The sequence below is a fragment of the Engystomops pustulosus genome, chromosome 1, assembly GCF_040894005.1.
Source record: "Engystomops pustulosus chromosome 1, aEngPut4.maternal, whole genome shotgun sequence".
Taxonomy (NCBI): domain Eukaryota; kingdom Metazoa; phylum Chordata; class Amphibia; order Anura; family Leptodactylidae; genus Engystomops; species Engystomops pustulosus.
Genome location: NC_092411.1, coordinates 49,053,766 through 49,125,854, shown reverse-complemented (window position 1 = coordinate 49,125,854; position 72,089 = coordinate 49,053,766). Strand labels below are relative to the sequence as shown.

The 72,089-nt window shown below is 40.0% G+C and overlaps 1 protein-coding gene across 2 annotated transcripts; it reads right to left on the bottom strand.

The window, feature by feature from the left end:
- Positions 1-14,484: 14,484 nt before the first annotated feature.
- RGMB (repulsive guidance molecule BMP co-receptor b) lies at positions 14,485-59,520 on the bottom strand. 2 transcript variants are annotated; one of them, XM_072139985.1, is made up of 5 exons: positions 59,243-59,520; positions 58,190-58,237; positions 45,417-45,610; positions 30,141-30,649; positions 14,485-18,871 (listed from the first exon to the last, which is right to left on the bottom strand). In XM_072139985.1, coding segments are annotated over exons 2-5 (1,371 nt in total). In that variant the 5' UTR covers positions 58,192-58,237; positions 59,243-59,520; the 3' UTR covers positions 14,485-18,205. The 2 variants fall into 2 exon arrangements, with proteins under 2 accessions (XP_071996086.1, XP_071996095.1); XM_072139994.1 differs by having other exon boundaries at positions 45,417-45,606; positions 59,243-59,519.
- Positions 59,521-72,089: the final 12,569 nt, after the last annotated feature.

Sequence of the window (72,089 nt, the reverse complement as noted above, 5' to 3'; positions counted from 1 at the left end):
TATGCTTTCTTTTTCAAATACAGAATTTAACATTCATTGACGGGAATCTCACAGCCACCACACAAGTGAGAACAGCCATGTGCAGGGCACTGGATACTCTTCCAGACATACCTTTCATGAATCCCTTAATTACAACAACTTTCATTCTTATTTGCTTCACTTCTCAAAATATGTGCTTGTTTTTTGGGACATATAGGGCGAAGCTAATGATTTAGCACCTCCTTTCTTCTTTTATACATTTTTTTTAGTACCTACCTGTGGCAGACTTGTAGTCAACAAAATATATTTCTGAATCAGGAAGTTTCAGGAAAGCAAGGCATAGCTAATAATAGTTATGTATTAGGAAATTATCTAAAATCCTGCCCTCCCCCCAAATTACAAAACTTGTAGTAAAATGGTCAACTGCATTAATGGAGCTTATTTCCTTGAGTTGACTTAGTTGATCTCCAGTGAATGTGAATTCAGTCCCATGTGGCTGAAATCTTCTGATAAAAAAAGGATTTATGACTCTTTTGTTGCTACTTGGAGATCTTGCACAGTTAAGACTTTATACAATAGGTTTGTTAGAATTGACTGTAAACAATAAGTTACTATCACTAGGCTATTGTTTGGCATCTTAACTGCTCTACACATGACGGGTCCTGAGATGGATGGATCACTTTTCATTGACTGTTGGCTCATCAACACTGAGATAAATATAATGTGTAGGCACCAACAAGATACAGTTAATTTGTCAGACGAGGGCGCGCAGCTACAAGGAGCTGCATGGCGAAGATTTCGGGTAGGAGGAACAAAGAGGCTACTGTAACCGCTTTAGAAAATTTACATATTCTGATATTTTAAAAAAAGTGCAGGACGTGAGGATCAGCCCTTAAAAGGGGTATCCTCACGTCCTATATATCCACCTACCACCAGATCTACCTTTATAGGAAAAATTATAGAAATATGTCATTGCTGTTATAGTACTGACCCACAGAGTACATGGGAACATGTTAGTTAGGTTATAGAGTGAACACTCCAATAAATTGCCAAAAACAGTTATAGAACCAATGTCTTTTCTACTCCACCCACAAAAAAGTTACTACATTTTTATCAATAAGGCATAGCACCACCAAATAGTATTATTAAAAAATGCCACAAAAAATAACATGGCAACATTAACAGAAAAACAAATATTTTATAGCGCCACCAAAGAAACTAGGCAAAGGCTAAATCCGATAGGGAAAAACCCACTTATGCATGGTCCTCCTTTGCTTCTGTGCCTTTCAAATATAATTAATATCCACATGTGGGGTATCCCCATACTTAGGAGAAATTCCATAACACATTTTAGAGGGGTATTTTTCATTTAAACTTTTGTTAACGTGTAAATTTTAGGGCCAAATTTTAGTATTACTGACAATTAGACCAATCGAAATTTTGCCTCCATTTTGTTTCAATTACTATGAAGCTATGAAGGGTTAACAATCTTCTTAAAAGTTGTTTCTAATAGTTTGAGGTGCACTTTTGAAAATAAGGTGATTTATATAGGGCACACAGATTATGCAACGCTGCACAGAGCTTGCCAAATCAGTCCCTGTCCCCAATTGGTCTCACAGGGATTTCTAATATTATATACTTCAAATCTCATTAAAAATAAAAAAATGATCCCCCAAATAATTTCCTTAAAAAGCCAGAATATCGCTGATTGATTTCTAAGTTAATGTTGTATTAGAATAAAAGGACATTTTTAAAAAGCTGAAAACATAAACATAAAATTGTGTGGTAAATATATCTGTCTGAAAAGAGGATAATTTAGATTTTTAAAAAATGTTGCCAATTTTTGTTTTTTTTCTTTGAATAAATGCAAAACATATCAACCTTTATTTAGCACTAACATGAAGTACAATGTCTCATGAAAAAAACATCTCAAAATCACTTTGGTAATTTAAAGGGTTCAAAAGTTATAACCATTTAAAGCAACACATATCAGATTACAAAAAAAGGGGATGAGCTTTATGTCACAAAATGGCTGCGTCCTTATGGGGTAATAAAGTTTAAATAATATAGCTGTCAACAAAAATAATCTTAAAGATTTTAAAAAATTTGATTTTATTACTTACTAGTACATCTAGTAAAAGGGCTCCAGAAGGTCAGGCATCCGCGACCTCCCAGTATCGGCACAGGCAAAAAAAACAAGCCATGATGGCCACGATAACTGAAAATCATCAAGTTATGGTGATAGATATCTGATTTTTAAGTCTTTCACGACTTTTATGTTACAAAAAGAAGGAAAGAATCACTAGAAAAGTTCTAAGTATGTATTTTGCAGTTATATGATCTATGGTCAGTTAAGCCGTCGGTGCTGCCTATGAATGCCAACTGTACAGAAGTCAATATTAAAAGTATGGTGAAAATTTGTTCCAGGCAAAATCAAATCAAAAAGGGGGCGGTGCCTGTGTCTGGAGAAAACAAGGTTTAATCACCAGAGCAGACAAGGCTTTTTTTCTGTAAGAACTGTCAATCTGTGGAATAGCTGAGCTCAGGAGCTGGTCATAGCAGGGTCAGCAGAGAGCTTCAAAAAGGGTCTATATGCACTTTTAATAATCAAAATAACAAAGATGGTTATGTTGTAATATAGAATTATGTTCTGTTACATCCCTTCCTTATCCCATCTATTCTCTTTCTTTCCTTGGTTAAACTTGATGGACATATTTGTTTTTTCAATAGTACTAACTATATAACTAAGTAGGTGGTGACAGTGGTGAATGATGAGTAAAAGTACTTTTCATATCTTGCATTATTCATACCCCACCCTGACCACATGTTTGAGGAAGACAATCATGTTCACTTTTTTGTAGTGTAAGGAATGTGACATAAACACTATAAACCATGCCATGATAAACTGACAAATGACTCATGTTCGTGATCTTCAGTGGAGATACTCAGTCCTCTTACACATGTGCTTTTCATTCCCTTGTGCTATGATCTGAGGCATACTAAAACCCTTGTACTGCCTGAATACACCACAGATTATTTGTACAATTAATCACTATAGAGAACATGGGGAATGGTCTCACAATTTCATGGTAAATGATCGATACACCATGGACATAACAGAAATCATATATATTGAGGGCATTAATCTACTTACATCGGAGATTTATAATCTTAGATAGTTCCAAGAATTTACCAGGCAGATATTATTTGTGTATTGTTCCCCTTGCTCTGTACACCATTCCCTAGTAGGACCTATAAAGTACTGTAATTATTCTATCTCAACAATACACTTAGAAAAATGGACCTATTTGGGTGCTCTTACATGATTGTGTTTTGACTCTGTTTTGAAATGGAATCAAAGCGTGCTGGGGTGAGCCACAGTCGATTGCATACTTGTTACTATTGGAAACCATATGATTGGTAACCAGCCCCTGGTGTATTGCATTTAGACAATACAAGACACCAGGGGCTTCGTGCCAATCCCATGTATGTGCATGGAAACGCGTATGCAATTAGCCGTGTCGCGCCCCGTGCACTTTGATTCCCCTCTCGTGCACATAAACATAGTTTTTGTCCATGCGCTATCCATCGATCATCGGATAACACGCTTACAAATTCTATGGGCTTATACAGACAGTCGTTTATGCCCATGTTTGCCGATGTCTTTTGTGTGGTCATTGACTTTCGAGCAGGCTGCACACACCAACAGGACACAAGCCATAATGTGATTTGCACATTAATATTTTGTTGCCACGTTTGAGGAACCCTTAACATACACAAGGAGAACTTTGAACCCTTATGCAGATGTAACTCTTGGTAGTTTAGATCCAGGGCTCCAGCAGGAATCAGTGTTAACCCCTTCAAAAAAGTTTATTTAATCAGGTGCATAATAAACCCATACCGCCCCAGAAATAAGGGGGTATCCCTATAGTAGAGCAAATAAATGAGCCCATACCCCAAAGCCTGCTACTTGGAAACCCAGAGCTAGTACATTCACCCTCTATATGGTATCAATCAATATAGAATTTCTCGATTTCATCAGTAAATTTAAAATGGGTAAGAATCCACATAAAAGCCATAAATAATCACATATTATAATAATTTTACTGTAGTTTGCAGCTTCTGACAACTTTGGAAATATATACAGCTATACAGAGAGAGGACCAAAGAAAGACCCAGTGCACTTTTCAAAAAGAAAAAGCCACTAAAATGTCTTTCAATCAGAACAGGAACAAGTTCCCCGTGCATGTCTGGAATGCTAATAGGTTAATTGTGATTGACACACAGCCATGCAAGAATGACTTCCAGCAATGGACTTCACCTGTTTTACTCCATGAAATACAACTACTCTAATCACAGACTTCCTTCCTCAGCCAAACATCCATAACATGTGCAACCAGGGGCAGACTGGGAAATTATAGTGGCCCCGGAAAAAAAAATAAATAAAAGGGCCCTATTTCAAAGGTGCGGTCAAATATGGTAGGTAGATTCTGAACAAGTAGGTGGAGTTAGAAAACTGTTAGCCATAGCCACATAGTTTGTAGATAGACCAATGCCAATTGGCACAACTTTTTTATATTAAACATATTGAATGTGCCTGGAAGCCTTATATATACAAGAATATAACTACTATAATACCACCATCTATGTACAAGAATATAACTACTATAATACCACCCCCCCTACGTACAAGAATATAACTACTATAATACTGCCCCCTATGTACAAGAACGTAACTACTATAATACTGCCCCCTATGTACAAGAACGTAACTACTATAATACTGCCCCCTATGTACAAGAATATAACTACTATAATACTGCCCCCTATGTACAAGAACATAACTACTATAATACTGCCCTCTATGTACAAGAATATAACTACTATAATACTGCCCCCTATGTACAAGAATATAACTACAGGCAGTCCCCGGGTTACTTACAAGATAGCTTCTGTAGGTTTGTTCTTAAGTTGAATTTGAAAGTCGAACTGTATAGTTTATAATTCTAACCCCAGCCAAAATTGTTTTTATTCTCCGTGACAATTGGATTTTAAAAATGTTGAGTTGTCATAAGAACCAGAATTAAAGCTTATTTGCAGACACCTTTTATAACTCCTACAGCTGAGTATTATAGCCTAGAGCTAACGTACAGTGAATTACCGACATCCAGAGGTCCGTTTGTAACGAGGGGTCATCTGTAAGTTGGGTGTTCTTAGGCAGGGGACTCTCTGTACTATAATACTGCCCCCTATGCGCAAGAATGTAACTACTATAACACTGCCCCCTATGTACAAAAATATAACTGCTATAATACTGCCCCCTATGTACAAGAATATAACTACTATAACACTGCCCCCTATATACAAGAATATAACTACTATAATACCACCATCTATGTACAAGAATATAACTACTATAATACCACCCCCTATGTACAAGAATATAACTAATATAATACTCCCTCCTATGTACAGGAATATAACTACTATAATACTGCCCCCTATGTACAAGAATATAACTACTATAATACCGCCCCCTATGTACAAGAATATAACTACTATAATACCGCCCCCTATGTACAAGAATATAACTACTATAATACTGCCCCCTATGTACAAGAATATAACTACTATAACACTGCCCCCTATGTACAAGAATATAACTACTATAATACTGCCCCCATATGTACAGGAATATAACTACTATAATTCCAATGTAACAATAAAAAAGATAGTGGAAAACAGCTCACCCCACAGCGATCCTATTCAGCCTCACAACGACAGTGTGCACGGAGTCCAAGGGTCCAATCCGGTATCAGTCCCGCCATGTAGGCTATGATTCAAGAACAAAGAAACAGAAGAGGTGCTCCAGCAGAAACAGGTGAAAGTTCCAAGTAGCTTAAAAAGTATCAAAAAAATTTATTGAATCCAGGTTAAAAAAGCACTTGCAAGTGCAAGGGAAACGAACAGGTAAACCGCAAGCTCTGTTTTTTTGTGTCATTGTCTTGAGTGTATCCATGTTCGTTTCCCTTGCACTTGCAAGTGCTTTTTTAACCTGGATTCAATAAATTTTTTTGATACTTTTTAAGCTACTTGGAACTTTCACCTGTTCCTGCTGGAGCCCCTCTTCTGTTTCTTTGTTCTTGAATAACTACTATAATACTGCCTCCTATGTACAAGAATATAACTACTATAATACTGCCCCCTATGTACAAGAATATAACTACTATAATACAGCCTCCTATGTACAAGAATATAACTACTATAATACTGCCCCCTATGTACAAGAATATAACTACTATAATACTGCCCCTATGTACAAGAATATAACTACTATAATACTGCCCCCTATGTACAAGAATATAACTACTATAATAATGCCCCCTATGTACAAGAATATAACTACTATAATACTGCCCCCTATGTACAAGAATATAACTACTATAATACTGCCCCCTATGTACAAGAATATAACTACTATAACACTGCCCCCTATGTACAAGAATATAACTACTATAATACTGCCCCCATATGTATAGGAATATAACTACTATAATTCCAATGTAACAATAAAAAAGATAGTGGAAAACAGCTCACCCCACAGCGATCCTATTCAGCCTCACAACGACAGTGTGCACGGAGTCCAAGGGTCCAATCCGGTATCAGTCCCGCCATGTAGGCTATGATTCAAGAACAAAGAAACAGAAGAGGTGCTCCAGCAGAAACAGGTGAAAGTTCCAAGTAGCTTAAAAAGTATCAAAAAAATTTATTGAATCCAGGTTAAAAAAGCACTTGCAAGTGCAAGGGAAACGAACAGGTAAACCGCAAGCTCTGTTTTTTTGTGTCATTGTCTTGAGTGTATCCATGTTCGTTTCCCTTGCACTTGCAAGTGCTTTTTTAACCTGGATTCAATACATTTTTTTGATACTTTTTAAGCTACTTGGAACTTTCACCTGTTCCTGCTGGAGCCCCTCTTCTGTTTCTTTGTTCTTGAATAACTACTATAATACTGCCTCCTATGTACAAGAATATAACTACTATTATACCACCCCCTATGTACAAGAATATAACTACTATAATACAGCCTCCTATGTACAAGAATATAACTACTATAATACTGCCCCCTATGTACAAGAATATAACTACAATAATACTGCCCCCTATGTACAAGAATATAACTACTATAATACTGCCTCCTATGTACAAGAATATAACTACTATTATACCACCCCCTATGTACAAGAATATAACTACTATAATACAGCCTCCTATGTACAAGAATATAACTACTATAATACTTCCCCTATGTACAAGAATATAAATACTATAATACTGCCCCCTATGTACAAGAATATAACTACTATTATACCACCCACTATGTACAAGAATATAACTACTATAATACAGCCTCCTATGTACAAGAATATAACTACTATAATACTGCCCCCTATGTACAAGAATATAACTACTATAATACTTCCCCTATGTACAAGAATACAACTACTATAATACTGCCCCCTATGTACAAGAATATAACTACTATAATACTGCCCCCTATGTACAGGAATATAACTACTATAATACTGCTCCCTATGTACAGGAATATAACTACTATAATAGTGCCCACTATGGACAAGAATATAACTACTATACTACTGCCCCCTATGTACAAGAATATAACTACTATAATACTGCCCCCTATGTACAAGAATATAACTACTGTAATACTGCCTCCTATGTACAGGAATATAACTACAATAATACTGCCCCCTATGTACAAGAATATAACTACTATAATACTGCCCCCTATGTACAAGAATATAACTACTATAATCCTGCCCCCTATGTACAAGAATATAACTACTATAATACTGCCCCCTATGTAGAAGAATATAACTACTATAATACTTCCCCTATGTACAAGAATATAGCTACTATAATACTGCCTCCCATGTTCAAGAATATAACTACTATAATACTGCCCCCTATGTACAAGAATATAACTACTATAATACTGCCCCCTATGTACAAGAATATAACTACTATAATACTTCCCCTATGTACAAGAATATAGCTACTATAATACTGCCTCCCATGTACAAGAATATAACTACTATAATACTGCCCCCTATGTACAAGAATATAACTACTATAATACTGCCCCCTATGTAGAAGAATATAACTACTATAATACTTCCCCTATGTACAAGAATATAGCTACTATAATACTGCCTCCCATGTACAAGAATATAACTACTATAATACTGCCCCCTATGTACAAGAATATAACTACTATAATACTGCTCCTATGTACAAGAATATAACTACTATAATACTGCCCCCAACGTACAAGAATATAACTACTACAGGTGGTGGAGCCCACATGTTCTGCCACTCAGGACGATGTAACCCTGAGCGACAGAATGTGTGGGGTGCCCTCTTCCTCATATCTAGATTTTGTTGTGTTGTAATAGTATGTTCTAGCTACTTATCACGGTTGTTTTCCTGCTTTTCCTCTCTTTCCAACCGTGCTTATACTTGTACTATTTACTTGTGATAGACTTGGTTTGAACCTTATATTCTAACTTTTTTTTCTATTTGCCTGATGATACTGGGTACTACACATTTTGTAGCATGTTTGAACTTTGTTCACTGGCTCTTAATTGCCTGTGGGTACTTATTACTACACACATGCATTGAAAACCACTGGTCAATTGGGGAACTTCAGGGCATATAACTACTCTTACGTTACACAGGAGTTCGTTGTCAGGTGGAGTACCGTATATACACGACTATAAGCCGACTCAAATATAAGCAAAGGCCCCTAATTTTAACACAAAAACTACAATGCTGAGAGATAGGGACAGATGGGGTGGCCGGCCACCTCTGCTGGCCGGGAGCATCTTCAAAAATCTCTGTCACCAGCAGTGAAGTGGGCAAAGACTAAACTGTGTATGCCAAGTCAAATGTAGTTTGCTTTCACTTCCTATTGCAACATCCCCCTCTGGGGCCTAGCCTTTTCTTGGGGCCTGGAGGCAGCTGGGGCCCAGAATACCGGAATGGCAGGCTATTGCGGCCTAGGGCACGCTGTTGTCACGGTGCTTGGTATTGGGACCGGAGGGCTGTCCTACAGCCTGGCAGGTCTCCAGCAGGTGGTGTGTGCAAGAAATATGGAGGGAGAGGCTGAGGTACTGGTGATCCCTGAGGCAACCCCTGAGTGTCTATAAGTTGAGTCTCTGGGTAATGGATGGGGAAGCCCGTGGTGGTAACAGCCGTATCCAGGGATCAGACAGAGGCATCACTGCAGGCTCACCAGATGGATCGTGACAGATAGAGGGCCCTACACACAACTATCTGCCTATACGTTGGCAGGGGTGTTGCACTATGAAACCTTTTGTTCTCTCATTCAGTAATTCGGTACTAAATCCAGTGAGATTCGTACAGGTAAATCCATCTAACACTGCATGGTGTGTACAAACAGGAATGCAGAGGAGTCCATGACACAGCTTAAGGTACAGAGAGACAGAGAAAGTTCTGTAGAAGCACAGGTTGGGATAAATGGATTAGTAGGGAACAGGGGAGATCTTGTACTGTGACTTTTATGTGCATCTATAGAGCAACATACTGAGCTCATCTCAGCTACACACAGAGAGCACGATCACCCATGAATTGAACCAATTTGCTATCTCCATGATCATATTGTGACAAAACATAAAGGAGAGGTGTCATTTTGACTGTACAATGAAAGATGTAAAATAAAACCCCCCTGTATTCATTTTTTCCCCAGCTTTCTAGATCATTACATGGAATATTAAATGGTGTCACTAGAAAGTGCAAATTATTACACAGAAAACAAGCCCTCATATAGCTGTCAACTGAAAAAGTTCGGGTTTTAGGGAGAAGCGGAGCAAAAAGCAGAAACACAAAAATGGAAAAGGGCATTGGAGGCAAGTGGTTAGGTTTTTTTTCTACCCATTAGTAATATGATGAGAAGTTTATTATAGTAATTTTAACCTACCATATTAACAAGGGCAATCCAGGGAACTCTATTGGACCTGGTACTGTTTTATAATTGCCGCTACTAGTTAGCTTAACTTTTTTTTTTTTTTAATAAAAAATGCTTGAAAAACTGCTGTAGAGCTACAAAATCTACAAATTAAACTAAATATAGAGGCCAAGTAGAGCAATTTATTTGCAATTTCCAAAATCCTTAGTGGGAAATACTCTATTTCCTTCTTTGCTTTAGTGGAAACAGCTGCAATTCCATCCATTATCCTCAAATATCTGGAGTTTTTATTTCTATCAGTCCTTACTGGAATATGTTCTCCACAAGTATTTCTCTGTAGAGAGCTGGCCCTCATTACTTTATCCCTTAGAGAACGCTGGTATTTCACTTTTAGGCTTTGTTTGGGGAAAAAAATACATTCCCCTCCTACTGCTTAGCAAATATACTAGATATTTTATAGTTCTCCACAGACCGGCAAACTTTCTTTATCTTTCCAAACCTTAGTGGCCATTGAGAGAACATCAGCTTAGTAAGTAATGTGAAAGCATTAGTATTTTAGATAATCCTAACAACAAGAAATCAGTATTTTGGGGTATATGGTGGAGGACAGGTTCATTATGAAACCTTACAACTAGTGAAAAGTTGTCATTTTATTCAATATTAAACCTTAAAATTTAACCCCTTACAGACATGTGACGTATTAGTATGTCACACATCGGCTGCAGGTGTATGGAGAGGGCTCATAGGCTGCAAACACTAACCAGTAACAGCTGAGGTGTTAACCCTTTAATCTCTGCCGACGGCAGTAGTAAGCTGGAGGCCTGTGGGTGCCAAGGTATTGGCTTAGATTGTCGCTCCCCGTGACGGCATTGTGAGGCAACGATCTGTGGTAAAACCCGAGGCTGTATTCTTCCTGGCCATTTGTTACAATGTGGCCACTGTATTATGGCAGTAAATGGTAGCCTCAATCAGACAACCTAGGGTAAAAGTACCCCAGGGGGTCTGAAAAATAGTAAAAAAAAATATAAAATAAAAAACCCTAAAAATTCAAATCACCCCCCTATCTGTAGGATTGATATAGAAATAAACAGTAAAACTCATAAACATGTTAGGTATCACCACATCCCAAAATGTCTGATCAAAATATATTTTTATGCCCATTGTTTGACCCCTTAATGGAACATAGTGGCCAAATGTCTGAAATGCCACTTTTACCCTATTTTGCAATACATAAAACATTATTGAAAAAGGGCATAAGGCAGTCTCCGGGTTACGTACAAGATGGGTTCTTTAGGTTTGTTTTTAAGTTGAATTTGTATGTCGGAACTATATATTTTAGATTTTATGTAGCTCCAGACAATTTTTTTTTTTGCCCCAGTGACAAATGGAGTTTCAAATTTTTTTTGCTGTAAAGGGACCAAGGATTATCAATAAAGCTTCATTACAGACACCTTACAGCTGAACACTGTAGCCTGGGACGAAAGAAGAGCATCCAGAAAGCTTCACCAGAGGTCACAGTGGGGAGAGAGGTCTGTCTTTTACTAGGGATCATCCAAATCGGGTGTTCTTAAGTAGGGGACCGCCTGAACAGTACAGTAATTTTTTTTTAAATGCATTAAAAGACATTAAAACCTCTATACATTTAGTATCCCCATGCATGTACCAATCCAAAGAATAAAGGAGATATGTCATTTGTCACAAAATGACACAAATACGGCTTTTTTTATACCAATTGAACTGCATTTCGAATTTTTTTTCTACTTCCTGGTACTCGGCATGGAATAATAAACACCATCACTATGAAGTGCAGTGTGTTATGCAGGGAACAAGCCTTCACACAGCTGTCTATATGGAAAAATAAAAAAAGTTATAGATTTTTGTAGGTAGGGAGTGAAAAATGAAAACGGGCCTGGTCATTAAGGTAGATCTGATGGTAGGATACCAGTGACCTTCTAAACCCTAATCTATCTTTAGCTAATCCTAGAATACTTTCTATGCTAAACTATAGTTTAACTAATATTATATTTTCTGGCAGAGGCTACTGGGGCATGGAGTATCCTCTCCGGGCAGCGGGAACAAAGGCTATTCGACAGTAGCCTCTCCAGAAATTAGCATATTAGTTAAACTGTAGTTTAGTGTAGAAAGTATTCTAGGATTATCGACATAGATTTGGGTTTAGAAGGTCACTGGGAACCTACCATCAGATGTACCTTAATAGGTAGACTTCTGATGGCAAGTTTGCTTTAAAAAATGTATGAAAATATTGGAATAAGATTTGATCTTGTATAATGTATCTTGTACTGTAGTAAAATGTGGCATAATGGATGGATTGTCCCTTCTAGTTGGACATCATGTGCTGAATTGAGATGCGACAGAAGATGACACAGCAATAATTTATCATTTCAATTCTCATCAAATCTCAAAACACAAAAATGTTTAAATAAGAGTCGTGGGAAGCTGAGGGTTACAACCTCTGCTAATCCAGCAGCTGAGCCCGGTTCCAGTATGTTCCCTCCCCCACCTTTGAAAAAACATCTGCAATCGATTCACTATGCCCTTCAGAAAACCTGCCTGCTTTCTTCTCTCGTAAAGTTGAGAATCTTCACTCTGCACAGAACTGATGTGGATACTGAGCAAGTCTGAAAGGAAACAACATAAATGTCTCCATAGAGCGTATTCTACATTTCGGTAACTGGCACTATTGTAGCAGAATATTAATTAGTACAGGACTTTTCTATATTTGCTTTCATTGTTTGGCACAGCCTCACCAGTAGGACAGTGGCACTGCCAGGTACGCTCCATTCTATATGAAGATTTTAAGGAGCACTGAAAAAAGGGGTGCTGGGATAAGAATGTCTATCACACAGTGCAGACTCATTTTATATTTCTTGAATTCAAAACCAGTGGGTGTAAACTTGTTAAATCAGCTAACGAAGACAAGTCATCATTGGTGGGTCCAACACTTGAAACCCCACTGATCAGCTGTTTGATGAGCCTATTCACCAAGCACAGCGCTGTGCATTGCATATGGGCTTGGTACTGGAGTTTAGTTCTATAGCTGAATGAAGCAGACCATGTTACATGTTGCTCAGTGGTCCACTAATGTGTATCCCACATTTTCTAGCAATGTAAGAACTGAATGGACTGTGGGTGTAGCAGGCAATATTTTATATATAAACAGAGAAATCGTACAGTGCAGATGTCCAGTATAAGTTTTCAGCATTATTGCATCAAGAATGCAAGTAATTTATAACAAAAAAAATATCTTTACTTTTGGTTCTGTAAACACTACCATACTTTGAACCTCTGGGCAAAGGAGGACATGATGCTTCTTTGACTCCATTTCATTCCATCTTCCCATCACATTACCTTCTGTAATTCTTTATGATCATGTTAACCAATGTTGTAGCAGTATTTATACAAGTAATGTTCCAAGATTCAATGGTGATGTTGGAAATTGCGATTATTTTCCCCATTAAAGGCACCTCCGCACCAAGTGGGCATGAAGGGACGTGAAGGGGCAGCAGCCGGCGGTGTACCGTTCCGGCTCCCATACCTGCAACCATTCAAGTCACTAGTAATACCGAAGGGTATTCTACGACAGGCAGGGCCCTGGTCCAACAAATTTGTTCCCAATGAGTGCAGGATTTACTGCACTGAACCTAGAATCACTGACCTGAAAGTACATTCCGTATCGAGCTCAGCCATTCTGGGATCAGTATCGTAAATCATGCACGCGTATGGAGCAAGTTGGATCAAATACGCTTGTGGACAATGGCTTTACTAATGAGCTAACTTTGCCAGAGATTGGAACCAACTGATAAACCCGTCCCCAGTATATACATGTAAAAATTAGGCCCATAAACATTTTGTGAATTGAGCCTATCAAGCCTTAACTGGAAGGTCAGCCTGGCTTATGGGTGGTTGGAATGACCTGGCATATGACGTGTTGCCTATGGATAACATGCTCTAGTCTTTTTGTTGCTCTATCCTCCTGGTACTTCTAACATTTCCAAAAAATTTGGAATTTGAATAGTTCCTTTTAAGGAAATGCAGCAATGATAACTTACCATGGAAAATGTACAACTCCTCAAAACAAATATTATTTGAAACAGTTCTTTTTACTAAAGTTCAGGTCCAAACACGAGGATATGAATTCACTTATGTGTTGCAGCTACATCGCTCCCTCGAGTTCCAGAAAAGGCCAAGTAAATAGTTTAGCATGAAGAAGCACGACGCCTGCAAGGCTCTGAACACATCCAAAGCCAGGGAGGCATAACTCACAGTTATAGTCTAAGAAATGATGAGATACGTGATTATCAGGCACACACATGGTTCCAATTACCATGCATTGCTGAGAAATGAGTCACAGAATATCTGCAAGGTGCGGAACAACTTATCTGGACTTGCTACCCACCCGCCACTCTCACTTTGTCGGGAGATCCCACCGATTAATCCGGGGAAACAGAGGAAGTCGCCACAGCACCACACATAAGACATTGTACTTTAGGGTAACCAACTTTATTCTTGTAGCGTAATAAGTTAAACTATTTACACAATGCACAGTCACTCTTACACAAACAGATACTTATTGGCATAACTTTGAACCACATCTAAAAGTTTCTGCAAAGACACATTGTGGGTTTCTCCAAGTATGAGAGGGGGCAGCCATTTTGAGCACATCCTCTCAAAGGTTTGAACTCTCCCTAGAGAGCATTTACTAAATTCTAAATATCCATATGTTTGGCATTATCTGAAGCTCTATTTGCCACAACACCCTTCAAGAACATGTGCAAATAACATTTTCTCAAATCCCAGAGCTGGGCCAAAAGTGAAAAAATAAAAGAAGTGCTAAACTAAGAGAAAGATGTTTAAGTTAGTTAAAAGTTTTCTGGGCACGTTTGAGCGTTCAGTCACTGCTATTTTTTCCTTTTGTGAGATTACAAAATGAAGCTTAGAAGAAACCTGCACTAATCCCGCGGCAACAAGACAGCAGAGGAGGTCGGTTGTGGCCTTTAATTTACAAAGAATATCTAAAGAAATGGCATTTTTTACCCAATTGATCGCTTTAAAGAAGAGCATCTGCTAGGTCTCTGAATAACTATAGTTGGTGTCTTCATTGGGTGACCCACTAACTATAGCTAGTGTCTTCATTGGGTGACCCACTAACTATAGCTAGTGTCTTCATTAGGTGACCCACTAACTATAGCTAGTGTCTTCATTGGGTGACCCACTAACTATAGCTAGTGTCTTCATTAGGTGACCCACTAACTATAGCTAGTGTCTTCATTAGGTGACCCACTAACTATAGCTAGTGTCTTCATTGGGTGGCCCACTAACTATAGCTAGTGTCTTCATTGGGTGGCCCACTAACTATAGCTAGTGTCTTCATTAGGTGACCCACTAACTATAGCTAGTGTCTTCATTAGGTGACCCACTAACTATAGCTAGTGTCTTCATTAGGTGACCCACTAACTATAGCTAGTGTCTTTGTTAGGTGACCCACTAACTATAGCTAGTGTCTTCATTAGGTGACTAACTAACTATAGCTAGTGTCTTCATTAGGTGACCCACTAACTATAGCTAGTGTCTTCATTAGGTGACCCACTAACTATAGCTAGTGTCTTCATTGGGTGACCCACTAACTAAAGCTAGTGTCATCATTAGATGAGAAACTAACTATAAGTAGTGTCTTTATAAGGTGACCCACTAAGGATACCTAGTGTCTTCATAAGATGACCCACTAACTATAGCTAGTGTCTTCATTTTGAGTTGTACTGTATGATGAACAGCTTGTCGCTCTTGGTTCACGAGCTACGAATGACCAAGGGACACACTTACACTGCTTTACTTGCATTTTTTGTAAGTTAACAATTCTGGATCATCTTTCCTCAAATATCTATATCATATCGTTCTCTTGTTATTCCTTTGAAATAAATTTGACAACAGGTTGAAACCATTTCTCACTATATATGGGTGTATGCCTGCACAATTTGACTCTCACTAACCAATCAGTAGTGAAAGAGTGAGTAGGGACACAACCCTAACCGGTAACACCCACTGGTTAATATGTTTGCTGTAAGGATAGCCAGGTTACACAAGACAAGAGGTTTCAGAATGGTTATTCTATGTGAACATGAGTATTTGCTAGAAGAGACAAATCAGGAGGGACAACTGGAGATTTTGGGAACAAATGATTTTCTTCAACCTCCCATGGTGCATATAATGGATACTACAGATGAGTACAATGCATATTATTTTTGCTTTTAATGTACCATCTACAATAGAAAGTATTGGAAAAGTTAAAATGTGATTTCAGGCTTGAACCTGTGATTTATAGATTGTAATTTACCTTTTTACGGTAAATTATTGGTAACACATTTACAGCAATGTAAATTTGCAGAGTTGTCTGCTGAATCTAACAAACATACTGTAAAATACTGAAAAATAGAAAACTTTAGCTAATCTGACTATTTTAGCTAAAAACGTATTTATACATCCAATGGTAACAACCAAGCCTACTAGAAATAGAAAAAGGTTTCACCCAAAACCAAAAGATCTGTTGGTTTGCCAATCCTATGGCTATCACCCATGACTTCTCTTCCAGAAATGAGGAGTTTGCTGTTTTAGGGGCATAGGATTTGGGAGATTTGCCAACTTGAATAACAATATATTAACTGCAATATGTAAAAATGGTTATTGCTCGCACAACAAGTCATAGCTCAAACAGACAAAGGGTTTGGGATTAATTCACAGTTCTGAAAAACAAGGAAAGACTAAGTAAACATCTAAAATATGTTCTTAACTGTATACACATCCAGCATTAAGGGGATTTAGTGTATTCTATAGGTCATACGCTCAAAAACAGCAGAATGCCAAATACCCAAAGGAACAATTACAGTTTTTTTGTGTAAATAACTAAAAATAATTTAATTTCTGAGCAGAAGTGGCCCTATAATGAGGAAATCGGAGGCAGCTGTCTCCGGCAGCAGGGTTTTGGGGGGCAGCCAAAATTAGGGAATCAATTTATAAGATGAATATTTTCTTCCTGCCTTAGTATAAATGAACAGTTTCTAATAATGACTTAATAGGACACAACAGCAATATAAATGTTTAGAATTCTGGGTAAGGGATGGGAATGATGCCATCTCAGATGAATCATAACTTGTAGTATTAGGTCGGCCACTATTTATGGAAGAAAATGACTTAAACAAGGTCCTTTGTAGGAGACTTTACAGATTTTGGATTATACGTAGGTTGTAGTATGGCAGTTACATACTAGACCCAACATTAAATTAAATTTAAAAAAAATAATTTTTGTTTTTTAAACCAGCAACTGCCCCACTTACCCCAACAGGCCAAGTCCGGTATTGCAGCCCTTGAATAAGACAGACTATAAAACCAGACCCATGCATGGAAGTGCCACCGGTTTTCAAAGAAAGTAGACCCTCTTTGTCTAATGGTTTCAATAGTGAGCAAGAAAGCTCATTTAAAAATGAGGGCTTATAGTAAATGACAAGATAAATGGCTATACAATAAAACATTTTTGTATAATTTTACCACTTTTGAGAATATGGCCTACAGGAGTGTTCAAACAAGGAACTGAAAACCAGAAGGTTCACTTCTAGTTTTGTTTTGTACCATCTAATGCACATGTGTGAACAGTGTCATAGAGTTTACCACTAATAGCCTTCCATGTGGTCCATTAGACTAGAAGAGATTGATGCTCATATGGCTTTGTTTTTTCTAACAAGCTATGAGAAATATTCCATGACACACCATGGCAACCCTACCGCCATTAAATGGATACTACATCTAACCGGCCAAGTCACACAATACAAAACTTTCTTAGGTATCAACACAACACATAAAACAGAGCTTGGTATGTGTGTATTCACACATATCAGATCTCACTTGTATAGACACATAAATATTTTATAAAAAATAAAGTGCTTTCTAAACGGTTCCAGCAAAGGAACATATAAAACATTGTACAACTGAAACAAAAACAGATACTAAGGGACAAAAACAGACAAAATAAAACAAGTAATACTACATCCAGCTTATGTATAAACAAGAACACAATATGTACAATCTCATGGGCATCCCAAGACAAACATCCCTTCATATACACGGTATATACATATATGCTGTTATCCTTGCTCAATATATTATAACAATATATATTTTACAATTTTTTTTTTATACACAAGAAAACTTCTACAAAAGAGCAACAAAGACCAAGCACACAAGCCCAAGAATGATTGCAGGCAAAGGGGGAGTCTTGCCCAGATTCCCATTTGTTGGAAAGATTATCCACAGATCCTTTCGGGGGTGCAAAGCCTTCACGTCCTCCCAAGCACTTTGAGCTGCCGCAGTAAAGTTGGCGTCACTCGTTGTTAGCAAGTCAAAAACACAAGAATGAAAATAGATGTGTCGGACTTGAAATTTTTCAAGACATTTGGCAATGGCACTTTCCAGTGTGTATGTTGGGCGTGACTGTCCAGATAATGAGCTGGGTGGATCGTTACTGGTCACCGGAAGGGGCAGATGACCACCCTGGTCAATACGTTCACTGGAGGGGCAGCCATTCATGCACAGTTGCAAGTCTTGGCTCTCCTCATAAGCTATAGCCAATTCCTCCGGCATTCTTATCGCTAGAGTTAAATAGTTTCCAAGCTGCCGCACAATGACGGTTGTCCCAATGTATTTGGCATGCATCTCAACATGCTTTCCACTGACTTTCTCTATAATCCGCAGGGTTTTTGAGTCTCCATCCCCGCCGCTGGTTGTGCCATCCACAAATGCGGCGGGTAGATCATCCGTCACAGCCTGGTACACTTTCTGATCTGTGCAGTCTTGGTGAGATTTGAATATTATGGTTATCTAGGGAAGAAAAGAAACAAAATTAAAATGCTTGCAAAACTGAAATAAGAATTTCACACAACGAAGGATTCAACACATGAAAATCAAAGAAATTAGAAAAACCAGTGAACATTTTTTATATTAACTTAGCTTTTTAATCCCCTGCTAAACCAGTGCTTAAGCCCCAGCGGTCAACATACTGGAACATGACATCACCATTGTGGTCAATCAGTGGCCTTTCCCCGGTGGGTACAGTTCATACTGCCATTAAAATCACAAGTAAAAAGACCAACAAGTATTTGCTGCAGCATCTGCTTTCTATGGACAGGGGAACTGATGGGGCGACTACTATTTTGTAATTCTTGAACAACCGCTTCAAATTAAAGAAAAGTTACAGTGAGAATATATGACCTGAGTAACCATGAGTTACAATGCATCAAGAGCCAACGTGATTTCTTGGCAGCTTTGCAAGAAAATACAACCCAGTAGCCAATTTCTAGATGCATTAGTTTCCTAGTTCCCACTATAATATAGCGTGCCTACAATAATTCAATCTCCAAGTTCCGATACAACTCCTAACATCAGCCATTAAATTCAAAAGATAGGTGGCCATTTTATAGAAATTCTGATCTCCTAAACCCTACCCAGAACATGAAGGGTAACAACTCAGAACCGCAATTGCTCCGTCCATATGTAGCAAGATAGTAGCAGTCACATCTAACTTAGGTCACATTTATATGGTCATGTGCCCACCCAGACCGCATCCCGCCGTTTCTGAACTCTCCCCAGAAAGCCGAGTGGCCAAGCAGCAAATCAGGCCAAATATAGTACAATCACACTATTTTTTGAGGCACAGACACCTGGCCCGGTCACAGTGTGGTGAGACACTGTCCTCAACACAACGTGAGCTGGTGCCATAGGTCTCTACTGTGGTTATGATCTGGGCTCAACTTGTGGGGACAGATTTTGGCCACAATTACGGTGGTGTGAAAGGAGCCTTGGTTTGACTTTTTGTTACGCCGAATATCTAAATGTAAGTCCTTGACAAGGACAAGGAGTGAGGGATACAACTGAGGGACAACTTAATCCCATAGAAAAACATTACAAATTGTCCTATAGTCAGAGGCACATTCACAACAGGTGTATATAAAACTGCACACACAGTATTTTTCTAGGCAGACAGAAGCCTACAGAGAAGCCTCTACACGCACCAAAGATACAAGATGTGCAACATTCTCCTCAGGTTTACTCAACACCTGGGAGAGTGAAGTGATCTAACAGGAGCAGCCGTAATGAGAGGCAAATGACAGGTCTCTCCATTTAATAGGTACCTTAGGCAAGCCACAATCATAACATTAGCGCACTAAATTAGAGAATCAACTCTTCTCACAAAGCTGAGCAATTTGTCTGTTTGACAGCCGTGACTCATAAAAGTCTCTCAAGTGTATTCCTGTTGCTGAAATATAGGTTAGTTGAGAGCAGCAGGACACACGTTCCAACATGGACGCACAGTTTTATTTTCTGAAATAAATCAGCTAAAATGAGTTGTTATAGGCAACCAAATGACTAAAGGGGGGACAATCAGGTTGGAGTAAGGCGCATCTAGCTGGCCGTGGACCTGAAAGGAACATGGGATGAAACTGTACGGTCTGCCTTATTATACTAGTGTTTATGCCTAATATAATTGTGTCTAATTGCAACAGAAAAAAACTGAATGCAGTTTTTTTACTGCACCAAACAGCACTTAGCGCCAAATAAATCTGGAAAATATAAACCGGTAACCACATAATGCGAAAAGAGTGGGTGTTCAAAGTAGTAAAAGAGGGTCTTATTATTTCACTCCACTTCCGATATGGACATCAAAAACTGTGTCTGAAAAACAAACATGGACGCCCAATGCTGGAAGAACTGTTACAGGAGCTGCAGATTGGTGGCAGACAGGGACTCCTTGCATCATTTTTATGTACGATTCAAGGACTCCTGTTCTGTGAAATGTGTGCAGTCCATGGGGTCAGATCAACATATAGGTTTGTTACCACAGGTGTTTGCAGCCAGCCCAAGGGCTCATTCATACATCAATATGTATCAATATGCATGTGATAGACCATAAAGGGTCAGTAGGCTATGTAGCTATTCGCATGTCCATTTTTTCCCACTGGCCCCCAGGAAAAAAAAAAAAATCATACTATTAGTTTCATGTTTGCAGACTGAATTAGATCAATGGATAGCATAGGGATGTATGGTTACAATACTAAAAAAAGGTTGTGGCAAATTCCAATACACCCTTTCCTTTATATTACCGATACTGGCAAGTGCAGTTCATTTCAACATTTTAATATACACGTCTGGTATAATTATTCCATTATTATAATTATCCAGTTACAAATTGAGACCTTTCAAGTTTAGTGTTTAATGGAGCTGGAAGCAGGGGTGGGCCAAGGGTGAGAATTATTACCACACGTTGTGTATTAGGTTGCTTTCCCAAGCTCCTAAACAAAATGTACAACAGTAACTAAGGTGATCCAAGGACATACTAACCCCAATCATTACTATTCTTGCTTATTCCTATGATCCTCTTAATATCTTCTATATGGAGGAAATACATTGACGCCCCGGAACAGTAAAGACGCTGGGACTGTCATTGTGCTTATAATGTGAGAAGCCGGGAAACCAACGTGCCTAAAATAATAACCACGGGCACCTTCCATTTTTAAGTCATTTCTATTTAGGTTAATGGATGAACATATCCCGTCTTTTCCTCTGGGAGCTGCCTGATGGAAGCTATCCGCCAGTTTCCTGTTACACCACAGCAAGCAGATACAGATATGAACGCTGCAAACCATATTCGATAACCTTACAGTCCTAATAATAGGGCACCATGTTTAACCTGTCTGGAGATTCAAGATACAAGCCAAAAAGGCAGGGGCAAATTTTATTTGTTACCTAAAATCTTTAGAAACTGAACTATTATCAGGCTTATTACAATATATTGTTATATTAAAAACACATACACATACTAGAAAATCCACTTATTTCATATAATTCAGTAAAATTTTCTACGAAAAACGGGGCATATTTAATCAAACTTGGAAAAAAGGAAAACTGTCTTTTCTGCCTTAAGTAACCAATCACAGCTTACCCTCCAGAGAAAAAAACGGCTTGGGCATGTTCAAGTTCAACTCGCCCAATCCTTTTCCTCTACCTTACATCGGTCAGGTCACCATAGACATTGGATAGCCAGCTTATTCAGTCAAAAATCACCCCCTCCAAAATCCAAACCTTCAATAGTGAAATAAAAAGTCATAAATTTAGGAATGCTTTCTTCACCTTGTGTCTCCACTCACTATCTATGGGAGTGATGGATATGGCCGAACCATTTAGGACACCCCTGTACTATAAAATGGAGCGGCAGGATGCACACTAGTTAGTGAGAATGGGAGTCCTGTTCTCAAGGATTGCTGGGGGTCTCTTTCTTGTGATCGGTGGCGGTCCCATCAAAACCTCAACAATTAGCTTTTATACAACTATTTAAGTTAAGAAGAGGGGGTAGAAGAAGCAAAGTGACAGATGAATGCAGAGTTCGATTATAGCCTGCATAAGAGCATGATAACTATTTACAACTATCTTATATTGGTGCAAAAAGTTTGAAAATGTCGAAAACCTGCATGTATAGATCGCTCTTGTGTTGAGTTAGTGGTCCTGCCGGTGACACACACATACATGACCCCTACAGTGTCCTTGCTTATTGGACAGATGTCCAGGTATTTGGCACGTTTACTCCCTCCCAGGGTCATTTATTATTGATAAACAGAATTGCTGTGTATTTAAAACATCGATGCTTATGTTAAGTTTCTTTCCCGGACGAGCTGCTGCACTCATCCATTTTTAAACAATTTGCTCCTTGGCTTCTAACCAGCTGTGAAAACAGTAACATCGAGGTACAAAACAGAGTAATGTTTCAGGCCCAGAACTCAATGTCAACCTCAAATGGTGAATGCCCTAATATAGCAACGACATTACAAGAAGCAAATGAGCTGTAAATTTTTGAAAAATCGCCCACGCACTCTGAATTTTTGGGAATTTGATGGAAAATTTAGAAGAAAAAAAAAGGAAAAAATGAGCCAACAAATTATATTCTAGAGGGGAATGAAACCAGATTAAGGAGTTATTTTCCTCATATAAAGAAGCAATGACTCCGAAAGCTCTGCATAGGAAGAGGAGTGTTTTTGGGAGCAGGCAAAATACAATCAGACAATAAGGAAATAGTCTCGTAATCTCTGTGACTTGTCAGTTTCACACAATTGTTACTGTTATCTCTTTACAGCTAGAGACTTATGTACTACACATGGTTGTGAAACCAAATAAATGCACATAAAACACTGGGATTGTGGGGAGCAGAGTGGGAGAAAGTTTAATTTTAAACTTGGCACAAAGGAAGATGGAAAAGTTTATATAAAGTCCTTGAGCCCTGATGAAAACAGGCTGCAATGTGAGCGCACTCAAGTGAGGAGAAGTGAAACATAAGGGTAGATCCAGCGTGTAGGACCGAACTTAACACGAGTATTACTTGCCCAAAACCGATCCTACAGGACTTTAATTTGAATATGGTCACTCGTACACACATCTCATCATAAAGTCTGAAGTTTTGATAAGTCTTTAAATAGATGTTAACAAGGACATGTTTCCGGGTGAAGAAATTCAGAGCCCCAGCAAATACATAGAAATAAAGCATAACATGCTGGCTTTCTACAGACACCAAGAGACGCATTATTACATTCAGAGGTCGCACTAACATGTTTCCAGAAGAGTAATAATACAGCCGGCCCCAGTCCCCCTGACCGGGCTATGGCCGACACCGGCCCGAGACCCCCCTGTGCTGGCAATGGCTAATGCCAGTTCCGACAGAGGCCTGTCATATTATTGCATTCAATAAGAGGTCACACCGACATTTTTCCAGCAGAGTATGTCCGGGTTATGGCTGACATCCCAGACCCTCCTGTCTCTGTTAATAGACAGATATTTATCCAAGAAATTGCATTTCAACCTACAGAGCATACTATGGGTGACACAGCCGTCATAATCCCCTATTGGGGCCTTGGCTACTACTGCCCCCTCCCTTCTCGGGCTACGGCTTCCTCATCCTCTAAAATCACCCAAAACCGGACAATGGGGGCCAATCTAGTGCTTAAAGAGGGTCTCACATCACTCTATAAATATGCCCATGTACCAGACTGGTGATGATCTAAAGGTCCATAGCTGAACCTGCATTAGGGGATTGGGGGGCTATTTCGGCATCATGAAGGAGGATACTTCTATTATATCTAAATACAGGCAGTCCCCGGGTTACATACAAGATAGGGTCCATAGGTTGTAGATCTGGACAAAAAATTTTTTTTGCCCCAGTGACAATTGGAATTTCAAAATTTTTTGCTGTAATTGGACCAGAGAGCACAGTGGGCAGAGGGGTCCATCTGTAACTATGGGTCGTCTGTAAGTCGGGTGTCCTTAAGTAGGGAACTGCCTGTATCATTCAAGTTTCTAACTCTTCTCTACCAATTTAAAGAAGATTTAATCATCCATTTTTGAACAATAGCCAACATGGCTTCACATTACAATCATCACCTGGCTTCTTCAACAAAAATGGGAACATTAACTGGTTCTCCAACTTCACACATGGCCCATTATACTTTAGGTAGAAATGTCCTTTAACCTGATAGACACGCATAAAGTTTGAAAACTTACACGCCTGATCCTTCCGGAGAAGGCAGAGCCTCTGACAATGTTGTAGACATGCTGGCCCGGTTATTAACTATCAGGAAATGTCTTCTCCATCTGGCCATAATTACCATACTGGATAAGTGATCAACAAGTTCCAATGAATGTCTTTTTTCTGTAATTACTTACACATCACAACGGGGTTAGGAAGCCAGCTGTAAAGTAAAAGAACTGCTGTATCCCAGGATGATTAGAAAAGCTCATTTTCTTCAATTAGAATCATTAAAGCAAGACATCTGTTCATATGTTACCATTAGCATGCCATGTAATGCAATCACCCCTTCCCGAAATATATATGTGCATCGGGTGTTTGCAAACAGAAATCTGCAAATAGCTTGTTTTGCACGGCAGAGCCGCTGTCAGGAACAGCCAGTATCTCGCGTCCATCTGGTAAATGAAATCTTTAGGGTGCTCAATTAAAACTTCTGTGTATGAGCTATAAATTGTTAACAGTGTACATGTGCCGGGGACCTGGGAACGGAATACAACGCGCCATTTAGAGCCAATATAATTTGCAAATGAGCTTCAAACTGTGTCATGTGGTTTATACAAGCCATTTGGTTTGATGAGAGTTTAATTGCCATTAAAACTTGGTTACCATTAAATGATTTGTATGGAGTCCTCCGGGTTGGTAAACAGCATTATGTTATTTACAGACAGAGTGAGCATCTGGGAAGAAATGGGTGCAATGCATGCCAGTAAACCTACGGCGCCTTTAATTATTACATTAGAAGAGTGCACAATATACAATGCACCACTTTACACAGCTATTCTGTGAGCTGTAAGCTACTCTACCGACCTAATTGGGTTGTATGCCTATACCTTGACCCAACGGTGAACCCCAATTCTTAAATTTTTCTTCTCTCCTTTGCAGAACTTCTCTCATGCTGCACCCATTCTGCAGAATCCACTGCCATGCATCAATACATACCCAAGTCCTTAAACTCTAATCCATGTCCCACGCAGACAATGGTCTTAAACTCACTGCACCCTATACATGAGACTGATTGATATGGGTCCATTATTATTACCCAGGACATTATTAGCACCTTTTACCTACTGAGCTAGCGATTTTCTTGTAGGAGTGCAGTCCTAGTCTACATCTGACTAGGACTACAATTGCCCTGTTCCTGCACTGCTTCCAGAGATCAAGAAGTAATTATTACATGTACTAGCTAACTGCTATCGATATCTTTAAAACTGTGACATCAAATTCCTTGGATTTGTTAAGGCAGGTAGACACCAGGGAAGACGTGACGTCAGCACCAGACTGGCTCTTGGAATAAAGAGCTCTGTTGGCATACGGCTGGGTCTGGGCTGTAGAATTACATTACATAAAATCTACTTGTGCCAGAAACTAAAGAGGTTGTGCGGTCCACAGCGCTCACCTGTTCAGACCCAGTGACTTTTCTGCTATGCCACGTACGGCCGGACAACTAGAGTTTGGTGTAGAAAGAAACACTGGTTGTTGTAGAGGCATGATAACGTCTTACAGTTTATAGATGTCACAAACCTTCCTACGTGACATGGGGGGGGGGGGCACTCTAAGTATGGAAAGAGGAAATCTGCTCTGCTATCCTATGTGTAACACTCCTTTACCCTGCACGGAGGTGAAGCTAGATAATATGTTTAATTGCAAAACGACGATAAATTACTTTGAGACTCAAGATCAATAGATTCTAATATTCTAATTACGTTTGTGACTTTCCAAAGAGACTGCCTTTCATCAGGCCTAGTTAATCACGTTATTCTACAGTCTGCTTTAGTACTAAGGGTCTTTGCACATGGGCGGTTTAGGTCGACAATCTAGTCCGGGCCAAACCCGGTAGAGCTGGGTAAATATAGCTGGCACACATTGGTTTGTAGATCCAAACTTGCCTGTGGGAAAAACCATTGAGAACGCTACATTTATAGCCAACCATATGTGGCTGTCAAACGTGTGTAAGGGTTCCCAAACACTAACGGGGAAGGTCATTCAAATGTAAAAAATTTTGTGCAGGCTAGACGACAATCTTATGCATTAGAGGGACAAATTATGGGAAAACAGTGTCATATGCCCAATCCTGTATTTACTAGCCACTGCTAGAGATACATAACTCCCCCTCTCCCCTCCAAGAGTCCACATGTGGATGAGCTTGCATCTGTCTGAAGAAGCCACAAGGAACAACTGTAGGCCAAATAAGCCTTCATCCTACAGCTACTGAAGTGTGTATGTCCTGCTTTCATTTTGGTTATGAGCATTTTTCTGACAAACTCTGAAAAAAAACACCCTAACAATATTTTTTTTCTATATTTCCATTGTACTGCCCTAATTCGGGACCAATGGATTGGGGTATGAAACAAAGATTACAATCTACCAAGTAGAAAACTCCTGCACTGCTCCACCAGGCATTGTAGAGGGAATCCATTTTACCTACATTATCAGACACAACCAACAGACAAGAGAGCCCTACTTTCTAACCAATAATGTCTTACTGTGATAAAATACATACAAAAAAAAAAAAAAACCATCCCTCGAATAGGATATAGTCCACATATTTATGCAATACACAATGTAAACAGATTATGGATGGTTTTAACCATCTAATATTAATAGGTCTCATCATCATCTTGGCCGACAAAGAGGTCAACATAGTATCCAGGTGATGTAACCCGAGTGAGTCATATACCGCAGATAGACACCGTGACACTTACCATAAACCTCTCCATACACAACTAGGCACAAATTGAAACATGTTACAAAGCTCATTGCAACAACATGCCTGTCTGCTAAATACAATGTACAAGTCAGCCAAAGCAGCAGATGCCGCAGAGTTTACATATGACACACACCTTACGAGGGCTGCGCGGCCGCAGAGCATGAATGCTGCATTCAGTCTGAATCAAATACATGTTATGAGTTGCCTCCGAGAATGACTCTTTATTTGGCACATTACTGAGAAGACATAGACCAACTTCTCCATTCTCAGTGCAGGATCAGTCATGAGACAATACTTTACAATGTCACCAGTACATCTCTTCCAAAAGGAATTTTGGTAACTCTGGTTTCGGGCCTGTGTCTCACCAGTCGGACTCATTCCTAATTCAAAGAGTGGCCTCCTAGGATCATTGGATAGCGCAGGAAGTGAAGTCCAGTGGAAAATAAAAGTGATGTCCACATCCGCAGAGGCCATTGATCGGATGAAGCTGGTCATGTGACCCCCGGAAGTGAAAGGAGCACAGAAACAAAGTTTTACTTTTTCCCGCCCTTCAAAATTATTTGGATTAGGGGAGACTCTTGTCAAGGACATTGATATTGTACATAGTTGTAATAGGATTTCTATACAGGTCCATGAGGCCTCAACCAGTCTCTGATCTCATATTATAGCATGTTGCACTGGACTCTACACTGTTGGTTCAGATATACACAGAGTGTAAATAGCTCTGTACATATGGAATCCAACAGAAGTTATATGACTTATACCGAAGAGAAATAAGGTTACATGCAAAGGGATAAGATGTGCACGTGGGTCCTAATGCACATACTTGATAGCAGAATATCTATGTATAATGATGTTATATGTCACTAAACTCCTGCCTAGTAACCACTATACAGGAGACATACTATGAGACGCACTATAACAGAGCAGGTTATTCATTAATGGCTGTTCCCTGTAGCGTCTCTCCCCCCACCGCTCCACGCTCACAGGAGAGCAGTCATTTACAGGCTCTTCTCCACTCTGCTGCAACCAACTTCTTCAAGAACTTCAGTAAAATGTAAAGTTTTATACATCCTGGCACATAATGTGCACCACCACCGGGGCCCCACGTGTCCTGAACTTTACCAGAACTACTTCTTTACATTCAACAAACTTTGCCTATTTAAAAGTTAAGACTTTATTTTCCCTTAAAAGAAAGACCATATACTCTGAAGAAATAAAGTCATTATTCTAAGAATAATTCTCTAAGAAACTGACGTGACGCTGTTCTGTCTTATGGCGGTCATATTGTTTGTGTCTAAAGACAAGGATTAAAAACAGCACCAAAATGTTTTGGGGGGTTACCAAAAGACTTCGAGGCACAGAGATGATACGATGACAGTATTCTGTATACAAATTTTACCATAAACTAATGGAAGCTAACAATATGCAATGAACATACCTTCGCCATTGAAGGCGTTTTTCCTCCATTATAAAGTTTTATGTCAATAACGCTCATTTCCAGGGTCAGGTAGTCGGTACAGATTATTAATTTAAACAAATTCCCTACAAAAGTCTACAATATATAGTACACACCTGAAGGTGAAGTTATAAATTATAACAAATTATAGTACAAACAGCTATCGGTGCCCTATGTATAACTAGCCATGCTCAAAACTAACAAAAATGCTCATCTAAGAAATATCATGAAATACTGGCATAGGAAAAGTCACTTCTGATAAAATCAAAGTCCTCCAGATCATCATATAAGTAAGAAATTAAAAAATAAGCTGGAATAGTATTGATGGGAATAGCACAAGTAAGGCCATGCAATATGTGAAAGGTTCATAGATCTACATTCCTTCTACTGGCATAAAGTTCAGTAGCTTTGTCGGACAAGTCAGAGGTATGCAGAGATTTCTTTTGGATCTTCACATTCTCTGCATTTTAACCTAAAGGCGTTGGCAGATAAATAGAAAGACAGGTGGATAAAATATGCCCAAAATGGATTTCATGTTCCTCCAGGATTCAGAATAGGTTCCCTCCCCAGAAAATAGGCTACATACACACACTAATGGTCAGATTTTGGAAATTTTCGGGATTTGCGCAGCTCTGACAGCTATTAAGAAAGGGATTGGGACGCACGCGATCGGATTTTGGCGCATAGGCGCCGGCTTTCATGTGAAATAAGGGGACGGGCTGTTGGACGATCCGACTGATTCGGACTGAGCGCGGGATTTAATATTCAAATTGAGTCGCAACCAATGCGCTTACATGCACCGGGAAGAAGATGGTGAACTCTGTTGCACCTGAGAGGGGAAGCGACACATGCAGGAATTTGGGCGTACGATCTTTGTGAATCGCGGCACAGTGCATTGAGGTCAGACAATGCACTTTGGGTGAACTCTGTCGGCCGGCAACGGCACCATCAATAGGCTTATACACGTGGCTATGGTTTCCACGACCTGGTGTATAAGCCAACTGCCCAAGCCTCACCAGGAAGTATTTTTCTGTTATGATCGGTGAAGGAGCGGACCTCACACACCAATGAAGCACTAGCAGCAAATGGACCACGGACCCAAGATTTAGAGCCAAATATTGCAAACTTTCTATCGAGTCCCTTAAGCCTCTGGGACCAGCGTGCTTTGAAACATGAAATGCACCATATTAATACATTTGTTTTACAAAAAAAAGCAAACAATGCCTCACTTGTGGGTCGGTAAGATGCCAAGTAAAAATTGCTGATTATAATTCAAATCAAGTATCTAAGACTAATGTCTCATATACATTTCACCTCCCACAAAGTCAAAGCATGTCACGGCATGTTGTTTAGTTACCTTGTTGGTAGCTGTAGCGCTGGATCCAGGCACCACAGGCACGTTGGTCACTTGTACAGACAAGTAATTGTTGTCTATTAGTGGCCAAGCTCCCTCCACCTTGCAAGTCTGAAAGTGATCTTTAAAAGTTCTGAGATGGGGATCTCCAAACAAGCCACAAAAGAGGTAATTGGGCTGAGGCTTCTCTCCAGCCCCTGGTTCTCTTGCTGTCACCTTGCTGTGAAAGTTACAATGGTCATTTGAAAGTTCTGGGTTTGTAGAAGATGTTGGACCATCCTTCGAGCAGTTGCGTTGAGTCATAAGATCACTGATCCCCAGCACTGCAGAATGGTATACTAAGTTTCCACGACAAGCCTTAGAAGTCCTCTGTGTGCAGCCATCATAGGCCCGCAATGCTTTACAAAATTCAGAGTCAAAACCATCACTCCCCGAATTGAGATGTGACGTTAGAGACACAAAGTCTGTGGTGCACTTCTGAATGCGGCATTGGGTTTGCTGCTGGCTGTAACCTGTTAGAGAAGAAATATATAGAGAAATTATAAACATGTTGTGTACAGACCACAACTGAACAGATTTCATAGAATGGAATAAAACATATTTTAATCTCAACATTGGGCCCCATTGTCCACATATCTAGTAGAAAGTGGCATGAAATGTGCCATGAAGGGGAGGGGGTCAAAAATTCTTGAACCAGCACACCTCATACTTTGTTCTCACAGGAGAAAAGCTACTTCCAAAGGTGACTGGTAGTCACTTACTCCTTACTCCAAATATGCATCCAAAATATGCCATGATAACTGTATATGTTATTTGAGAAGATTGGCTTTACGTGGTTATTCTTCCAACATCTTAAGTGTATTGGTGTCTGAAAAAAATGATTAACATGTACTGATGAAGATGTACTGCTTGATTATATAATAGCCTATTGGATGCGTTATGCATTTTATGTCAATAAAGTAGAATTAAAAAACAAAATTCTTTTTTTTAAAAAGGAGCCTGCATTCGGAAAAACTGCTAATAATCGCAATATGTAGGTCACATATAAAAATATAAATCATTCTTTTCAGCACATACACACAAGGAACCTAAGATTTATTAAAAATTACCGCAACTACTTCAGAAAAAATATGCATATACACAAAATGATGGTCATTACTGAGACACATTATGGTATGGTCTGATGTTATCTATAAATCAGTGTGGTACAAAAGAAAAACCCAGACTAGCCGTTGGAAGAGAAGAATGCTACTAAACATACATTCTTTGTGGCTATTAGGTTTGACCACCCCGATGTTACTTTACAGCCTGGGAAACCCTGCCAGGAAAACACAGGTGGTAAGCTAATATTGCAATCCATGTACATACAGCGGAAGAAAAAAAAATGAATATCAAATTTCAGACTACGCAAACGAAAATTCTAGCTCCACTTCTCACAGACAGAACAATCTAGTTCTCCAGCCTGGAGCAAATCAAATTTCAAGCCTGCTCTGCCTCTCACAAGACGTCTCGGAAGACAAACAACGTATGCCGCAGTCAGACAAGATACATTTGTAGCCTGTCACTTCTTCAAAGGTCACAAAAAAATCCAAACAAACAGTCTGGCCACAGAGCGGGCCTCCCCTGACTAAATGAGGGCTTTCCTCCTCTGGAAAATTGGACCTCAGGGAGAGCTGCTCATTTTGGCTACAAAGATTCCAGAGCTGAGAAATATCACTTAGATCTTGTCACATTCTGAGAAATCCGAGATGTTAAAAAAAAAAAAAAGTCACAAATTCCACCTCCTTTAAACAATGAATATTTGATGGAATATTTGTCATGAGTAAAATAAGGTCACAGTGAACTTTAATGAGTCTGTTGTCTGCGATTCTAGTCCTGGCAGTGCATAGTAGAGTCTGAAAGCCCTATATTACTGCTCCATGACCAAAATACACCCCACGCTGTAGGAGCAGAAATCTGCCGCCCGCCTTCCATTATTTATTAAAGTAGGAAACAAAGTGGGAAAAATGGAGGCCAAGATCTGATTTTAAGGAGCGCTGTTACTGGAGATCACAGAACAGAGAATATGTGGACATTTCTACTGAGATAGAAAATCTTTTTGCTATGAATAAGCTAAAAGCTGCGCCCACACGTGGCGTTTACATTGCTTTTTGAAACGCAATACAACAACGGAGGAGAGGAGATTGCACTAATTACATGTCTGTTAACATTGCATTAACTGTCGCAGATGTTAACACATCTGTTAACATTGTGTTCATAAACATGTGTTAACATTGCATTCTGTAACTAGGAATGTAATTAGGCAAATATTATCTCCTTTTCTGTTGTATTGCGTTTCAAAATGCAATGTAAACGCTACATGTGGGCGCAGCCTAACATTTTCTGGAGAAAAGCCACACAGGATTGTTCGGCGAATTATTTCAGTTTTTTTTTACCCAAAGCTGCTCATCTTATTCCACTATTCTGGGGGTATTATAAAACAGGTGGGAAAAAAGTACATAATCTGCATCCCAAAATACAAACTGAGAAACATTTTGAGCCTTTGAATTAAAGGAAACCTACCATTTGATTTGATGCATTATGAAGCAAACATACCTGAAGAATGCTGTAGCTACACTAATGCAGAAACATATTTTGGTTAATCCCCGTTTTATAACAATTATAAGATCATGATAATGAAGCTCGGTTGCTTCTGTGCCTGTGCTCAGCGCTTTTTCTAGCACATAAATTATTCACTTCTCACGGGATGATGTAATCCCTGGGTTGTGCCTGAAGGCAGAATAATCAATTGCTGCACCATCCCCCAGCTGCTGTGTATGATTGATCCAGCTCAGGTTGATTAGTCATGTCTTGACTAAGCTCCATGTGTAATGACAAGCTCCGTGTGTAATGTGTTTATGTAAGCAGCCAGCCTCAGCCAGCTTTCCCAAGATCCTGAATGTTATAATTGTTTTTTCAGCAAAACCACTCAACTCAGGCATTAACCAAGATATAATCCTGCATCAGTGTAGCTACAGTATTCTCAAGGTATGTATGGTTCATAATGTATTAAATCAAATGGTCGGTTTCCTTTAAAGTGAATAAAAATATTGATGAACTATATTTGGGATAGATCATAGGATCAGTGAGAGTTCAAAAACTGCAGACCCCCAGGGATCAGCTGCTCAAAGTGACAGCTGAACTCCACTTACCAAGGCTGAGATCAGATCCATTATTCTCATAGCCTGGTTAAAGCTCAGTTTTATTACAGGGAATGGGGATAACCTGTAATTACAAGTAAAATCACTACCATTTTCCTCCAAAAATAAGGCAGGGTCTCATATTAATTTTTGCTCCTAAATGCTGCCTTCAGATGACAGGTTGGAGGGGGCACATTTGAAACAGCTATAATGTCTGTATCCAGGTACCTAGATATACTGTTCTGGTGTCATTTTAAAGAGTCTTACTAGAAAGTTAAACTGTGCAATAGACACTGGATTCATCTTTGATTTATTATATCAGAGTGCATCACTTTATGTATATCATTTAGTGTTTTGGTGAATATAGTTTGTAGTTATTAATTTGTAGTACCCCGTTTACATATCATGGAAGGTGCCTGTCCCTTTCTTACTTTTTGATTAAATTATGTGAATCCTTAGAGTTTGCAGAATGGAATTAATGGTACTCTATAAAAAAAATTGTAATTTTATTTACATATGCCCCAAATGGGATGCACAGGAATATTTGGCAAAGATGGACACGGTAGGTTAGAAGGGTCTTCCTATAGAAAAGGTTCCCATTCCTGCAAATAGGTTTTACCTCATTGCTCCTGTACACCCTGTGCTGCCTACACCCAGAAATATCCATTATTCATAAATTTATAATGACAGCACATACTTTGGTCAAACCGGGTGCCTAATAGGAAAGGAAAAAAACACTTGACAGAATGCCAGAGCAATGCTTAGTAAAACAAGTCTGGGGACCCGGCCAAGAACAGCCATGAAGTGTATGAGTAAGCAGCCTACGCTCCATTCAATCTTCATTCAGGAAATGCAAGCATTGCTTTGTTGAAATAAGAAGCCTTTACCTGGCATTTGGATAAGATTACACGTAGGTAATGCTCTGCGTTGATTTACAGTTCCAGTTTGGGTTTGTATCCTCAATGCTACCTGGCTGGCATCATAGACACAGCTATGCAATAAAAATACTTTTTTTTTAACTTAGGCTGGGCTTACACCTTACAATTACATGACAATTAGACTGTCAACCAAATTATTTATCATAGAGACAATTACCAGTATAGCCCTTTATATACCAGGGATTTATTTCTAGGAGGGAAACAAGTGATCAGGAAACAAATAAAAAGTAAAATAAATAACACTGTTATTCCTCATGTGGAGCTATTGTGAAGGACATGACCAAGGGGTTTTCCCCAAGTCATTACATGCAAGCAATGAGGGAACCAACAGAGTTAAAGGGATTGGCTACTCTTTTACATAAATTGCCCATGTGTCTTTACTGCTTTAAAAATAAACCCCGAATGTTCATCAAGTGATTCAGCAGTCCTGCTACTTATTTTACTGCTGTCTGCAAACTTTCTGTGATTCTTGGTTTACATATCTGTTCACTAATGAATTGGAGGAGTTGCAGCAGAAGATTATAAATCATCCTGCATTCTCCACCTCCCCTCCATGTGTCTGTCAAAGAAAGAGGGAGAGAAAAAAAAGAGACACAGTGGGTGACGCCATAAGGACAGGCGGAAGGAGTAAGACACAGGAAGTTCTGTATATATGCAAAAAGCAGGACGGTGAAAACAGGGAGAGACTGAAGCTCTCAAAGGAGGCAAAGGTACAGGTATATATACAAGCAGAGTCATATCTAATGGTGGAGATTTATTGAAAAGTGGCCAACTCTTAAGAAAAAGCTGGTGCAAAACACGTTTTGGGGTGACACAGTCTCCTCACTGGTCTGTAGACATGTTTTATTAATCTGGATGGTTTGCTTGAATTGTGCATTAACCTTTGCAAGTGCTCAGCTGTTACCATATGCTTTGGATTCAAACTTTTCACTAAACATATACATATTTGTGTTATACATTGTGTGGATTCTATGCTAGCATTTATAAAATGACCATTTCTTCGGGATGTGCTCATTTCCCAAGTTCCCTGATACCTCCAATTTTTTAGATTTTGTATGTATACAATTGTGTGTGTTCTATATAGATTGTTATATTTTATTAAAGGACACCTGTCATCAGGTCTGTGTCACTTGTCCTGTCACTACTACCTGTTGGAGCAGCTCACAAGGATCCCATCCCAGCCTTTATCTAGTTATTTCATACATTATTCATTGTAAAATCATCTATTCTTTATCATGTAAATGAGGCTGGTCACATGGTCAGAGGCAGTGATGTCACCCCTGTTACCCCTCCCCTCTCCTCCCCCTGCTCATGTCTGTGTGTAATGTATAGTAAAGCATGGCTAGTGTGTGTGCTGCATCTGCTGACATGCTGCATCCTCCTAATATACAGGTGAGAGACACAGACATCAGCTACACATGAATCTGACATGTTCTGCTGTAACATGGCTGCCTGGAGCTGCTGTATCTCTCCTATACACACACAGACATGCACACACAGGCTGCAGAGGGCGTGGCCACCAGCACCAGGAAGCACATCATTATACAGCCTCACATCATTATACAGGCTGTCAGTCATGCACTGGGGGTGTGGCTGTGCCTCCCACTCATGAATAGAGTGGACAGCTTGAATATGCTAATGCTTCATTGGACATTTCACAGGTCATTTGCATACAGCTTTAGGACCTCATTGCTTAAGTTTACAGGCATGTAGAGGGACAATGAAGGGATAGAGGCAATGCTCTCTAATGGCAGTTTATGAAAATATATTTAGTTTAGGGGGGTTATTTTGCATGACGGGTTCTCTTTAAAGAAGGTCAGGTCTTTTTTATAGGTTGTCATGTCATGGCTCGTTATAATACAGAGCTGTGTGATATAACGAGCCGTGCACCTTTGCGATATCACATGACCAGGGACCAGGTAAAATCCACAGCAAGTAAACAATGAAGTTTCCTATTGGATATCAACAAGCAGAGATTTCGAAAACCATGAGGAACGTATACCGAAAGTATATTGGAAAACTGTATAACTTCATTATACAACAAATAACATTTAAAGAAAATCTACCATTTGATTTGATGCTTTATGAAGCAAACATACATTGAGAATGCTGTAGCTACACTGATGCAGAATCATATCTTGGTTAATCCCTGTGCTGAGTGGTTTTGCTGAAAAACCACAATTATAAATTTATGATAATTAAGCTCTGTGGCCTCTGTGCTGGGGCTCCGCACTTCTCCTCATAATTAAGTATGCACTGCTCGAGAGAATGATGTAATTACTGTGTTGTGCCAGACAGGCAGACCAATCAATCGCTGCACCATCCCCCAGCTGCTGTGAATGAGCGATCCAACTCAGGTTGATTAGTTCTGTCTGGACAGTTCAGGAAGCTCCGTGTAACATGCAAGCTGAAGGCAATCCAGCGTTACCAAGATCCTGAATGTTATTATTGCTTTTTCAGCAAAACCCCCCAGCTCAGGGATTAAACAAGATTTGTTTCTGCATCAATGTAGCTACAGCATTCTCAAGGTATGTTTGCTTCATAATGCATGAAATCAAATAGTAGATGCTGAAGCTGGACAACCCCTTTAAGTATCCAATATTGCTACCCACACAGGATAAATGATCCTTTGTCTCCAAAACTTTGAATGATGAAGAATCTGTGAGGGTAGAGTTTATCTGCATTTGTTATTTTATGACATTCTATGCCGATTTTAGAACTCCTTTTACCCATCTGCTTGGCACCAGCACAACTAACTCTTCACACATCTGCTTTTCTTCTTTTTAGACGGATGCTACCACTCCATTACATGTATATAGAAAGGAGGAGAGTGCTGGACTATCTTCATCTCATACCATCCATCCACTTGTACATAGGACAACTGTTACCCTTTCCTTGAGGTCCCAGCCCTGAGACTCTCAGCAGTGACCTCTGAAAAAGTAATATGTTACCATCCAGAGAAAGTGCTTTTCCACCCGTTATGACTGCTGACATTTTTCGGATAAATCAAATTTGGAACCCGACATTTGTGCTTTGATGTTGAGAAGATGAGTATCACACATGTTCTAAGAGCCATACTAACAGGAAAGCCACAAAAACCCATTAACATCGCATGCAATTCTATGCCCATGTGATGCCACGTGCAGTCAATTATGTTCCGTCACACTAGACATTACTAAAACGAATGATAACACTTCTTAGCGCGGAGGTGAAATGATGACTTTGTCTTATCTAGACGTGCTGAGCATCAATCTTCCTAAAGGTTGTGGTGTTATACATCATATCATACATTCTCGTGATTCCTGGGATAGATTGCACCTACTAATGGAATTCTGCTTTTAAAATGTGCATTTTGGCCATAGGAGATGAGACTAATGGTTTGTTTGTTGGGCATTTTCTGAGTGACAATGTGGTGAATGTGAAATAAACACCACACATTACCTAACACAAAGAGCTTCTAAATGGCTGAGAGCCGACCCATAATTCTATTATTTTATCTATTCTAATCAGTATTGGGAGAGTATGCCTGGAAGCGGCATGGTGCCATCTACAGTGTTTAAGTATTGGTAACGTTTATTTCGAGAATAGGATATTATTCCATATTGTTAACATATTCAAAAAGAATCATTAGTCACTGTCTACTTTCAGAGGATAAGAATCTGTCCTGGTCACTGCGTGTTCAAGATTTAATACATGTACTATAATGGACCACTATTTGTGAACCAGATTTGTGAACAGGATGTGGTAATGAATATTGACTGGTTTTGCAACAATGCAGCGTACAACCTAGGTTGGGTTAGTATATTACCGTAAAATTTCAGTAAATTTTCTTCTTAAAGTGCAACTGTATGTTTTTGCTAGAACTGCATTTGCTGAAAACTAACATTTTTCCAATATACATGATTTACCATATTGCAGCAGTTTCTCTGCTAATCCTCTGCTATCATCCTAGGTCTCAGTCCTCTCCGGTCAGCTTGGCATTCTGGTTTCTAAGAAGAATCCATAGGAGGAAACAGGAGATGCAGTCTGGGAACTGAGGGGTCTCATAAGGGTGAGGTATGGGGCTATACACTGTGCTAGTTCTGGTCCCTGCGTACACTCTGCTCTAATATTCCTACACTCAGGCCACCACCTCTCCTGCAGCTGATCAGTTTAATAAAGAATCTATTAGCATTTCCTGCCACCACCAACTTCTCTCTAGGCTTAAACAAATCTATGGTTGGGTCCATGAAGAAAACAGTATAGAATCAGCACAGCAGTCGGATACATTGGATGAAGGCTATTTATTGCTGTGTGCTATGTCTCCTCCCTTCTCTGTACTCCCCAACCACCAATGTCCTGACTGATAAATCCATCTTAGTATGTAGTCCGTATGGCTGTAATAAATTTTTGGTCTGTGTAACAGTGCATAGGTGTATAATTTGTGTGCTAGACAAGAGAGCACAGCCTTATTGGAAGTGAGGGAAGCTGATCTGGCCTCAGGGCCCTTAGTTGATAGCAGAGGAAGATTCTAAAATGTGGTGTAGCCATATTTAGAAGAAATGTAAAAACCTGAAATAAATTCAAACCAACGACAGCAATAAGTGTTAATATATAATGCAAAGGGCAAAGTTGCATTTAACATAATGGGGCTCATTTACTAAGGGTCCAAGGACCGCACAATCGTTGGAATATCCAACGATTTCTGATGTGCGCCGCATTTAGAAGGGCTTTTTGTCGCCCGCGAGCAGACTTTGGCGCGCCGGCTTTCACGTGACACAAATCGGGGGGCAGGCAGTCGGACAACCCGCGGGATTTAACATTCAAAATCATGTCGCAAGCCCAGCACTTACATGCCCCGGGAAGAAGAAGGTGATCTCCAGGGGACCTGAGCGGGGAAGCGTCACCTCCAGGAAATTGGACGCACGATCTTAGTGAATTGCGGCAGCTCCAAATCTTCATTGGACAACGAACCCAGGGATCGTGACAGGACGGGTAAGTAAATGTGCCACAATATATTCACACGCAGCAAAGAAATGTGTGGATGAGAAGCAATATTTATATATTCATATATTTTCTATTTATCATTTCATAGAAGTTTTGACCGAATTGAATAACAGTTGTGCAACTGAACTATTAGTTCTGATGGTCTCTGTTGAGCTTCCAAGAATGGAGCATGTGGAGTACAGCTCATACAAAGTCTATGAGTCAGTAAACTGCTCAACTCTCCAAGGTTAGTTCAGCAGAGCCAATCAGAACTAAAGATGCCTAACCCTTAGCTAGAAGCCAGATCAGACTACACATAATGGGGCAGATTTATCAAGTGTCTGAAAGTCAGAATATTTCTAGTTGCCCATGGAAACCAATCACGGCTCAGCTTTCATTTTACCAGCGCTCATGATTATTTTAAAGGGGGGCTGTGATTGGTTGCCACGGGCAACTAGAAATATTCTGACTTTCAGACACTTGATAAATCTTCCCCAATGTGTTTGTTACCATGGAGTCACAGTTAAAAACCTGTAGGATTTTTTTTATTTTTTTTATTAAGCCTATCTGCATTTGGGTCTACACACAACAGACCGGAGGTCTATTTGTGAACCATGTGTCATCAGAGCGCGAGATCTGCTTACACGCCGATTGCATAGAAAAGACCATCTAAGCTACAAACATGGGCAGGAATAGGACGTTAAAATTGAAGCTCCTGCAGTCAGTCCATACAAGGGGTCGTGTGCACGAGCCGATAGAAATTTATTTGTACGTTTGTGGAATTAGTCTGCGAAACTACTTACCATAATTTAAGACACATTGGGTTAAGGGGATTAATATCTTATGGGTAAATATTTATGCACTGCTCATTACAGACAAAAAAATAAAATAAAACTACCGTACATCGAGGACAGGAATTCCACACTTTTTCTGCTGGCACCAAATCACTTTCTTTTGTTTTAATGGTATTAGGACTTTCCCATTATGGCTTCTTAGTGTAGATCTACACAAATGATGGATGGGAATCAGAAGCTGGTTCTTGCCGGGGTACCAGGCCTTAATATCTGAGATATATTATGCTGTGGTCCGCAATGCAAAGGAAGCTAGCAATAAATAATGCAAAGCTAAATAGAGTCCAAAGGAAGTGGCTGTCACTAGGAGAATATTTATGGCATATGCAAATCAGCTTTTCTTTACTTATTCATATTCCTTAACAAACATTTCTGTATAAAGTTCTCTCAGGCTACTGAAATGTAATAGCAAAGAGCTTTATTAAACTTTGCTGACATAACTTAAAGGGGTATTCCAGTTACAATATTGACGGAATATCCGTTGGGTATTTAGTAAGGAATAACAGCTAACCCTTCACCCAAAATCAACTGACACAATCTGCTGTACCCCAATATTTGTGCCTGGAAATGTAGCTCAGTACACATAAAATGAATGGACACAAGATGCAATACCAGGCAAAGCCACCAACAATAGTGTAGAACTCTGTCAGACAAAGAGAGAGGATGCTCTGCTCGCCATGTCAGACCTCAAGGATATGATAACGATGACCTAGTCCTGAGAGTGCGGTCACATGTACCACTTTAATTCTGTTTATAAACTAAATAAAAGTGCGCAGGGGTGTTCCATGGCCCAATCACATATGCACTTGGGTACTTGTTACTGTTTAAATGCGTTTACATAGAAAAGATGTGTTTCTAATCTGAATCAAAGCGGTACGTGTCCTGGTGCTTGCGTTTTAAACTGCACGCATTTTTCATGTTAACATGCGTTTGGTGGCTTTGAAAGCGTTTTTCTTCATAGCTGGAAGTGTAAGCAGCTTTGGTAACATTTTCACAGCTTCTTACACTTCCAGCAATGAAGAAAAACGCTTTCTAACCAAGCACACATCAACAACAAAAAATATTATACTTCTAACATGACAATAACACTGATGATTATATTATAGATTTATCCTTCCTTACATCCCATACATTTCTTGGTTAAACTTGAAAATTTGTCTTTTTCCACCATAGTAAATATGTAATTTGTAAAGGCCCTTTGCCTCAGTGGACTCAAAGCACCCTTAAAAGGGACAATACACACTAGGTGGCTGACAATTTTACACTGGATGTGGCCAACTTCTACCAATCAGAGATACCAGCTAAAGCCCCACGACATAATAAATTAATATGGGCTAACTACCTAATCCTTACAACTCTCTCGATAGTAGAGAACTGAGGGAAACATGAATTGGGAAACTTAGGGAGATAAGGACTAGGAGAGTTGTAATTCCAATTGGCCCAATCTTTATCTCCCCCTGCAATCAAGGTAAAGTTGGGAGGCCATATACATATTAGATATTGCACTAAATCGCCCCAAATTGTTGGATTTGATGAGCTTAAGGGTGATGCCACATGTCGCGTTTTAAAGCATGCATTTTCAGTCCGTTTAAAAACACACGCGTTTTTGAATGTTTATCATGTCCAAATGGACTTGTTATAAAATGGTCCAAAAAAAGAGACGTGTGGCATCACCCTAAGGGTGATGTCGGACGTGCCGCTTTGTCTGCGTTTGCAAACGCAAACAAAGCCGCACCTACAGGTGCGTCAATTTAATGCAAAACACCGGCGGCTCGTTCCCGACCGCACGCGTTTCCATAGAAATGCCGATGCGATCGGGCCATGGGCCGCCCCGGGGATTGCGGCTTTGTTTGCGTTTGCAAACGCAGACAAAGCGGCACGTCTGACATCAACCTGAGGGTAATGCCACACATGGCATTTTGAACCTGCTTTTAAGCAGTCTGTCCAAAAAGGCATCCATTTTTGACAGGTTTTAACAAATTTCTTTATTAAAACTGGTCAAAAACGGATGCGTTCTCAAAAGAATGCATGCATTTTTGAACGGACTGCTTAAAAACGGACCAAAAAACATGTTCAAAACACCATGTGTGGCATCACCCTTACATGTGTGAGAAGGTGGCAAGACGGCACCAGACACCCTGATGGTGGGTTATCTGCCCTGGGAACAAAGGATCGGGCGCTGAATTTCAACATGTCCAATCCATCCCCCTGATGAGGGGGTGATGGAGAGCTGGAAGGATGCATGATGGGCAGACAGAACCGATAGAAACAACGGGCGCAGATGCTGTGCCTTCATGTGAGGGGGGCCTGCAGGCATAAGTGAATGTTATAGAACAAAGTCCTTTACGATGACAAAGCTATTATGTCATCCCACCACTACTACTACAAGAACACTATCTACACATTGATCGTCACAAACTAGTAATCTGGGAGCTACCAATGCGGTTACTTAATAACTTGCTGATAGATATCCAGATGTAAACATTTAATAGATAATCAGGCTTTGTTGATCAGATTTAGATTACCGCCTCAACCTTTCCCCGGATAATCGCTGCAGGAATTATTCAAGGTAATGATCTTGAACAAAAGCACCTCTCAGCCATCCAGCCCCGTACAAACTGTTCAAATTAGTCACAAGCCACAAATATTAGGACGTTATGCAAAGGTCAAATCACATATGTGGACCCTGCATGTCTCAAAAACTCCAGTATGCAATCCTAACCTCTCCTGAGCAACTCTAACTTAACCATTCACTGCCAGAGGGGAGGAAGTAAGCTTGGGGATGTAATCCAATCTGCTCCTGGTGAATGGCTGCTGCAAACCACATATCATTGCACACATCAATTGTTACAATTACAGCCATAATTAGCTTCACAAAGCTTAGGAATAAAGAGTGGCAGCAATGCCTACCAGACCCTCCTGCCATGCCAATCCTGCACGTTTTGATAAGTGGGCATTGGGACACAAGTTTTGCAGGGGTTAATTTTTTCCGACTCCCATTCAGAGCAGAATCAGCACAAGGCTCCCCTTTCTCCTTGTAGGAGCTGGAAACCTGATCTCAGCCTGACTCTCTGCAAACACCAGGAAAGGAATTGGGGGGTGGGGGGAGACATCTGGATCATTACACACCATATACCTAACATGGATGACTTAACTCTTGCATGTCTGTGTCTAAGGGAAAGAAGATAACACGTAGGTGTACAGAAAGATTTGGGTAAACGGATCAGATTATTGTAGCCAGGCTGACATAGGGGATAATCAACCTGATGGTGATTCAAAAGAAAAGTAAATAAATGTAAACAATAAATATGAAACTATTATAGATTAAAAAATAAAAAGAGAGACCACACAATATTGCATATCATAATATATACATAACAAGCACACACAGTATTGGGAGGTGTCATCCCGGACTCTTGATGCAATGTGCCACCTTAGGGAGACCACAGATGCTTCACAGCAGAGATCTCACAGGGGACTATTTACTAGCTGTGAAAGTCAATGGGAACAGACATCCACACCTCTTCCAATCTACAGCACAAAGGACACAGATGCTCACACATCAGAGTAACCATGTGTCTGCCCAACACCTCAGTACCAAGGGGCACACGGGTCCTTGCAATGTCCTCCATAAAAAGGAGGGCCATGTTCATGTGAAAACACAATGCCACATCCTGTGCACCGATGACACCTCCGAGGCTCTTCATCACAATGTCCTGGCCATAAAGTGACAAGCCATTGTCCCCATGTTTGCACTCCTGACCGATAGGACAGACTGTCAGATATTCCCACACATAAAAGACACTTCTATGACAATGCCAATGACTTTGAACAATCCCATGCTTCTCACACAATACATCACTACATTTACAAGTGGGTAATATACTTCCATCATCTCTATGGGTCATCAATGAGAAGTGGTTATTTTGTCAGATGTGACCAAAGATAAAGGTTTATCAGACCAGCATTGACAGGACACTGAGTCACAACATATCCCCGAGCATCTGTCATCTAGGATAATGTGAAAACTTGTGCTATAATAGATACAATGTCCCCACAGATATTTCCTACACAAACGATATTAGTATCTCATAGTCATGAACTTATCTTTGTGTCTATGGCAGGGCTGGAGAACATCTAGAATCTAGAATCCTGGTGACAATTTTTTTTTAAGTTCCAAACTAAAAGCGTCAAATTAGGTATTAAATTGGGTTAACTCTTTCTTTGTTACGTTGTCCATTCTTGATCCTGGAAGTTCTAATGTTACAATAATTCACAGAAACAAAGGTCCAACTAGCTCTAATCTGAAGACAGTCCGCCAGCCAGTTACTCTCGAGAGCATATATTCTCATCAAACGATCTGCACAAGAGAAACATCTACAATGTTGGTGGCCTCAGCCCTGAGGAAGGTGACGTACAAGCTATGCCACTTTGTATATAACCTCACAACGTTGAATACGCTGGCGTTTCATCAATAAATAATTAGGATGAAAGGGGAAGTGGTCAATAGAGGCCTGAAGTAGAGGCAGGATGTGACTCCCGGAGAAGTGACCATCTTCATCTAGTGATGGAGGCTTCATCCTGTAGGAGAACCTGCAATTCCAGTGTCACCATCATTGTACAGTCTTCTGTCATGATTGGTCTACACAATGGAGAGCTGTATAACCATCACTACTACAGGTTATCTACTCCAGGCTCATCCACTCGCAGTGTCAAAGCCCTTTAGGGTTAATGACATATAATGACTCATTATTGTTACAACCACAACAGTCCTATAATAAATCACAGAATAGCCAACACTCCATCATCTACTGATCAAGTCAGAGCCAAGTCCATCACTAGCCGGACCAGGACCAACATTAATAAAAATACACATGAGTGGGTTGTAACTGAACTTTTTCATGGACCCAGGACATTATTGACCTAGATGACCAGTGAGGTACCAGATCCCCGAACCACAACTGATAAAACGTTAATTTGGCATTTAAGGGCTCATTACGGGCAGAATCCTGGCACCATGAGCGTGGTACCTTCCACCTGGGTATGGTCCAGTATTATTAAGAAGAGGTCTCAATATTGGCATCATGTGATAGAATTTCTGCAAGGTACCAGAGACATCTCTGTGATATGATCCGGTTCTGATATAACTGGTACCATTACAGCAAGGTTATTCCGGTTCTGTAGGAATAAGTCCTGTGTGGAGGGATAACTATTGGCAGTGAGTAGTCCCAGTGTCAGACATAGTTTCTGTTGCATGGCATCAGGGTTGGCATACTGTAATATTATTATTATACAATGACACCCCCCCCCCCCCCCCTCTGTATATGACAGCAGAGAGGTCCTTACCTGTGCCCCCCCAGAGGGCCAGCAGCAGCAGGAGGTGCAGGGGGCCCAGGGTGCGGCGGCGGTCAGCCCCGGGGCAGGAGAGTGCGGCCCTTCTCCCCATACCCATCCATCCAGGTCGCGGAGCCGGGCTCGGGGGCACAGCAGCGGGGAGGACGCGGATGCCGGGAGCCGGGCACAGCCGCTTTTTCTTCTTCCTTAACGATCGCGGGAAAGTTTCCGGGAGACACCAACAAGGAGGAAGAGACAAAGAGAAAGCGGAGAGGATGAGAGTCTGCACTGCCGGGACACACGGGACAGTCAGCGGGCGAGACCGGGACACAGCGGGGCACAGATCCCGGGAGCCTCCGCACTGAGCGCAGGACAGGGGCAGGAGCAGGAGGAGGGGGAGGAGCAGGGAGAGCACTGGGCGGAGCCTCACACCGCGCCGCTCCCTCCCCCTCCTCCGCCCTGTCCTCAACGCGCCCGCCCCGTACACACTCCCAACACCGGGAGGCCCCGGGAGCAGAGCACAGACAGCACAGCACTCACCACCGGGTGTAATATACAGACAGCACAGCACTCACCACCGGGTGTAATATACAGACAGCACAGCACTCACCACCGGGTGTAATATACAGACAGCACAGCACTCACCACCGGGTGTAATATACAGACAGCACAGCACCCAACACCGGGTGTAATATACAGACAGCACAGCACTCACCACCGGGTGTAATATACAGACAACACAGCACCCAACACCGGGTGTAATATACAGACAGCACAGCACCCAACAACCAACGCCGGGTGTAATATACAGACGCACTGCTCACACCGGGCACCTCACTACATACAGAGTATTATACACACCGGGCACCTCACTATAATACATAATATCATACACACCGGACACCTCACTATATACATAATATCATACACACCGGACACCTCACTATATACAGAGTATTATACACACCGGGCACCTCACTATAATACATAATATCATACACAGCGGACACCTCACTATATACATAATATCATACACACCGGACACCTCACTATATACATAATATCATACACACTGGACATCTCACTATATACAGGATATCATACACACCGGACACCTCACTATATACAGAGTATTATACACACCGGGCACCTCACTATATACATAATATCATACACACCGGGCACCTCACTATATACAGAGTATTATACACACCGGGCACCTCACTATAATACATAATATCATACACACCGGGCACCTCACTATATACAGAGTATTATACACACCGGGCACCTCACTATATACATAATATCATACACACCGGGCACCTCACTACATACAGAGTATTATACACACCGGGCACCTCACTATAATACATAATATCATACACACCGGGCACCTCACTATAATACATAATATCATACACACCGGGCACCTCACTATATACATAATATCATACACACCAGACATCTCACTATATACATAATATCATACACACCGGACACCTCACTATATACAGAGTATTATACACACCGGGCACCTCACTATAATACATAATATCATACACACCGGGCACCTCACTATATACAGAGTATTATACACACCGGGCACCTCACTATAATACATAATATCATACACACCGGGCACCTCACTATATACAGAGTATTATACACACCGGGCACCTCACTATATACATAATATCATACACACCGGGCACCTCACTACATACAGAGTATTATACACACCGGGCACCTCACTATAATACATAATATCATACACACCGGGCACCTCACTATAATACATAATATCATACACACCGGGCACCTCACTATATACATAATATCATACACACCGGGCACCTCACTATATACATAATATCATACACACCGGGCACCTCACTATATACAGAGTATTATACACACCGGGCACCTCACTATATACAGAGTATTATACACACCGGGCACCTCACTATATACATAATATCATACACACCGGGCACCTCACTACATACAGAGTATTATACACACCGGGCACCTCACTATAATACATAATATCATACACACCGGGCACCTCACTATAATACATAATATCATACACACCGGGCACCTCACTATATACATAATATCATACACACCGGGCACCTCACTATATACAGAGTATTATACACACCGGGCACCTCACTATATACATAATATCATACACACTGGGCACCTCACTATATACAGAGTATTATACACACCGGGCACCTCACTATATACATAATATCATACACACCGGGCACCTCACTATATACAGAGTATTATACACTCCACACACCGGGCATCTCACTATATACAGAGTATTATACACTCCACACACCGGGCATCTCACTATATACAGGATATCATACACACCAGGCATCTCACTATATACATAATATCATACACAGCGGGCACCTCACTATATACAGAGTATTATACACAGCGGACACCTCACTATATACAGGATATCATACACAGCGGGCACCTCACTATATACAGGATATCATACACAGCGGGCACCTCACTATATACAGGATATCATACACAGCGGACACCTCACTATATACAGAGTATTATACACACCGGGCACCTCACTATATACATAATATCATACACACCGGACACCTCACTATATACAGGATATCATACACACCGGACACCTCACTATATACAGAGTATTATACACACCGGGCACCTCACTATATACAGGATATCATACACTCCGGACATCTCACTGTATACATAAGATCATACACAGTGGGCACCTCACAGTATACAGGATATCATACACACCGGACATCTCACTGTATACAGGATATCATACACACCGGACATCTCACTGTATACATAAGATCATACACATCGGGCACTGCTCACTACATACATGATATCATACAGCACATTATATGTAGTATAATATAGAGCATACCACACACCAGTAACCAATCACTACATACATGATATACATACATTCTTATTTACAGTGTTGGGTAGTATATACCTTGTGATATACAGCTAAAGTTATATACAGTATAATATATAGAGCACTTATAGTGATAGACATGATAATATACGATCCTTATGGAGATATACATATCTTACAGCACATCATATATATTATGCTATACAGTACAGTTTATACACAGTATAATATACAACACTCAAAACATACAGTACACCTGGTGATATACATTATAATGTACTGCACTGAAGTTATATTCATGATCATATACAGCACCTTTAGACATATACATTATAATATGTAGTACTTGTAGTTATTTACATTCAGCTCTGAGGCCGCATTCACGTGACGTTTTAATTTTATTTTGAGATGCAATCTGAATGCTTCATTCATAATTACATGTTTTTCCATCATATTTACTATATATAATGGAAACACAATGTTACCTCAGCATGTGATAATGGGTGTAGCCTCTGGACTGCGTCTCATAATGCAATCAAATAGCACTGTATATTATATACATTCCTATACTCCGATCACAACTGCAAATCTGAGATGGTGTAATGGCCCTAAATTCCAGGTCATAAAGATCTATCATCCCATAAGGCAGTGATGGCGAAGCTTTTAGATCACAATCCGATCGCGTGCACCAAAATCCTGGGGCAAAACAGGGAAAATCAGTGCAAATCGGAAATATTCGGGTAACACGTCAGGAAAACGCGAATCGGGCCCTTAGTAAATGACCCCCATTGTATTACATTGTAGACATTCATTTTCTATGGACAGGAAACTGTTCAACATGAAGTGCAGAATCAGCCCCAGGCCCTGGAGCCAGCATATACAATTGATATTTGTAGTCTCTTTATATGGGGATGAGACACCTTTTAGTAGTGATGGCAAACCTTTTAGACATCGAGTGCCCAAACTACAACCGAAACCCACATAATTTTTGCAAAGTGGCTTTCGAAATTTAAGGAGTAGCTTATTACTCCCTGCTCTGTCACAGGTTTAAATTGTATAGGCACCTGAGGACCCCAATACAGTAGAAATAAGGAGAAGAAGTTTGTATTATCATTGTAGCTTCCTTCTTGGGTTCTGGGCTGCCTGGGACTGGAAGAGACCTTGAGTCCTGTCTGGCGAACTCTGCGTTGGGGTGATGGCGCAGGTGCTGATAGAGAGGGCTCTGAGTGCCACCTCTGGCACCCGTGCCACAGGTTCGCCACCAATGCCTTATGGGTTACAGAATATGACCAATACCAACAGTGATCAATGAACCTACAGCCCAGGGGTGTAACTTAAGGGGATACAGAGGGAGCGGTCAAAACTGGGCCAAAGAGGCTTAGGTGGCCCATAAAGTATTACTTTCCCATACGAGAAGACTAGTACAATAACCATACATTATCTTCGGGGGCCTGGCACAGGCTTTACAATGGTGCCCATCAGCTTCACGTTACACCAGACTGCTACAGGTTTATATAGCAGCACAGTTCCAACGTCATTTCAGTTTTTTTACTAGCAAAATAGTGACACCAAGTGTTTTTTTAAATTTTTCCGGCATTTATGATGGGATATTCAAAAACATCCATGAAGAAAGGTTAATGCCCATTCGTCCATATGGATGACTTGCAAGTGAACCAGCACTCCTGCCATTTGTTATCCGTTAAGTTGATGTGGATGGAAACTTTTAATAGTTGATCTATAAGGAAGTTACATCACATATGTGGCCGTGTACCTGAGGGTCCCCTTAAATTTCAAGCAGATCTTTCTCCTGAAAAGGATGTTCTATAACCACTAGGATAAGAAGTACAACTGGACGGTCGCTCTCTAATGCCCATAGGTGGTAGAGGAGTGTGGACACGGACATTTATGGGTGGTCCTCCATCTAATTTTATTGGCATATTTCAGCGATCTGAGTTTAATGCTTCTCCATGCTATCCCGCATCCAAGAGGAAGCCACTAGTAAACCATGTGAACTCAGCTATGTGCTCCCTTCTGGCCAGACTCTTATAATAGTCCCCATTCAGGGCGGCTGGAGGAATGTGTTGACAACTGCCACCTACAATGCGTCCTTTTCCTTTTAATGCACTCAAGTACAGACTAATATTCTGTTTGCCAAATGCATGTTTACTGACCAAGGAAAATATTCTCACTTTAAAGTAAAAGATCCTGTCCTGTGAGCTTTCCATGTTGGCAATTGGCCATTTTTTTTTTTGATATATAAACTTTCTATATATTTTGATATCTTAGCCTATTATTTTGTCATTATAAAACTAATATATATATATATATATATAAATATATATAAAACAATATATTTATGGATATATCGGTCTCATAAATTCTCATCAATAGACATTCAACCACAAGGTTGTTTACATCAATTATTGGTTTTATTTGTATTTAATAGGTTTAGTAATGTATTTAAGGGGTGTCTGCGCTGGGATTGTTTTGCACGCGATCTTTTTTTTGGCGCAGTTGTGCTGGCTTCCATGCGACACAAATTATGGGGCGTGCCGTCGGACGATCTGACTGATTGGGACTGAGCACAGGATTTAACCTTCAAATTGTGTCGCAATCCAATGCACTTGCATACACCACTTAACAGAAGGTGAACTCCGCCGGACCAGAGTGGGGAAATCGACACATGCAGGATATCGGGCGCACGATCTTAGTGAATCATAGCACAGTGCATTATCGTCGGGCAATGTACTTTCAGTGATCTCCAGCGGACGGGTAAGTAAATGTGCAAAGTTAAATCAATTGAGTGACAGGTTGAGCATGCACACATTCACTCCATTGACTGTCTATGGGACTACCGGATGTAGCAGAGCACTGTACTCCACTATCCCCTGAAAGAATCTGTCAACAGGTTTTACCCGGCTACTAGACCCCTCAGGTATGGTGTAAAATATCCTTTTTGAGACTTCCCTCATTTTTGTGAAATCTCCCTCATTTATTTTTTTTTTAAAAATCTCCTCCAAAGTCAGGAAAACTTTTCTCACTGCATTTTCAGATGAGATGAGTGAAGTTTAGTGGTTACAGGGGTAGTGTCACCTCAGAAGCTTCTATATTTTATTCTGTAGTACCAAAAACATGCTTTTTGTGTCATATTAAAGTTAGGAATCTTATATTTTAGATCACATCCGACTTGTGATTTTGTGAGCTCCAAAACCATAAACCTGATCATTCTTAAAGACGAGATTCTTATCTTTAATACGGCACAAAAAGCATGTTTCTAGGTGCTATTAACCTGAAGAGAGGTATTGACACTACCCCTGCAACTACAAAACTTGACTCATCTTGTTTGTGGCCAACTGGTGGAGCCTCGGGGCTTATCCTTTATTCATTTTGGAAATTTGGATCCCTATTCTTGTGATTGATTGTGGTCTGATTGCTACCTATCAGCATGTTAATCTCTATATTGTTGATAGGGGGTAACATTTAAAAGGTTTTTCAGAGAGTAGGGAAAAAATAGCTAGGGGGCCGGGTTGCAAAAAAAAAAAAAAAGAACTTGTACTTACCTCCTCAGTCCCTCACTGTTTGTTAGGAGGATCATCCATGCCCACCCATGCCATGTCCCAGCACCTTATGCAGTGCTGGGACAAGGAACGGGTTTGTGTGCCAGGCCGCCCGGAAGCTGTCTGAGCACACATTAGTATTTATTCCCTACTCTTGGACAACCCCTTTAAGTTGAGACAACTCTTATTTGTTACATCTATGTAATATTTATATAATCTGTCTTATATATGATATGAAATATGACCGTGGTATCAGAGACAGGATCTGTTTATGGATGTCACCAAAGGGGGTTCATCTTTTGGGACATTCCTCTAAGGCTTACCCTACGTGCTATGTATTATTCCCAGTTTTTCTTTTGGAAATTCCACAGTGTAGTTCAGTATTCTTAATGTGATTATGCAAAAGTAACGTAGACAACTTGTTTGTTATCTACACTGAAATGGTTGTGCCATGCAGAAAAAAATTAGTAATCATGTCACTTTTCTTGTCTCGGCTTTGTGGATTTTTGCATGCATTTTTTTCATGAAAGTCTGTAAGTAAGTGAAAACCTGCAAGAAATCGCCAACAAATTTTGCATTGATTTGGATTTCATCCAGAAATTATGTAAGGTGAGGTCGGGCATGTTAAATTTTAGAATTGTCTGGCAGTGGTTTGAGATTGTGAATTTGTTATCTTTATGTGTTTGACCCAATTACCACATGGTAACCTTTAAACTGACCATTTATTGTGAAAATCTACATTTTCACAGATATGGAAGGATTAGTGGCTGAATTATCTGAACTAGAAATGGCAGTTCTGTATCTTTATATTGTGCTCTAAATGATATGTTATGTTTAGTCGACCTGAAAATGCGGCAGAGAAGAATTTTCTTTCTCTTTTATTGCTACTCTGTGACAAATGTTCAGAATTTCATATCAATATTATCATGTCCATTTAATCGCTAAGTCAAGGCTATTAAAGATCAGAGGTCATCCCTCATAAACCCACTGTAATAACCTTATAATGGATGCAAGCACAAGAATAATTGCTGTGAGGTTTGGTATCTAAAAATGATAAATTAAAAATAGATTATCTCGCTGTCACAGCTTTGGTGAGCGAAATGACTGCGTTCCCTGGATGAGACCCAGAATACTCACTATAGTGAAATATAGCATCTATAACGTGGACTTTACAGCCCATAATCTGCTTTTATAATAAAAAAAGGTCATGTACATTATAGTCTGATTAATACCTTATATTATATATTTATATCAAGATACTAAGAACCACTTGTATGATTCTAAGAGGTAGTTTTGTCCTTCATATGGTGTCCTTCAACTTTCTATGTAAACTTTATTCAAATTTATTATTTTGTTCATCCAATGGGTACACTGATTGGTGATGAATGATCCTAAGCGGGGGTCATATTCATCTTTTTCCTTCTTAAAACAAATCAACCACATGGATTTAGTGGTTTTAAACCAAGCATGATTGCACACTGAAGTGAGCCCCCTGAGATGGAATCTGTTCTTCATTTAATGGTTTATAGCTTATTTTTTTGTGTAAAGGGACTTTTAAAAGTATGCATATGAGCCTCAGGGGCACCTGTTTATGTTACAGAAGCCCCTACGGCTCCATCGGCTGTTACTTTCTCTCTGACAGGGTAAGGGAGGGACAAGGCAGGCATAAACGCCAAAGGAAGGCGTGAATAATTAGCAGCCGACTCAGCCAGAAGGGGTTTCTGTGGTGTACACAGGAGCCCCTGAGGCTCATTTGCATATTTTAAAAGTCTTTTTTTTTTTTAATGAAAAATAAGATATTAAAAGCTAAATGAAGACCACATCCTGCAAATGAGGGCATATGCCAGTGTTTAAGTAGTGTGTTTGGGTTCAAACCACTAAATTCATGTGGTTGATTTCCTTTAAAAAACAACAGGGAACAGTGGTCATTTTTAAAAATAATGGTGGGTTCCCCGAAGGGCAGTTTCACAAAATACAATACCTTTTATGGGATCAGTGCTCACAGCATTTTTTTTTTGTAAAAGACAGAGCATGATCTAGTAAGAACCGTTTTTCAGAAATCATTCATAGGGGGAGATTTATCTTGACGTTCCTCCCCCTTCTTTGGGCCCGCCGGATATGTGGCAAGGCATCAGCCCTGCCTTGGGTAGCATTGAGCTCTGTCCTGGCTATAGCTTGTGCACTTCACCTACCACATCCCACTCCATATCCACATAGCATGGAGGTGGTGTAGGAGGCCAAAAATCCTTATCCATGAGCTGAGAATTGTAAGTTTATCAAGACTTGTACGCCAGTTATTTTTTTTCAGTGGCCATTTTTTTGCAACTTTTTACAGGTACAGAAAAATAGGAATAGACAGCAGTCTTAGAAAGACACACTTGTACTGTGTTAAGACGCACTAGCGTCGAAACGCGTCGATCGTTGATTTTGCTGTTCCCGTATTGCACCCTAATTCGAATGAAATAAACACAGTACAAGTGTGGCTTTCTAAGAGTGCCGTCTATTCCTATGTTTCTGCATAGTCGGTTTCTGGAGTTGAAAACCTATAGGCATGCACCACCACACCAAGATACTGGTGTTAACGGGTGATTAGGTGAGCGAACCAGATTTTCTTTTCCTTTTACTGTTTTTACAGGTAACGTATAGACTTTGCAACAGGATGTGCTTATGATATGTAGGTTCCTGCTCTTATGAACATGTATGTGGCTATAAGGTGAAGGGAAGATGTTGCCCAAATGGCTGCTACTTTATGTCGGTAGGTTTTCTAACATACTGCCTCAGGGCGTTATGCTGTTCTTTATTCCGGCACATTTGCATTTAAACTACTCCAAGAAAAGACCTTACTATCAGACGTGGTACAATTCTATTACTGACAAGATGTGAGTAATATAATTGTACCACGTCTGAAGTAAGGTCTTTTCTTGGAGTAGTTTATAGACAAGCTGAGTGTCACTTGTGCTTACTAGCACTTCTTCAGCTCTCCCTTCCTTAGCCCCTATTATCTGCAGCCTGTCTTCACCTAATTACTTCACAGTTTTAGCTGGGAGAGGAATGTAGTGACAACATGTATGTGCTGGGAGGGGGAAGGGGCTCACAAGACTCTGGACTGCTGCAAACTATTTGGGCATTTCTTTTCAGGTTTCAAGTTCAGGTATAGGAACAGACTGCTTCATATGGAAATGTTCTGTAAATAATACATTACACTAACATCACAAGTCATATGAAGTGGTGCTGAAGACAGATTAGAGGGGTTTGTTATCAGTAAGTGTGAAGGGCCATCTAATCTACATGAATGGTCTCTGCCACTTGAATACACATTGCCAATGCCCTTCCCCCACAACCATCTTCACACTGAAAAATCTGTTAACTCTCTCTGTGGTCTTACTGGAGTGAAGAACATCACATATCTTCCAGGGGGAGTATTTGCTCTCTGATTGTGTTTTTGTGTTTGCATTTGTAGGACCAAACATTTGTTGATAGTTTTGGTTTTGTGTAGATGTGGCCCCAAAACCATACAGTAAAGTGCACCAATCTATCTATTTAAATAATACATTGAGATTTTAAATCAATACAAAAATTATGTTTCATGTGTTTTCCATGAAACATTTATAGACTGTAAGCTCTTGCGACCAGAAACCTGACTCCTATGTTTTAATTTGACCATGTTATTACCCCATGATCTGTAAAGAACTGCGGAATAACAGGGCGCTATAGAATATATACTTTATTTAGGGAGGGACTGTAAACTGCAGAATACACTTTAGCATCTTATACACTTCTGGGTCTAACATGCTCTGTTTTAGCGACTTATTAGGTGCAAGAATGGAACACTTCCAAGCCCAAAAATTGCACAAGTTGATCAAACATCTGGACTGCAAAGGTAAATATGGCACAATGCACTAAATCCTTGAGGCAGCTAACTTTGGTTTGCTGCTTGATTCTGCGCCTAAAAAGTCACAAACTACAAAAAGTTGCACAAACAAAAAGAAAAAGGTAGCAATAGGAGTGATACATGTCCCCCATTGAGTCCTATCCCAGGCTGCACAGTCTTTGATTCATGGACCAACCATGCTCATCTCTTTTAGCCCTTGGACTGATGAAAAATGTACATGGTCACTGGTTGTTCATTACTATCAATATCCATTAGAGAATCTTCATGGACTGTAATGGGGTGCAACATGACCACAATACATTTTAAAATATTCCCCTTCATCCACAAAGCTCTGTATAATGCTGTACCTCCCTACCTTTCTTCTTTAATCTCAGTCTTCGATCTGCAAGTAATGTTAGGTTAACCTCTACCCAATTCAAAACCTCTCACGCACGTCTTTAGGACTTCTCCCGAGCTGCACCAATTCTCTGGAATGACCCTCCCCTGACTATCAGACTAATACCCACCCTTCAAAGATTCAAACTTGCTGTATAAACACATCACATTCGTTAACTGCATGAAACGTAAACTCTCCCTTTACTGATCCATCCAATGTCCTCCTCCCGTCTGTTATCTGGCAAACACCAGATAGATACCAAGCTCCAGGCTACTCTTCAGTCCCATTGACCTTGGACTTCGTATATAAGATGGTGACTGATGGCTGGTTCAGTTTTATTTATTAAATCATTTTATTCTGTTCCCTTATAAAGAATGGCTGGACCATTATACAAGCTCTTATATGTCTTGTGTCACCCCCTTCATCCTCATAGAGTGCGAGTTCCTGTGAGCAGGGGCCTCACTCCTATTGTTCCATATCACTGTTTATACTGTAATTTATTATTTTATTTTATATGTTCCCTATGATTTGTAAAGAGCTATGGAATATGATGGCGCTATATAAATAAAGCTTATTTTTATAACATGGCAAAGCCAATAGTAATATTTTACTGTGGTTGGAACTGCAAATGCAAACTGTCTTTTTCCATTAGTCCATCATACTCTCTGAAACCTCCCATGAAAAACCATTTTGACCAATATATAAATGTAGTCTGAAGAAAATTGTTGACTTATAGGTAGGCGTAAATTCAGATCACATTAATGATCTGATAATCGAATAACATTACAAGAAATGAGTCTGTAGTTTTAACAGATCCCTTGTGTTTTGTATCATTTTTCCATCACTTTTTGATGTATTCATTTATTATCTGAAAATTGTCTGAAAAGCTTAATGTGAACTAACCCTGATCCACCGTCCTATGATCAATAATTGTGTTTCTGTAATTCAGAGACAACAGAGGGCAGTGTTGAGTTATGAGACTTGTAACAAGCAGCAAATCAGCTTGAGCGCAGCTGGGGAAGAAAGTCTGGCAATAATTCAGTGTACTTGCATCTGAATATTTATGATTATTATGCATTTATAGCCCAGTTACAAAATATTAATTTTCATAGCTACACTTGAAGATTACACAGCTTTTACAATGCAATTACGCTATCGCTCTTTGTGACACTGTGGGCACATTATTAAAAAAAAACCATCATTTTACAATCTTCTAACTGATTAACTCTATCCATGTTCTAGCAATAAGCTTCTGTGACCCCGAGCTATGTTAATATTTTCCTATTTTCCTTTATTGGTTCAACACATCTTCAGACTGTGTAATTTGGCAGATATTGCTAAAACAATGATCTTGTGGCCACATCACATTTCCTTAGTTTTGCCTGGGGACTGTCGGGAACACAGCAAAAGTGATCTACAGCTGGGATGTGCTGAAACACATGCAAGATGCATTAATGGATTTTAAAGAGAATAAATTCTCCCTTTTTACCGGAAACCATGTGCAAATCACCAAGACTTTCTTCTGCTCAAAGGAAGGTCATGTCGTAGACAAATATATATGTATACGCCAGGACCTAAGTAATCCTTCCAATAAATCTGTAATCTATTAACTTTTCACATGTTGCTGGTTAGTATAGTAAAGGAATTCAATATAACTGATCAGAAGGACATGGATATAACGGAAAGTTGGATGCAAAGAAAAGAAAGTGTGGAGAAGACAAAGAGTATGGAAAGGATAGGGGGAGGCATGGGTAACAGGGTGGAGGTGAAGGAGACTCAAGATATAGACAATGGAGAGGTAGAGACAGAGGGAAGGCGGGAGGGGATATGTAAAGCAAGGAGTGAAAGACAGCCAAGGAACAATAAACATGGGTTTTGAAGAAAAATACAGAAAGGAATACCATGCTAGATGGAGCAAGAAGACAAAGCAAAGATAATAAAACAAGGGAAGTGAAGGGGTTAACAAATGACAGCAGACATGAGCAATAGTAACAGGTGGAAACATAAAGCAATACTTACATGGTACTATATGATACTGGGAGTCAAGGAATCATTCCAGTCTTCAAGCTGTAAAACAATATCAGGGATATTCTTAAAACATTGAGAATTGTGCCCCAGATAGGATTGTAAGCTCCCTGGGTCAGCATGATAATTATTAGCTCTCACATGAGGAGCATCCGGGTTTAGAAGAATCACTGCCAGGGAGAGCTTGACAGATCATTAATAAATAATCACAATAATAGCAATTTGCTTAGGATTTGGATGTTGCATCTTCAGTTCAGATCCAAAGTGTTCTAAGCCTATTATTGCCTAAGGTAAGTTGCTAAACTGAACACAGCCTCCAGTCCTAAAACACTTTCAGCTTTCCCCATTAGCCAAGCACTCAGGGAAGCTTTACAGTGCGAATACTCAGTCAATAATGTCTTTTCAAGGTGAAGTAATGTAATGTCAATTACTACAAGGACCAGATGCTTTTTGGCCTTTTGTGATCTTTACTTGTCCCAGTACCATTGCAGGCATAACCTCAATACAGTCTGTCAAATAATATGAGCCAGTTCCAATTTCAGTCTAACATTTGATCACTTTTGACCAAGTTTACTTTAGAGGTTGTTTATAGTATTTTCAATATAATAACATCAATTATAAACAGAATGTGATACATCTAATCTCAACAAACGTATGCCAAATACACTATGTAAAGGGAATCGGTCTGTATTCTACTCCAGGGTTTAACTCTAAAAACTCAAAATAGCAAGCCCAGTGTAATAACACTGAGGAAACCTGTACTTATTATTGAATATTTGTATACTCAATATTTGAACATGGCATGTCTATGTGCCAAGCTGAATAAATGGGCATTTTCAAGGAATTTTTTTTTTATTTAAAGCAAACAGTAAAAACCTGTATTGGATGACTGACAGTTCTGAGATTTCCATTTATTTATGTGCAATGGCAAGTGTATAAAATGAAGAAGGAAAAATACGTGTGCTATTCCCACCTCCTAAGACACCATAATAATCTGCATCTGGACAAACAAGCAAAGTATAAAGTAGCAGCATTCAAAGCACTTACCAGGCAGGTGACAGAAGAGGGCTTTATGTGTGATGCCCAGCTGTAGAAGGGTGCTGAGACATAGCAGAGACAAGTCAGCTAGCTGCTGCCTTCATCTGGGACTTGGAAGTGCTTGCATTGCTTTGCCTTGCCTTGCTCTCTTCTTCTTTGTGTGTGTGTGTGTTTTATTTCTCAGCTGTAAGAGGAAAATGAAGGGTCTTGTCACTGCAAACTGTGACACTTAGCAGCATGAAGTAAGGACTGTCTGGTGTGGCATTCTGGCATGGGTGGCACAAAAAAAAAAAACAGACAGAAGCCAGTGATGTCTGTAACACTTACCCCCTGTATCATTCCCAGACAGACAAAGGATTTACCATGCTTGGAAGCAGAATACATTCTCAACTATTGTTTTGAAAGCAGATTACATTTACAAATCATGTAAGTCCCTGTAGTCGTGAACTGTTACTTAGCATTTACACAAGGCACAGCAGCTCATTACTACACATATAGTAAATGCCAATCATAGGAAAAGTCAGCCTAATGTAAATGTACTATCACTAGACCATGTTCAGTAACACTTTATACATTATCTATGAACACAGTACATGATGCCAGTGTATAGCTTTCATGTCGAAGAAGCTTAGTTTATGAATATCTTCATATTTAAGTAGGAAATAAAGGATTCATGGAATGATTTGGTTTTAAACTTTAATCTTTAAAGTGACAGTGTAGAATAAAAATGAAAACAAGTCAGATGAAGCGCCGTGCGCGCGAAACAGCTGTCATGTGTTTGGTTGTCTCGTGAGTCTACTCGTGTCCTCCCTAACCCCTGCCAACCACCTGTATTTTAGAAGTTTTGTGAGTATGTATCAATAAAGACAAAAATTTTAAAGGAAGAAGATTGGTGAGTGCCGTTTTCACTGCTTTTTGACACTATTATTGGGACTTAAATATACAATTTATTGGAATCAGAGCACCACCCCACCCCACTTGTCAGATCTGTGCCACTAAAGAAAAAAAGAAAAAAAGAAGAAACTAAAAAAGTATATCTTCACACTCAAATATGACCTTGGAATAGTGCCACCCTACTTCTATATCTACTAAAAATGAAAAGGAGTTCATTGATTTATTCATAAGGCTGATGCATCAAGTAGTAATTATATCATTAAAATTTATATTCAAATATTAAGACATATGTCCATCCAGTTCTGTCTATTATCCTGTAAGGTTGATCCAGAGGAAGGTAAAAAGAAACATGAAATGGAACCTAATTTTAGAAGAACAATCCTTTCTGATTGCAAATTTTGTATATCTGAATAAGTGTATTGTGTATTATCACATACAGCTCTCAACTCTTAGTAAATTCATCCTGGCAAATTTCTCTTCTCCACAGTCCCACTGCTCTTACAGTAAAGAATCCCTGATTTATTGGTTTCCTCAGCTTGGAATAATCCTGTGTTTCTTGCACACTGGTTCCTTAAATTGTATATATTATCCAATCTGCTGTTTGGACTGTGATTTGTCGAAGTGGTAGCACTTTGTTTACATTAAAGGGGCTATCCAGAGGCTGAAATATGGCCACTATCTTCCAAAAACAGCACCACACCTGACCATGGTGTGTGTTGGTATTGCAGCTCAGCTGTATAAAGATGAATGGAGCTTAGTTGCAATACCAGGAACTACCCATGGTCAGGTGTGGCGCTGTTTTTAGAAGAAAGCATTGTTACCAGGAGACATAGAGGACTCCGGTAGCTGCAATCTGCCTGCAAAATACAGATCACAAGCCTGTTTTGATCAATGTTAAAGTCATTTGCCCATTCCCTGCAAAATATTCACATCAATTTAGCTGTATTTATTGAAACTGTATACTGTTCTGTTTAGACAATTTTAAACCTACAAAATTCTTATGTTATGTGCAATTCTTCTTTATGCTCAGTAATACACACAAGAGACTAGGGTTCAGTATTGGCTCCAGCGATGCCCAATTAGTAATTGTAAACCAACTGTGTTCCTTTTGGTTAAGTGCACACGTTCCCCCAGTCCAAATATTCTCATTTTGTGTACCACAGTACTAAATGCTTTGGGAAAATGAAGATATGACATGCAATGAATCTGCCGTCATATATCAAACTTACCGCCACATAGAAGTTGATCAGATTAGTGACAGCTCAGATTCTTCATGAACCCTTGTTGACAAAGAGTTACACATTTATTTTTCTTGAGATACTCCGGGCTAGCCTCTCTTACAAATCATTTATCAATTTCCCTCAATCAAGATTAAACTTCGATGCCTACAGTTTCTGGGCTGACTCTGTGACACCTTTAAATATTAGATTTGTCAGTCCGTTCCCTACTGTCAATTTATTATCAACTGTGAGAGGTAGTATTGAAAATGAAGGTTTATAGGAACCATAGGATAGTAGCCATACAGTGGCAGAGTCACTGTATGGCTACTATCCTTTGGTTCCTATAAACCTTCATTTTCAATATTACCTCTCACAGTTGATAATAAATTGACAGTAGGGAACGGACTGACAAATCTAATATTTAAAGGTAATATTACAGAGTAGGTAATATTACAGAGCAGGGTAGCTGATAGACCTGGTATAGACACCAGCACAACAGCATGGCATGGGTTTCCGTGCGAGCCTTACATCACCAAGCACTATGCCAGGTGTTACATTTGTGCCAACAGTCTTTTTTTTTTTTGTATAATTGTATTTTTATTATAATTTTTCAAAAATATATAACAGACAAATTATCACGTACATATTTCACATTGAAGTTTTTCAACAGTAAAACAACTGAAAGACAAAATTTTTCCCCTCCCAAGGATATCAACAGTTTAAATCTTCCATTTGCGTATCAAAATGTTAAAACTAACAGTGTAATATGTTTATGATAGTAAAACAAATACCAAGGATGGCATCAACACTATGCCTAACCGATCTAGAGGGGTTGGGGAAAAGGGTACAAACAAAGACATCCATACACACTCACTATGACAACAATTAACACTTGGGTAGAAACTAAAGGGGTGGCCATGTCACTCTCCTCCTCCTGCTCGTTCTTCTATCCAGTAGCGGTCCCAGCGCTCCCAAGTTTTGTCGAACAATGGGGTACGATTGTTCAGGGAGGCAGTCAGATGTTCCATACTGCGAATTTCCCTTACCCTAGAGAGAAGGTCCATTCGAGAGGGGGGGCTTGCCTCTTACAGAATTGTGCTATCAGGCACCTCGCAGCTGTGAGTATGTGCAAGCTCAGTTTTATGGTCGCCTTGGCCATGGGGTGCGGAGAAACATTCAGCAGGTGAAATAATGGGGAGAGTGAGATATCCACCGCTACGACCTCCCGAAGGAGAGTCTTTACCTCCTGCCAAAAAGGCTGCACTAATGGGCACGTCCAGAAGATATGTTGAAGAGCAAGTACTGGCGTATCTGGAAATAGTCTGTGCAACAAGGCTGGGGTATGATACCACTGCATCAGCAGTTTGTACTGGTTCTCCTTATGTGTAGCACACAAGGAGGTCTTAGCCGCCCTATGCCATATCAATGTGCCAACAGTCTTGAAGAAATAGAAACTTGTTCTGTAGAATTAGTTTGGCTAATGCGAGGAGAACATTACCTACCTGATTGCATTGTAACAACTAGCTGGTGAAGGAGGGATACTGCTGTGAGGTACTGCAGCACATCCTCACGTCCCATAGGCAGTGGAGAGCCAGGAAGCCCTTGTACCCCAGGGGAAGTCACAGCAACATGATGAAATGCGTGGGGTTCATGTGTTCCCCCTCGCCCCTTATACTTCATCTTTTCAGGTTGCACCACTTCTTGATACATATTAGGTGCTGGATTCCAAGCCTTTGTGTGGGCTACAGCTTTGATACTGGATATCTCACTGTGTACTAGTGTTTTTTTGGCATCAGTAACTATTATTGTGCTTTTGGGCTTTTACTATCATTTACTTTTTGGATGGGCTTGAGGAGGCACTCAAGCTAATAAAACTGAAGGGTTGCTGGGGCAGTTCTCATAGTCCTTCGGTGCTACAGATTCATAGGCTGTTACACTGTTTCACGCTGCTGCTCTACTCCCTCAGCACTTCCCTCTCCTTTTGTCTGATGTAATCTCACTGCATAAGAGGAAGTTTCCACGCATAGTGAGAGGAGGAAATACTTCTGCACGGTGTAACAGCCTTTGAATTTTCAGGACCCCAGGGAGCCCTTTTGGCTCATTACCATAATTTGAAAAGTTGATTTTGGAAGGAGGCCATGGATAACAAATATGAGAAGATTACCACAGTCATTGCCTGGATCTATGAGTTAATGTCCCTAGTTTATCATACTTGATTTTGATGGTAGTTTTCTTTTAAAGCTTGAGATGGGGGGATAAAAATATTTTTTTTAAAAGCGCTTTATGAGATATGTTTTTATAACATAATTATCAAAATTTGTTATTATACTGTTATTATACTGTATGCAACAGAACATGATTAGTGTTTCAATACATCTCGATTTCTGAGAATTATCATTTGCACATAGTAATTACATGTTATTTTCCATTTCTCCCTCTTTGTAGCACCACTATTATACACCTCCGCTGTCATTTGGAACATCTTTTGTTCATAATCAGATGCACAAAATAAACTGTAAGAATCGAAATGTTTTCTTTTTTCCGTACAGCTGCACACTTACAATCCTATCATAACGTATACACCAATCAATTCATGCAAAAGCACTTGTACATATAAAAAACAACCCTGGAAAGCTCATCATAGGTCCACATCTAATTATGAAAAATCCTGTAACACAGAGTGAACTATAAGTTGACCTCTGTTTTTTGCTGCCATTTTTTGGCGCATTCTCGAGCAGGGAGGCTTCTTAGTAAATTCAATTTCAATTTCAATGGACACCTCAGGCTTTCTCAACTTGGCCACATCAATACATGGACATAACGGGGCGAAGCCAAACCAAGTCAATCCTTACATATCCCTTTCAAACTTGTACTTGTTCTGCACCACCCACTGTAGATCTATGGTCAGTGGTCTGGGTCCCTTAATCCTGTGCCCAAGAGATGCGCCAGCTGAATTTTGGGTCCCCTAATTCTGTCTTCTCAGATTCTTCATCCACGCAGCACTTGAGCACTTTGCAGATGATAGAGGAAGGGGCAGGCCCAATGCCTCTATTCATCCCAGTTATCAAGTGATGAAACAGATGACTGCCGGCATGTAAGAAAAGTGTAACGGTGTCATTTCCTCCTGTAATATGTAAAATATAGTTCTTACCTTTAAATGACAGAAATAAAAAAAAGTTTTAGTTTTTTTACCTACAGGCATTATATTTGGGGCAGCGGCTGCTGGCTATATAATAGGGAGCTGGCAGACTATACACTAGAGGGGGCTGGCAGGCTATATACTGGGGTAGGCTGGCAGGCTATATACTACAGGGGTTCTGGCTGGCTATATACTACAGGGGGCTGGCAGGCTATATACTACAGGGGGCTGGCTGGCTATATACTACAGGGGGTTGGCAGACTATATACTAGGGAGCTGGCAGGCTATGCACTGGAGGGGACTGGCAGGCTATATATTGGGGTGGGCTGGCAGGCTATATACTAGGGGGGGCTGGCAGGCTATATACTACAGGGGCTGGCAGGCTATGAACTACAGGGGGCTGGCAAGCTATACACTATAGGGGACTGGCAGGCTATATACTACAGGGGGCTGGCAGGTTATATACTACAGAAGGCTGGCAGACTATATACTACAGGGGGCTGGCAGGCTATATACTATAGGGGATGGCAGGTTATATACTACAGGGGGCTGGCAGGCTATATACTACAGGGTGCTTGCTGGCTATATCCTGGGGAGGCTCTGACCAATGCATTTCCCAACCTTGGCTTATTCTCGAGTATTTACGGTACTTGAAAATATAACCAAAAATACACTGTATCTTGCAAAAAAACAAGCCCTCAACCAGCAAAATAGATGAAAAAATAAAAAAATTGTGGCTTACAGGACTTGACATAATAAAATGTGAAAAAGTTGCTGCAACCGGAAGGCCAAAAGGGATAAGAACCCTGTGATGTTGTCTCCTAGTATTTATAAAAGTTTGGAGATGGAGATAAGTGAAAAACATTAAATGAGTTCAGACTATCCTTGGTTTTTAATTTTTCTTCTCTTTATAACAAAGATGTTTTTTCCCTCATTATCTTCATATGTCATGAACTCACTCTCCTTGTTATGTTCATCTACCTCTATACATATTTATGCTTTGCCTCACTGATCCCCAAAGGTCATTATTCTACGACATCTTTTAATCATATGGTCTTAATTTCTAGGGATTGACTGAAAGTCATTACTTTACCTGTGTTTCCTTCTGGCTATGTTTGACTTTTCATTGTCCGCTGATACAGCCAGATTCATGCTATGAGCACATGATTTGTTATCATAGGTTTACATTATACACTTTGTTTATTAAGATCCATCTGAGCCCCATTCTTCCTGGCAATGACAGAGGAAGTCATAGGCTCCCCATGGGACAAGCTTTAATGTCTCATCAAAAACCCCAGAATAGAGCTGATGTCATGGGGGCAGCAATGAAACGAAATAATCCACTACACTATAGATGTGCCGTGACTAAACACAAAATGAACTACAAAATTAATTGTGTTTTATTCTATTTTAATTGTACGGTTTAATAGCACAAGAGTTGACATCCTTACTGCAGACAAAAAAATTAAAAACTTTTCTAAACTTCCCAGTAGATAAACTCCTTAAACACAGGAGCTCAGTTTCAGTCTCCATAAGCCATAGGAACCATTAGGATGTTTAACCCCTTTGCTGCTGAAGCCACTTTTCACCTTCCTGACACGGCCATTTTTACAAATTGGCCTTGAGTCAGTGGTTTTAGCTTTGGAACGCTTTAATATATCCAGGAGATTTTGAGACACATTGGGGCAAATTTACTTACCTGGTCTTGTCGCGATCCCCGATTCGGACGGTCCGACAATGATGAAGTCCCGCGCAATTCATGAAGAATTAAAAATTTTACAAATTTTTAAAAATTTTTAAAAATTTGTGATTTTTGGAGTTCTAAACTTTCTACTTTTCCAACACAGTCATAACACCAAAATAAACGGATTACTAACATTTACCAAATGATGGTTTTTATGCATCCTCTTATTTTTGTAGAATGTTATGAGGTTTAGAACTTTAGGTTAATAGCAAAACTTCATAAAATACACCATTTTAGAAAACTGCACCCCTCAACACAGGTAAAACAAGTTTTATTAAATTTGTTGACCCTTTAATTGTTTTACAGGGGTTAAAACATTTTTTTTGGCTAAATGAAGGTTTTTTTCCAAAAATACCAAAACTCTCCACAAACTTTGATACCCAATTTATCCTGAGTATACCAATACTCCATATGTGATAGTAAGCTGCTGTATGGACACACGTCGGTTTACACCCTATGGCAGTATGGGTTAAGACACTAAATGCACTGAATGCATCTACCAAAAAAATCTCACCTGATAAAATACTGGATGTGGCAAAGGGGTGTGCCCTCTATAGCTCACCTTAGGCAGCAGATTGTTTAGGTTCACCCCTGGGCACATGGCAGGGCATTGTAGGGAAGCTGCGCCATTCACAACAGATTTACATTGTTACTTTTTAAAGGCTATACAAACTTTATTTTTTTGCCAATTTGGACATATTTGGCTTATTTTCAGCGAGATAGCACTTTACTTCATTTTAGTGGGTCTCTAGCTTATCGATGATATTTTGTTAAAAGGGTTTTCCCACAAAGACAAGATTCTTAAATGTACTCAAGGTAACAAAATATACATCCACTAATTTACAAAAAAACAGCATTTCACAGGTATAATTCTAACCTGTCTCTATCGTCCTGGTGTTTGTAATTTTGTTTGCCCCTGAATCCGATCATAAATTTGCTTATGAATAGGTTTGTCTGAACAATGCAGTGCTCTCTGACTCCTGCTCCTCCCCCCTGCATTGTAAGACCGGCTCAGACACAGGCACTTCCTGCCAGCAAGAAGTAGTGTGCAGAGGCTTACTCTACTAGGCAAGATAATTTTTACAGCAGAGCTGACAATTATGTGTTATAGGTGAGTTAGCAGAGCTGAGAGGGTCATTGTGTTTTATATGGACCTCATCATCTCTCCTCTCTGATCTATCTCATCTCTCTTTTTCTATGTGTCAGACACTAGTAAAATGTTCAGAATGAAATGAAAGTGACAAATCCTGTACCTTGATAACTAAGCACATTCAGTGCACAGCATCTCATGGCAAAGAGGAATCATGAAGTGTCTGCTGTTCACTGTACCATAAAAATAATATGTTATCTATTGATCAATACATTTATGGGGATACCTCATTTATATAGTCTTTTATATATTGTTAGGTAAGTTTATGAGGTATGTTTTTACGGCGTTCACCAAGCAGGTCCAATAATGTTTTGAAACTAAATATGTGGAATTTTTTGTTTTTTTTTGTACTGTATTACATGTGTATAGGGAATGGTTGTGTTTAGGGCACTTTTGCTTTATTTAATTAATTATTTTTATTAAAAAAAACTTCATTTATCTAACTCTACTACCAACGTCACCTCCACACACTATCATTGTGCCACTCTGTGGCTTACCAGGTTGCCGCCACCTCCACACTGTCATTGTGCCACTCTGTGGCTTACCAGGTTGCCGCCACATCCACACTCTATCATTGTGCCACTCTGTGGCCTTCCATGTTGCTGCCACCTGTGGGCTACTGCTGCTGCTTTTGCTGTCGCCACCTACATGCTCTATCATTGTGACACTCTGTGGCTTTTCATGTAGCTGCCACCTGTGGGCTCCTGTTGCTGCTTCTGCCACCTCTGCCACTCCATTGTGCCACTCTGTGGACTCCTGCTGCTGACGCAACATCCACACTCTATCATTGTGCCACTCTGTGGCTTAACTGGTTGCCGCCACCTCCACACTCTATCATTTTGCCACTCTGTGGCTTTCCATGTTGCTGCCACCTGTGGGTGCCCGCTGCTGCTTCTGCTGCCGCCACCTCCACACTCTATCATTGTGCCACTCTGTGGGCTCCTACTGCTGCTGCCGACGACACCTCCACACTCTATCATTGTGCCAACTCTGTGGCTTACCAGGTTGCCGCCACCTCCACACTGTCATTGTGCCACTCTGTGGTTTACCAGGTTGCTGCCAAATCCACACTCTATCATTGTGCCACTCTGTGGCTTTCCATGTAGCTGCCACCTGTGGGCTCCTGCTGCTGCTTCTGCTGCTGCCACCTACACACTCCACTGTGCCACTCTGTGGGCTCTTGCTGCTGGCGATACATCAACACTCTATCTTTGTGCAAGTCTGTGGCTTACCTGGTTGACGCCACCTCCACACTCTATCATTGTGCCACTCTGTGGCTTTCCATGTTGCTGCCACCTGTGTGCTCCCGCTGCTGCTTCTGCTGCCGCCACCTCCACACTCTATCTTTGTGCCACTCTGTGGGCTCCTACTACTGCTGCTGCCGACGACACCTCCACATTCTATCATTGTGCCACTCTGTGACCTACCAGGTTGCTGCCACCTCTACGCTCTGTCATTGTGCCATTCTGTGGCTTTCCATGTTTCCACCACCTACATAATTTGTCATTGTGCCACTCTGCGGCCTACTCATGCTGCTTCCAACTGACCGCTGTCTCCCTGGAACACCCTGTGATTTCCATAATGCTGTTTTCACCCTCCATCACTCTATGACATTGCCACTGTGTTTAGTTTTTCCCTTCATTTCATCTGTTGAAAAGGAATGAAAAGCTTCAGGATTGATAACCAAAAGCAGGAGTGGATACAGAACACAGAGGACATGCAAGTATCCCATTTTCTGCTCATCTCTGGATCATATCACCCTATTGAGTCCTTTATATATCCACTTGTACGCTTTACATGTTGTGCTTGAAAAAGGCTGTTGCATGGAATAAAGACCACGGTTTTAGTTTTTTGGTTACCAATTTTGATTGTACTGCTTGATCTTTTCTTTCTGTACCTATATATATGCTATTTATCTATTATATTATATTAGGTTAACAACATGATACATCATCCCCATGGTTTTAACAAAAATGTACATTTTTGTCTTGATTTTCTTGTGGTTACCATATACAACAACAGTTGTAGTGACAGACATACATGAACTTCAAAACTCCAACAAAACAGGTTCATTTCATCAAATTGTGCTTTTATGAGCTCTTGACATAGTGATTTAGTAGCAGAATATTGGCAATGGAAATATTGACATTCTGTAAACATACAGCTGTCATATTGCAGGTTCTATGATAAATTATGTTCTGAATACAAATAGAACGCAAAACAGATCTGGGCCACATTTTCAATAATGAAAAATTCAACAAAACTAACAATATTCCAAACAATATGCAGCTGCCGGATTGTATATGTGGCAGAGATGTATAAAATTATCATGTTAACAACTCGTGTAATTTTACTTTATAGTCATGTTTAATCTGCATTAAAATAAAGCTCCATATTTTACTGATGTTGGCCATAGAGTCGGGACAAAAAACATGCAGACATATTGTAATACATTTCATCTACAGTTTCTTTTCTTAGTCCAGAGAGGGAAAACTAATATCACCTGAAACCCATCAAAATGCTACATGGCTTCATTCAACAAATCTTAATGTGGGTTATGTCTCTGCATGAGGATGAATTAATTAGTCCCAATTCTAATTCAGGTCTGCAGTGAGATATATAACAAGGTTATAATCACCCATTCCAATTTAGTGTCAGAACAAACATCAGTAAAACCTTCAACCATGGATCCTCCATTAAAAACCTACATTGCAAATTCTGGATTTGATGGCAACTTGTCAGAAGCTGATGGAAACATCTTAACTTTAAGTTGCCAGAGAAGATTCTCTAAGCAACTTAAAGAGAAGCTGTCAGGCAAATTAACCCCCCAAAACTTAATATATTTTCATAAACTGCCATTAGAAAGCATTGCCCCTACCCTTAAATTGTCCCTTTACATACCTGCAAATGATCCGTGATGGGTCAAATGAGTCATTATCATATTCAGCAGTCCAGCTTATTCATAAGTGGGAGGCTCAGCTACATCCCCCCAGTGCTAGACTAAAGGCCTGTATAATGATGTGACACTCCTGGTGCTGGCTCCACTATGTGGTTCCTGGTGCTGGCGCCCCCTGCAGCCTGTGTGTATGAGATACTTCTATACACATGACTGACAGCCTGTATAATGATGTGACACTCCTGGTGCTGGTTGCTCTATGTGGTTCCTGGTACTGGTGCCCCGTGCAGCCTGTGTGTATGAGATACTCCTATACACATGACTGGCAGCCTGTATAATGATATAACACTCCTGGTTCTGGCTCCTCTATGTACCTTCTGGTGCTGAGCCCCTGCAGCCTGTGTGTATGAGATACTCCTACACATATGACTGACAGCCTTTATAATGATGTGACACTCGTGGTGCTTGCTCCTCTATGTGCTTTCTGGTTCTTGCACCCCCTGTAGCGTGTGTGTGTATGAGATACTCCTATATACATGGCTGGCAGCCTGTATAATGATGTGACACTCCTGATGCTGGATGCCTCTATGTGCCTCCTGGTGCTGCCTACTGTATGTGCTTCTGGCAACCATGCCCTCTGCAGCCTCTGTGTGTATAAGATACACATGGCTGCATCCTGTAGCGGTTGTAACAGCCTGACATGCTGTTACTCCTATACACTACTTGTGTAGCTAATGAATGTGTCTCTCACATGCAGCAGATAAAGCACAGACACTAGCAATGCTTTACTATACATTACAGACAGATATGAGCAGTAGGAGAGGGGTAACATCACTTTCTTTCTCCATATGCCCAGGCTCCTTAGCATAATAAAAATTATATGATTTTAGAATAATTAATGTATGTATTGGCTAGATAAAGACTTGCATGGAATTCTTTTTAACTGCTCCAACAGGTAGTGGTGACAGCACTAGTGACAGAGACCTGATGACAGGTGTCCTTTAAAGGCCTGGCCTATGTGGGCCTCAAGAGGGTTTCCATTTTTTTTTTACAAATTGATGATCTATCTAGAGGATACATCAATATCAGAGGGGTCTAATGCTCAGACCCCCTACAATCAGAATTTGTACTCATATAGACAATTAAACTGTCCATCTCTGCATAGCAGCTAACTAATGGAACAGCATCTGAGCTTTTTATTGAAATAAATAGAGCTGCAGTTAGACTAACAGCTTAGTTCAGTATGAGTGTCGGACCCTCACTTTTCGATAATGATGAATTGTGCTTTTTATGGGTCACCATTATGAAAAATGTGGGAAATCCCTTGAAGGATCATTTTTATTTTTTCATCTTTGTCTTCTAAGACAACAATTATATTTTCTTGTCAGCATAGTGATTTGGATTGTTCAATATGTTGTTCCATAATGTTAATTATAACATATAAAAAATTAATATGGTAAACTCTTAGCCGACTGGGGTAAGAAAACAAAGAGAACAAATACTTAACTCACATTGGCTCCCGGTTTCCAATCAGAAATTCTGGGGGTCATGGAACATCACTTCTGTTATCCAGGGGACTTTACTTCCTGTGTTTTTATCGGTTGTGCGAAGATCACTAATTGAATAAAGCAGATCCCATGATATCCCATAACTTCGTTTTGATAGAGAGCCTGAAACCAGGAGTACTGGAGGGAATCAGGAATAAGTATGTACTCCTTTATTTCAAACCTTGGCCCCCTGTAATCTTGATATATTCATGGAATACCTCTTTAAATGAAATCTGCCACATGGATGTAGTACTTCTAAACCAAGC

Coding starts and splice junctions, on each gene's coding strand:
- RGMB (XM_072139985.1), bottom strand. Junction 30,650..45,416: donor GGCCCTCTGGGGGGGCACAG/GTAAGGACCTCT, acceptor CTTCTCTAACAG/GTTACAGCCAGCAGCAAACC. Junction 18,872..30,140: donor GCGCTACAGCTACCAACAAG/GTAACTAAACAA, acceptor TTTCTTCCCTAG/ATAACCATAATATTCAAATC.